This window comes from Melanerpes formicivorus, unplaced genomic scaffold (genome assembly GCF_026170545.1).
Source record: "Melanerpes formicivorus ecotype bairdi unplaced genomic scaffold, bMelFor1.0.p_v2 SCAF_13, whole genome shotgun sequence".
NCBI lineage: Eukaryota > Metazoa > Chordata > Aves > Piciformes > Picidae > Melanerpes > Melanerpes formicivorus.
Window position 1 is genome coordinate 3,927,711 of NW_027142365.1, and position 71,881 is coordinate 3,999,591.

Sequence of the window (71,881 nt, forward strand, 5' to 3'; positions counted from 1 at the left end):
GATTCGGCCAGGCACTTATTGCCCAGGTCACATTCTGATCTGTGGGATCAAAGGCAATTATTTTCCATGTTAGGCTTCATGGATAGACATTTTACAACGTGAAACGTAGCCTCACTGTCCTCTTTGATGTATTGATAGTTTATTTCCCATTTTCACTAGAAAAGGTTATGGTTTTATTATCATAGTATCAGTCAGGGTTGGAAGGGGCCACAAGGATCATCCAGTTCCAACCCCCCTGCCATGGGCAGGGACACCCCACACTAGATCAGCCTGGCCAGAGCCTCATCCAGCCTGGGCTTAAACACCCCCAGGGACAGCACCCCAACCACCTCCCTGGACAACCCATTCCAGGGCTTCACCACTCTCATGGGGAAGAACTTCCTCCTCACCTCCAGCCTGAATCTCCCCACCTCCAGCTTCATTCCATTCCCCCTAGTCCTATCACTACCTGAGATCCTGAGAAGTCCCTCCCCAGCCTTCCTGTAGGCCCCTTCAGATACTGGAAGGCCACAATTAGGTCACCTCGGAGCCTTCTCTTCTGCAGACTGAACAGCCCCAACTCCTTCAGTCTGTCCTCAAAGGACAGACTGTCTTTCCAAAAACATTCCTCATATGAAATAAGATGGAATTATTTCTTCATTGACTTCCATTGCTATTGTTGTTTATTTATGTGTTTATTTGCTTGTTGGTTTTCTCTTTCTTTTTTCTTAAGCTTAACATGCTAGGGAACTGTCATTCTGGTTATTGAAGCTTGGAAAAGAGGAGCCCCAAGGCTCAAGAGAAATTCAGTTTGAACAGCAGCAGTGCTGCATACTGGCCCTTGGTGGAAATAAAGGTAACTGAACAGGATTGTTTGGGATGCCTAAAAAAATAGAATCACAGAATGATTCAGGTTGGAAGGGACTTTTAAAGGTCACCTAGTCCAATCCTCACCTTGTAATAAGCAGGGACATCTTCAACTAGATGAGGTTGCTCAGAGTCCCATCCAACTTGGCCTTGAATGTTTACAAGGATGGGCATCTACCCCCATCTCCCAACATAGTTAATGTGTATTTAACACTTTGTTATATGCAGGGGAGCTTACTTCTCAAACTCAGGGATACTCTACACTGGAGAATATGGTACTAGTATGACTTTAAGTCTGAACAAACCAATCAGCCTTGTATGCTGAGAGAGCTGGCAGATGAGCTGGCCAAGCCACTCTCCATAATTTTCCAGCAGTCCTGGCTCACTGGCGAGGTCCCAGAGGACTGGAAGCTGGCCAACGTGGTGCCCATCCATAAGAAGGGCCGGTTGGATGAGCCAGGGAATTACAGGCCTGTCAGCCTGACCTCAGTGCCAGGCAAGATCATGGAACAGGTCATCCTGAGTTCAATAACACAACACTTACAGGATGGCCAAGGGATCAGGCCTAGCCAGCATGGATTTAGGAAGGGCAGGTCCTGCCTGACCAACCTGATCTCCTTCTATGATCAGGTGACCCGCCTGGTGGATGTGGGGAGGCCTGTTGATGTAGTCTACCTGGACCTCAGCAAGGCCTTTGACACCGTCCCCCATAGCAAACTGCTGGCCAAGCTGTCAGCCCATGGCTTGGACAGGAGCACACTGCGATGGGTTAGGAACTGGCTGGAGGGCCGAGCCCAGAGAGTGGTGGTGAATGGTGCCACATCCAGCTGGCAGCCAGTCACTAGTGGTGTGCCCCAAGGATCAGTGCTGGGCCCTGTGCTCTTTAACATCTTTCTTGATGATCTGGATGAGGGCATTGAGTCCATCATCAGTAAATTTGCTGACGACACCAAGCTGGGGGCAAGAGTTGATCTGCTGGAGGGTAGAGAGGCTCTGCAGAGAGACCTCGACAGGCTGGACAGATGGGCAGAATCCAACGGCATGAGATTTAACACATCCAAATGCCGGGTTCTGCACATTGGCCACAGCAACCCCATGCAGTGCTACAGGCTGGGGTCAGAGTGGCTAGAGAGCAGCCAGGCAGAGAGGGACCTGGGGGTGCTGGTTGATGGTAGGCTTAACATGAGCCTGCAGTGTGCCCAGGCAGCCAAGAGGGCCAATGGCATCCTGGCCTGCATCAAGAACAGTGTGGCCAGCAGGAGCAGGGAGGTCATTCTGCCCCTGTACACTGCACTGGTTAGGCCACACCTCGAGTACTGTGTCCAGTTCTGGGCCCCTCAGTTTAGGAAGGATGTTGACTTGCTGGAACGAGTCCAGAGAAGAGCAACAAAGTTGGTGAGGGGTTTGGAACACAAGCCCTATGAGGAGAGGCTGAGGGAGCTGGGGCTGCTTAGCCTGGAGAAGAGGAGACTCAGGGGTGACCTTATCACTCTCTACAACTATCTGAAGGGAGGTTGTAGACAGGCTGATGATGGTCTCTTCTCCCAGGCACCCAGTACCAGAACAAGAGGACACAGTCTCAAGCTGCACCAGGGGAGGTTCAGGTTGGATGTTAGGAAGAAGTTCTATACAGAAAGAGTGATTGCGCTATGGAATGGGCTGCCCGGGGAGGTGGTGGAGTCGCCGTCATTGAAGGTGTTCAGAAGGAGACTTGACGGGGTGCTTGGTGCCATGGGTTAGTTGTTTGGGTGGGTTGGATTGGTTGATGGGTTGGACACGATGATCTTGAAGGTCTCTTCCAACCTGGTTTGGTTTATTCTAATGGTTTATTCTAATGACGAGAGAGTTCTTCACAGAAAGAGTAATTGGCCATTGGAATGTGCTACCCATGGAGGTGGTGGAGTCACTGTCCCTGGAGGTGTTGAAAAAAAGGATTGGAAATGGCACTTGAAGCCATGGTTTAGTTGTCAGGAGGTGTTAGGTAATAGGTTGGACCTGATGATCTCTGAGGTCTTTTCCAACCTGGTTGATTCTATGATATTTACAGGCCATTAGCCTCTTTAAAGTTGAAAGGAACAATTTCCTTCTCCAGGAGAACACAAAGCAAAGGTCATCCTGATTTTGAGGTAATGGCTCCTTTTGCTTTTTTATTTTTTTCCTTTCTTTTTCTTTTCTTTTTCCCTCTTTTTCCTTTTTTTTTCCTCTACAAAAGGGTTAGGATGTGAGCATTGAAGGTCTTGCTTTGTGCATTCCCGACCATAGCCTTCAGATTGTACATCATCCTGAGAATCTGTTACAGTGAGGGCTACGAGATTTCTCTTCTCTAATGAGTACTGAAGGAAGGCAGGCAAGGTAACAGATGAAATTTGAGACAAATAAGATGCTTAGAGAACATGTGCTGCTCTCCCAGTCACTTTTTGGGTTTCCCTTTCTGGTTTAGGTGGTTTGCTTCTTAGCAATTGCTCCTGAAGTTCTGTACTTAGCACTGGCATTTACTTCATATCTCACTTCATCCTGCCTCACTTTTTTTTACTCCAGAGAAACAACTAATCCTACTGCCTGAGATTTACAATTCATTATGGCTCTGTACTAGTACAGGATGCCTCTGGAGAACTGGATTTGATTCTTGCCTCTGACACCTGAACTGTGGCATATCTCTGGGTAAATCCCCTTTTGATTCCATCCTCACTGGTCGAAAAGTTTCACTAAATTAAATTTACTTCGTGTTTTTCTTGCTGTTCTTGGGTGAGATTTAGGCAGGCTACCTGTCAAAGCTTGAAGGAGTCATCCTTATATGCACTGGAGGGAAAGAAAAATTGCTAGAGGATACACGTTTAATTATAAGATAAAAATTACCTCCTTAGGTGTCTGTTTCTCTCCAGTGACTCCAAAAGCTGTGAGACTTGGATAAAAGGAGAGATGTAATTGTAAATATTTATAATTAGGAGAGGTAAATTGCATGCAATGGAAGGAGGACCTCAGGCACAAATACTTCAAGTATGTTGTTTAATCAAGTGGCCCAAATGGAGACCTCTCATGATGAAATTATTTATGATCAATTAACATATCAACCAGAATCATTCTGCAAAGCTCGAGGATAAATAACAAATTGTGGTTTGTAATTAGTTTGTAGTTGAAGAAGCAGGAGGGGGAGAAAAATTACAAATATAAACCTGTTTGTTTTCATTAACTTTATTTTTCCATCATTTATGTGGTCAATTAAAAGGAACAGCAGAACACAGAAGTATTTGTAGTTCATTTATGAGTTGGTTGGTTGGGTTTTTTGATGGGGTTTTTTGGAGGGTTTTATTATATGTCAGCTGTGTTTCTCCTTCTGGCAGTTAGTACCTTGATCTATGGGATTTTCCAAATCTAGCTGTTACATTCTGAGCAGGAAACCTCTATAAAATGAAGGCAGGAGTATTTCATTGCAATTACAATCCCCACATAACAGTCTTTCAAAGCTACCAAACGTGTCTGTCCAAATCAAAGTTGTACATTCATGTTTGCAGCTCCTTAAATCTCAGCAAGAGGGCTTTCAAGCAATTAGAAAGGCAACTGTTATAAAGCATTCTAGGAAGAAATATCTCCAAACAGACTACATCTCACAGTATCACAGTACATTAGAATAGGATAGAATAGAATAGAATAGAATAGAATAGAATAGAATAGAATAGAATAGAATAGATCAGACCAGGTTGGAAGAGACCTTCAAGATCATCGCGTCCAACCTATCACCCAACACCACCTAATCAACTAAACCATGCAACCAAGCACCCTGTCAAGTCTCCTCCTGAACACCTCCAGTGATGGTGACTCCACCACCTCCCCGGGCAGTCCATTCCAATGGGCAATCACTCTCTCTCTGTAAAACTTCCTCCCGACCTCCAGCCTGAATCTCCCCTGGTGCAGCTTGAGTCTGTGTCCTCTTGTTCTGGTGCTGGCTGCCTGGGAGAAGAGACCAACCTCTGCCTGTTTACAACCCCCGTTCAGGTAGTTGTAGAGAGCAATAAGGTCACCCCTGAAGAGAGAAATAAGGTCACCCCTGAAGAGAGCAATAAGGTCTCCCCTGAGTCTCCTCCTCTCCAGGCTGGAAGGAACCTCAAGAGATCATCCAGTCCAAGCCCCCTGCCAAAGCAGGATCACTTAGAGTAGTCTGCACAGGAATGCATTCAGGTGGGCTTTGACAGTCTCCAGAGGAGACTCCACAACCTCTCTGGGCAGCCTGCACCAGGGCTCCATCACTCTCACTGTAAAGAAGTTTCTCCTCATGTTGAAGTGAAATCTTCTATGTTCAAGCTTGAAACTGTTGTTTCTTGTCTTGTTAGTTTGCACCACCAAAAAGAGCTTGGCCCCCACCACTTGACACCCCTCAGATATTGATAGACGTTGACAAGATTCCCTCTCTCAGTCTTCTCAAGACTAAACAGCCCCAGGGATCTCAGTCTCTCCCTTAGAAAAGAAATACAGTCTAGGCAACCTCCTGAGGCCTTCCCAGCTGTGCTTTCAGGATTGTTTGGTTTTGTGCTGAGCTGCAATTTCAAACTAAAGATCGTGTCTATCAGGACATGGATTTCATTGAGGGAAAATTGAGGAAAAGCAGGGCACAGGCTGTGCAGGGAGCTTCAAAACAGAGCCAGCTGAATTTCTTTTTATTGATACATGACTCCAAATGCATAATAATAATTTTGGAGGATCATTACAGCCTGAAATTTCATGTTTATATGAGCTACCAAGCTCGTTTTATTATTCTTCCGTTAGCCTCTTCAATTACTTAACAGCACTGAATAAATAAATTGGCTCTTTTTAGACTACTTGGAAGATGCTTCAGAGAGAAATGCTTGATTTACAGGAGCAGTGAGTGCTATAGATAGGCATGCACATAACTGGCTCCTCTCTTTCATGAATTAATAGCACAGGGAAAAGCTTTGCTGGCATTCCAGAATGTGAACAAGCACTGAGTTTTTCCTTCTGTTCTTTGCCTTCTCTTACACCAAGGACCATCTTACTCTCCAAAAGGCATTCTCGAAGACAATACGTCTAACCAGAGTGGCAGAAGAAACAGATTATAGGAAGGATCCTTTCTGAGCAGAACTCCATCCACTTAATTAATGGGTAGAGAGGTGATTGATGCAGTCTTTAACAGAAACAGCTGTTGGCAATGATATTTATTAGTGGCTGCATCTGTAATTAAATCCTGATACAATGAGAACTAAAGTGCTTGTCTTTAATGTGTAAAATCTTCTGGAGATGGAAGGAGTAAGAGCACCTCTCCAATGCTGGGTTTTTGGTGTGCTTATTTGATTCAGTTGTCCCTCATTCAGTTCATCTGAATGCTAATTGCTTTCAGTTTATTCAACTTTCACTCTAAGTAGACAAGAGAATGACTGACCCAAAAGGGAAAGCAAAGTGCTGATGCTCAAATGATTTGAGCAGTTCTACAGTGCTACCAGCTGAGAATGTGTCCTACAAAGTAGTGGCTATTAGATGATAGACAGATATTGCTATCAAGAAGATATGAATAGATAGAAAAATAGACAGACAGGCAGGGAGATGGATTGATCTGCTGCTCCTTGATTACTTCAGATGCCAAGACTGCAAGTCTAACAGACTGACTGATTGATTATCTTCCTCTTAGACACTTAATGGTTGCAATAATAGATGGGGTCAATCTGCCAGCAGTTGCTCATGAAAAGTAATTAATCTGGTTCATACCCTTACCCAGGGGAAAATAAATTATGTATATATCTTCCTTTGGTTGTCCTTGCAGGCAGAATTTCCCACCTTCTAAAGCACTCCCAATCTAGATACAGAATAAGGGGGGGAGAGGGGGAGGAGGTATTAAGAAAAATAGAAATTTAAGGTCTGTGAAAGCTCAGAAGCAAAATGTCAATCAACTGACTGTGAAAGCAATTTGTAAACTTGGGCTCATCTGCTCATCTTTGCATCCATGCTCTCTGGTAATCGGATCCTGGGTGTGCGGCACTCTCATGCACTACAAATGCCACATGTGGATACAAAATAGTTTTGTACAAAAGCACCTGCTTGATTTGGGCAAATAGGTTAAGTGTTTTCTGTCCTGAAGTGGTAGGCAGATGGATTAGATGATCATTGTAGGCCCTTCCCTTCCCTTCCCTTCCCTTCCCTTCCCTTCCCTTCCCTTCCCTTCCCTTCCCTTTGTAGCAGATGGATTAGATGATCATTGGTAGTCCCTTCCCTTCCCTTCCCTTCTTCCCTTCCCTTCCCCTTTACCTTCCTTCCCTTCCCTTCCCTTCCCTTCCTTCCTTTCCTTCCCTTCCCTTTTCCTTTCCCTTCCCTTTTCCTTTCCCTTCCCTTTTCCTTTCCCTTCCCTTTTCCTTTCCCTTCCCTTTTCCTTTCCCTTCCCTTTTCCTTTCCCTTCCCTTTTCCTTTCCCTTCCCTTTTCCTTTCCCTTCCCTTTTCCTTTCCCTTCCCTTTTCCTTTCCCTTCCCTTTTCCTTTCCCTTCCCTTTTCCTTTCCCTTCCCTTTTCCTTTCCCTTCCCTTTTCCTTTCCCTTCCCTTTTCCTTTCCCTTCCCTTTTCCTTTCCCTTCCCTTTTCCTTTCCCTTCCCTTTTCCTTTCCCTTCCCTTTTCCTTTCCCTTCCCTTTTCCTTTCCCTTCCCTTTTCCTTTCCCTTCCCTTTTCCTTTCCCTTCCCTTTTCCTTTCCCTTCCCTTTTCCTTTCCCTTCCCTTTTCCTTTCCCTTCCCTTTTCCTTTCCCTTCCCTTTTCCTTTCCCTTCCCTTTTCCTTTCCCTTCCCTTTTCCTTTCCCTTCCCTTTTCCTTTCCCTTCCCTTTTCCTTTCCCTTCCCTTTTCCTTTCCCTTCCCTTTTCCTTTCCCTTCCCTTTTCCTTTCCCTTCCCTTTTCCTTTCCCTTCCCTTTTCCTTTCCCTTCCCTTTTCCTTTCCCTTCCCTTTTCCTTTCCCTTCCCTTTTCCTTTCCCTTCCCTTCCCTTCCCCTCCCCTCCCTCAAGCTGAATTTGTAAGCAGTCAATGGAGACAGACACTCAAATGTCAATTCAATCCCCTTAAGCTGTAACTATCAGAGGTTAGATAATTTAGAGGTGGGAAATTCTGGATTTGATTTCACTAGATTTCACTTTATTTATTTTAGAACTGGTCTAAACAAAACACTTAGATTTGATTTCCAACCTCTGAATAGCTAAGAGTGGGTAACCCCCCTTCACCTACTTACTTGTTTTGTTTCAAATAATTTATTTTCATCATTCACTAATCCTTCTTGTATTTCCATGAGGGCTTCCTGCACATATTCCTCCTGCCCCTATATCCTCCCTTGAGGCAATGTCTAGAATTTACAATGCACTATAAAGTGAGGATTTTAAGGCTGCCCATGGCAATTAGCCATGGAGGTTTGATTTGCCATGCAGTCTGTGTCAAAATCCGTTATGCATCTTTGAGAAACCTCCCCCTGCACCTATGCAGCAATGTACACAAGGACTATCTTCTGCTTTCAGGCCTTCTAACATCTAAGAGGACTAAATACTACAGTGACACTCCACAGAATCATGAATTTTCATCAATTCTCCATTTGCATAGCAAACTAAGCAACTTGCCTTCATTGTCTGAGCACTGACATCAGTGTCTGGAATTATGTTCAATTCCCTTTACAGAGCTGCATTTTCTTGGCATAAATTCTAGAAGAAACCTTTCCAGGAAAGGAAATGCTGCTGCTTCAACTCCTGCTGTTCTCATTCTTTCAGTCTTTGTTTTTCCTGGGACTCTAAAAGGTTTGAAGTTCTCCCACTTTCATTTCAGCTCTCTGGAGAAGACGCTCCAGTGAAAGACTAGGAGGAAGTGGTGCCATGGTTTAGTCATGAGGTCTGTGGTGATGGGTTGGACTTGATGATCTTCGAGGTCTCTTCCAACCTTGGTGATTCTGTGATATCTGTCAGCTTGAGTAATCCAAGACACCTCAAACAACACAGGAATCCTGTGTATGGACACTTGGATCACGTCCTAGATATTAATACTTCCACTTCTAGTGATGGGATTTAGCTTTGAAAACAAGCACTTAAATATCAGTGGTTATGGTATATGTTATTTGTTATGTTTGAGTCAGCTGCCTGTGCCAGTGAGGATGGTTTAGATCTGTTTTAAGGTGCTAGTTGTCCAACCTGGATCCAGTCTGTTTGTCCCTTATAACTGCTCTGCAAACCCTAAATCGTATCATGGACCTCTCACATAATGCTCATTAAAGTAGATTTTTATGGGCAACTGAATAGCATCTTAAGACACTGCCTAATTAACACCTCCCATGAGAAATTCTTCCACTTGGTCTTCTTGTTAGAAGGCCAATAGGTCTCATGCAGCTCCTACATTATATTTGTCAGCTGTGTGTAGGTGTAGAGAATCTTTCAAACCATCCCAAACAGCAGCAGGCATTTGTGAAAAACTGTGTCAGGCTGGTTTTTACAGGATTAGATTTAGCTGACACAAGTCCCTTCTCTTGATAATCTCTAACATTTACACTCCTGTGAAGGGCAATAAAAACTCTAATAACAATATATTAATTACTTAGAAAAGAAAAATTCCCTGCAGCTCCAGAATGCAGGACAGTATTTGTCTCCTTTAACCTTAGTACCAAAAGGCTGCTGTCTCAGTCTGACACAGGTGTCCCCTTGGCTGCCTTTAGAGATTTAAAGAGGGGACAGAGGACAATTAAACCAGGGGACAATTTATTTCATTTCAAGATGCTGGACCTAAGGTCACGAAAGCTGCCTACCTCATCAGATACCCAGGGATCCTTGTTGGCTAGTGGAGACTTACAGCTCTAGTGTTAAGCTATGTAATTCCTACCCAAAGCATTTGACTTGCATATGGAAATTTACAGAATCATTTTTGGTTGGAATAGACCTCTAAGATCATAAAATCCAGCCATCAACCCAACACCACCATGACCACTAAATCATGTCCTGAAGTGCCTGGTCATGGGGACTCCACCATCTCCCTGGGCAGCCTGTTCCAATGCTTGACCATTCTTTAAGTTACTTTTTTTCCCCCTAACATCTGGTCTAAACCTCCCCTGGTGCAAATTGAGGGCATTTCCTGTCCATTTGATACTAGGGAGAAGAGGTCAACATCCACCTCACCACAACCTCCTTTCAAGTAGCTGTAGAAAGGTGACTTCTCCTCTTCTCCAGAAGAATTCACTATGGGTCAATAGAATTCATACTTGACATAGAAGGAAAGGTGGTAAGAAGAGAGCTTGCCCTAAGGCAGGTTTGGTACAGAGCATAACAGAAACCACAGAGCTGCAGACCTGACACTTTTTCATGATGGATTTTGAAACTGAACTCCTGAAGAAACAGTCAAGCAGATGATAAGGTCTGGGGGGGTTGTGATCCTTTGTCTCTTTGCTTTTTGACTTAATACTTGGTTTCACGAACGCTGACCGAGTCGTATAGAAAAGCAGGTAGGAAAATTCAGTTGTCAGGACCCTGCTGCAGCTCTGTTTGATGCTTTCAGTTTGCTCTCTGTAAAAAAGAAGAAAAATAATACAAAAATAAATCAGAGCAGGCAGCAGCAGGTTCTGCTCTTCAAAGCCTGAACATCTGAGAAGAGAGAGGAATAAATTAAACATTTTACCTGTTGAAAGTGCCTGGGGTTGTCTCCTGAGTCTTCAGAAGACTGTGAAATAAGTAGCAGAGCAAATCTCGGGGACAATTGAACAGGCTTTGACACTTTTCAGCAAGTTCACTTTATTGTGCCTGCTACAGAGCTATTGGCCTGACTTTGTGGCTAATGGCCCTCCTGGTTTTCTTTTGTGAGCAGCTCCACTTACCACCTTCTTTCATCTCCTGCATCTGCAGTCTCTCAAAGAGCAGCCCTGCTCTTCATTCTATTTCTCCTTTAACTTTCAGCAACATGATACTGAAAAAGATCCAGCCCATTTTCAGCTCAAATTCAGCTGAAAAAAAAAAAGAGAAGCATGCTTACAAATACAGTGGGTAAAGACAGAGTTCAACTGGGATTCTGGAACTGGTATTCATATGCTGTAATTTAGACACTTATTTAAACTGGGAGAAATCATATTTAGGTTAGATATAAGGAAGAAATTCTCTGTTGTGAAGGTGGTAAAAAAATGGAAGAGGTTGCCCAGAAAAGCTGTGAATGTCCCCTCCCAGGCCAGGCTGGATGGGCCTTTGAGTGACCTGGTCTATACAGAAGGTTTCCCTGACCATTACAGGATGATTAAGGTCTCTTCCAACCCAAACCATTTTTTGATTCTATGACTAACACCCCTTGCAGAAGGGAGCTCCTCCTCAGCACTATTCCTTACTGCCTGAGGGCACAAATACAGGCTGGGCAGTGACTGGCTGGAAAACAGCCCTGAGGAGAGAGACTTGGGGGTGCTGGTGGACAAAAAGCTCAACATGAGCTCTCAATGTGCACTTGCAGCCCGCAAAGCCAATCAGATCCTGGGCTGCATCAGGAGAAGTGTGGCTAGCAGGTCGAGGGAGGTGATCCTCCCCCTCTACTCAGCCCTGGTGAGACCCCACCTGGAGTACTGTGTCCAGTTCTGGAGCCCCTATTACAAGAGGGATGTGGAGGTACTGGAGCGTGTCCAGAGAAGGGCCACAAGGATGATCAGAGGGCTGGAGCACCTCTCCTATGAGGACAGACTGAAGGAGTTGGGGCTGTTCAGTCTGCAGAAGAGAAGGCTCCGAGGTGACCTAATTGTGGCCTTCCAGTATCTGAAGGGGGCTACAGGAAGGCTGGGGAAGGACTTCTCAGGATCTCAGGTAGTGATAGGACTAGGGGGAATGGAATGAAGCTGGAGGTGGGGAGATTCAGGCTAGATGTGAGGAGGAGGTTCTTCACCATGAGAGTGGTGAAACCCTGGAATGTGTTGTCCAGGGAGGTGGTCGAGGCCCCGTCCCTGGGGGTGTTTAAGAGCAGGCTGGATGAGGCTCTGGCCAGCCTGATGTAGTGTGGGGTGTCCCTGCCCATGGCAGGGGGGTTGGAACTAGATGATCCTTGTGGTCCCTTCCAACCCTGAATGAAACTATGAAACTATGAAACCTTCCCTGCCAAAATCCCTTGTGCTCCACTGCTGCAGAAGCCCAATACCTGCTCTCCAGCTGAGCATTTACAGCAGAGCAGTTCGTGACTGCTCTCCCTGCTTGATTATTTGGGCTGCCCTGTTGCCCACACCCCTAGCAATAGGCTCTCAGGTTTTGTTTTCACTGAGCACATGTCAATTCCTGTAACTCCTTCACTTACAGGGTAAACACAGAGTAGCTGCCAAGGCAGCATGCTCCCCTGCTGCCCTCTCCTATGCACGTTTGCCCAGGGTGAAATCAGCTGCTTGGTGTTTCTCCAATTTTGCTGCTAAAAGCCTTGCTTTTCCCATCAAAAAAGCTCTTCAGCACTCCAAATCTCAAAAGCCTGTTAGAGGGGACACATTTTTGTACGAGAATCTTTTATCAGACTATATTTCAGTGCTGCTGTATCCCCTCTTGCTGATGCCACACTCTGCCACAGATGATGGTTAGAAACCCTTTATTGAGATATTTCCTGTGCTTACCCTTCCTGGAACTATTTTATAAGTGCTCAAGTGAACAGATATGTAGGGGAAGAGCAATTTGGAAGAAGTGGAGCTGCATGAGTATATAGGGAGGGAAATATCCATCTTTATGTAGGTACTGAGCAAGGCAGTTCTGGGAAAAAAGGATGTGTGTCTGCCTGTGTGCATTCCAGAATAGTTTTGCATGCTACCAAACCCCAAAAGCTCTACTTTTCCCCATTTTCACACATTTTCAATAGTTTAAGGGTAGCCTGTCTTTGTGAATTGTCATTATGACACAAGCAAAAGCACTATGAAGCAAATCTCTCTTCCAATAGCTCATATCAGCCCTGAGGAAAATGCAGCTGCAAAATTGTTTGATGGAGTTAAATTGCATGATCAGATCTGACATTGGATCTGCCTTTTACTTTTCCAGGCAGATCTAACATTGCAGAGTGAACTCCTTCAAAACCAATAATCCATGCAAAGCCTCTTGTTTTCCTTGAAGGAAGTGTTGATACACGTACTGACCTCCAAAACCAACCAAGAGATCGATAAAAGAATGGTCCAGCCAGCTGTAATGGAAATGGTCTTTATTTTTCTTTCTGCAACTAATATTTCTTTGCTCAAATATATAGTTAGGAACAAAGAGTACACAGAGAGATTCAGGACATGACCAAATGGTGACCTGTGAAGTGAAAAAAAGCAGAAAAATGCGAGGAATTTACCTTCCTCTTATTTCAGTGTGCCATTACATGACTCATCAAATATTCCTCTGCATCACATATCAGAAGCCAATGTACCAATGTTCTGGCAGTTTGCTTGCTGGGTACAGAGGTAACCACTTCCTGCTAAAAGCATCTGGATTGTTTTCAAATAGCTGAGGAATGCAAGTGCCAAAAGGAAAGTAGGGGAAAAAGGAAAAGGAGACATGAAACACAGGAGAGAGAAACAAAACCAACAAGAATGAACAATGCTTTAGATGTGAGCTGTGAATTAATCAAATTATATTTGCCACTGTCTCTCTGGAAGGAAAGAAAATGGCTGGTGTCCCTCTCCGCCTGGCCGCTCTCCAGCCGCCGGTCAAGTTGCTTTCCGCAGCGGGTGTGGACTTTCATTCAAGGATGAAACACTTCTTCAGAATCATCACAGAGACTGTAAAATCAGTACAAAAGATGTTATTTTTTGCAATAAAATGTTTAACTTTTGAAAATAGTTCCTCTACCCTTGGCTGTGAAATAAATAACACTTTCCTGTTGCAGATGCCTTCGTTGTGGGAGTCTTTATCAGCAGGAAAGTGAAAAGGCTATTTTTAGTTGGAGCTGGAATGGTACTTTTTAATCCTTCACATAAAATGTGACAGCTCTGTAATCTGGGATGATAGCTTGTGGAAAATAATTCTATTAACATGCATCCAGCCATAAAATTTTCTTTTTGTTCATTCTTTTCTCTTCTATCTCTCTATAGATACTAAAATAAATCTATACTTTCAATGTGAATCCTAAAGCTTACAACCACCTACCAGGATCAGAATCCATCTGCATTTCAGCTCTAGTCATTTGACTGGAACCAGTCCACACAGAGGTTGCTACAAGCCTGGAATGGAATGGAATGGAATGGAATGGAATGGAATGGAATGGAATGGAATGGAATGGAATGGAATGGAATAAACCAGGTTGGAAGAGACCTTCTAGATCATCGCGTCCAATCCATCAACCAATCCAACCCACCTAAACAACTAACCCATGGCACCAAGCACCCCATCAAGTCTCCTTCTGAACACCTCCAATGATGGTGACTCCACCACCTCCCCAGGCAGCCCATTCCAATGGGCAATCACTCTCTCTGTGTAGAACTTCTTCCTCACCTCCAGCCTAAACCTCCCCTGGTGCAGCTTGAGTCTGTGTCCTCTTGTTCTGGTGTTGGCTGCCTGGGAGAAGAGACCAACCCCCACCTGGCTACAACCTCCCTGATTTCCTCTCTGAAATCAATTGCAATTATTAAAACACTATAAATGCACTAATAAAATAAGCCCAGGCAACTATAAAGGCTTTGTCACAATACTAGAAGAAGGCATCCCTACATGATTAGAGATGACTGCAAATGGATTCACTACTGTCACAACTAAGTGACTGAGCCACCACAGGGATGCCCAGGAATGATCTTCCTACAACTGTGGGCAGCCAAGCAGCTGTGGCACAAGCCCCGTATCAGCATCACAGGTAGATTTTAAAGCTTGAACTGATTGTGTACAGCCACAGTAACACAGCTGCCTGTGCCTGAGGTGCAGGATTTAAGCCCAGGCTGGATGAGGCTCTGGCCAGCCTGATCTAGTGTGGGGTGTTCCTGCTCATGGCAGGGGGGTTGGAACTAGATGATCCTTGTGGTCCCTTCCAACCCTGACTGATACTGTGATACTATGATTTTTCACCAAATCTACACTTGCTACTTGATGAACAGTGCCTGAGACAGCCCTGCTTCTGGCAGGAGCTGTTTTCATTCAAACACTAGTTCTGAGGCACTGATTAATACATCCAGATGATTCAGCCTGTGCTTTGTAAACTTTACCATCTGCCTGTTTCTCCATCATCTACCCAAAGGGGAGGGGATAGCCTTGGAGAAGTCCATCTTCTCCCAGACACTCCTACCACCGATGCAAGGAGTCTTTGCACTCCCCAGAGGACCTGCAAAGTATTCCCTTTGTACTTGGAGATGTCTATAGGCTGTCACAGAAAGTCATTATGACCTGAGAGGTCTTCAGTGTAGCTGTAAAAGTGAAGGGATATAAATTCCATGTAGTTGTCAATCAACAGTGACCTTATAAACAGCTTGCAGGTTGTTCTCAAGTCAAATTTGTTGATTCAGGAGCCTGTAGAGCACACTCAGGGATGGGTATGAGCTGTCTTCATGCCTGATCCACACTTACAGCCTCACAACTACACCAGGTTTGACAGACTGGCCTCAAGGGTGCCTTGGCATGGCTCTACTAAGGGATGTCCAATGCAAACACAGGGCATTACCCTGCAGAGAGGCCTCCAGATGAATTTATTATCATTTCAGGAGTCCCAGTAAAGGGAATGAAAGTGGCAACAGCCTGGCTGTAGCATGGCTACTGGTGTCCATTGGTGCTGTAGTGATTGCTGAGAATCTCACTGTAAAGACTGTCAAATAATTTATCCATTGAATAAAACATCTTAATTGCTGTGTGTCAAGAAGCATCATCTGGTTTCAGTGGGATGAGATCTCTGAATGTCCTGGCTGCCATCTAGTGGAGTCGTGATGTGCCTTCCCACTGAACTAAATCTGTAAGTAATACACCTGGGGAAAAAACGAGAACTAAGCTGTGTTCTGTAGCTTAAACAGCCTGATTACTTGAGAAATGTCTTCACTGGCCATTGGAATGTGCTGTCCAGGGAGGTGGTGGAGTCACCATCCTTGAAGGTGTTCAAAAAGGGATTGGATGTGGCACTTGAAGCCATGGTTTAGTAGTCACGAGGTGCTGGGTGACAGGTTGGACTTGATGATCTCTGAGGTCTTTTCCAACCTTATTGATTCTATAATTCTATGATTCTAACCGTAACCTTCCAGTACTTGAAGGGGGCCTACAAGTAGGCTGGAAAGGGCCTGTTTACAAAGTCCTGCAGTGATAGGAGAAGGGACAATGGTTTTAAATTAGAGAAGATCAGATTTAGGGTGGAGGAAGTTCTTTATAATGAGGGTAGTGACTCTGGGCAACCTGATCTAATGAAGGATGTCCCTGCTCACTGCAGGGGGGTTGGACTAGATGACCTTTGGAGGTCCCTTCCAACCCAACCCATTCTATTTGTATATACTCCTGTCACTTGAAGGTGTTTATTTTCCATTTTGCTACAGCAATTTTCTTCAATCACATACAAAATGACAAGAAAATCCTATCCCTGCTTCGATTTGCAAGGAATATTTTTACACTTTCTTTTCCCACCCTGTAAAATATTTATGTATCCATTAAAAATTCATAGCCTTTGAACCAGAATGGAGTAGAAACAAACACATCCAGTCATATAATATTATGTCATGAAATATGAACACTATGTACTTTTATTTATGACTAAACAATGATGTTCTGCAAGCATACAAATCATGAAATATTCATACACACTGCAATTCTTTCTTTAAGCTCCTCAGCTATAAAGTTGTCTCATACGACACCATAACATCATTTTCAATGAAATGGAATGGAATGGAATGGAATGGAATGGAATGGAATGGAATGGAATGGAATGGAATGGAATGGAATAGAATAGAATAGAATAGAATAGAATAGAATAGAATAGACCAGACCAGGTTGGAAGAGACCTTCAAGATTGTTGCGTCCAACCTATCACCCAACGCTATTTAATCTACTAACCCATGGCACCAAGCACCCCATCCAGTCTCCTCCTAAACACCTCCAATGATGGTGACTCTACCACCTCCCCAGGCAGCACATTCCAATGGGCAATCATTCTGTCTATGAAGAACTTCTTCCTAACATCCAGTCTAAGCCTCCCATGGTGCAGCTTGAGACTGTGTCCTCTTGTTCTGGTGCTGGTTGCCTGGCAGAAGAGACCAACCCCTGACTGTCTACAACCTCCCTTCAGGTAGTTGTAGAGAGCAATAAGGTCTCCCCTGAGCCTCCTCTTCTCCAGGCTAAGCAACCCCAGCTCCCTCAGTCTCTCCTCACAGGGCTTGTGTTCCAAACCCTTCACCAATTTTGTTGCCCTTCTCTGGACACCTTCCAGCACCTCAACATCTTTCCTAAACTGAGAGGCCCAGAACTGGACACAGTACTCAAGGTGTGGTCTAACCAGCGCTGAGTACAGGAGCAGAATGACCTCCCTGCTCCTGCTGGCCACACTGTTCCTGATACAGGCCAGGATGCAGTTGACCTTCTTGGCCACCTGGGCACACTGCAGGCTCATGTTCAGCCTACCATCGACCAGTACCCCCACGTCCCGCTCTGCCTGGCCTCTCTCCAGAAGATCCTCAGCAAAATCCTCACCATCTTGCTGACATCAGGGCAAGATCTGGTTAAAAGCTTCATTCCTTATGGATAATTGCAAGATACTCATCTTAAGGACACCGTACTAATATCTTAATTTGGTAATATGAGAGCACAATTTAAGCTAGATAGTGATTGTGTAGAAGTAATTGTCTCTCCTGCAATCAAAGTTGATGGGGATTATGTGATTCTGATCTCAGTTTCAATTTCCAGACCCCTTCCTACTCCCATCAGGGAACAGTGTGATTATAATTAAAAGGTATTTCATGCTTGTTCCCAATCTATTAGAGGTAGAGAAGGAGTTCTCCCTTCTCCTACAGATACATACAGGCAACACAGAAGGTCTGGGATCTTAACACATTGAAGGATTGCAGATAAAAACTGGTTTAGATTTTTGCCAGTAAAGTTTTTATTAGAATGATCAGTTTAAAGCTCACTAAACACTTTGGGTCATTTCGATTATTTCTGTGTATTCTCTTCTCTAGTGGCCTGCAATGAGGTTGATGTCATTATCACTGCAGGACATCCCTTGGTGGAGGTACCAAATGTTTTCTGTATTACAGCTTGAATTGTAATTCAAATAAAGCAAAAGAGTGGAAAAGCTGCCCTTCAGAGAATCAGAGAATCATGGAATCATGGGGGTTGGAAGAGACCTCTGAAGATCATCTATTCCAATCCACCTGCTAGAGCAGGATCACTTAGACTAAATCACACAGGAACCTGTCCAGGTAGGTTTTAAATCTCTCCAAAGAAGGAGACTCCACAACCTCTCTGGGCAGCCTTTTCCAGCACTCCAGCAACCTCAAAGTGAAGAATGTTTGCCCTTGCTTCACTCAAATCTGAAATTATTTCACAATGCAAAAATAATAGTAGTGACCTTGTCTTGGTGCTAGATAAAGACAGAGTAACCACAAGTCCTTATATTATCACAGTGATATGTTATGTGATAACATAAGGACTTGTGGTTCCTCTGTCTTTATCTAACATCAAGACAAGGTCACTACTATTATTTTTACATAAACCATTTTATTTTGCTACTATAAAATACAAAGGCTGAACTGCTACTAGGAGAGGCTTTGCCATGCTGTCTATTGCCATTGAGAGTTATTGGTAGCTATAATGTGGGGGGAAGCAATGTAAGGCATGAAGATGAAGAGGAAAAATTAAAAAGGTATTAAAAGGTGATTAATGCACTGAGAGAAGATACAAAATGTAGAGCAAAGCTGGTGGACAGGAGGCTAACAAGAAATGCTACCTGGATGTGCAATGGAGAAGAAACTGAGCAAATACTCCACAGTGGAGATATTTCCATTCATAACAATTAAAATAAATGGGAGCTGGGCTCTTCATGATGCCATGCTCCTGGAAATATTACTTATTTCTAGGTATCTGGCAGATGTCTTTGAGGGTAGAAGGAGAATAGTTAATCGATTTTCCAGCTAAATATGAGGAGGAACTTCCTTACTTTGAGGGCAGTAGAGCATTGGAACAGGCTACTCAGATTGGTGGTAGAGTTTCCATCTCAGAAGTAATTCAAACCCTGCCTGGAGACAAGCCTGGGCAATCTGCTCTGGATGAACCTGCTCTGGCAAAGGGATTGGACTAGAAGATCTCCAGAGGTCCTTTCCAGCCCCTATTATTCTGTGTTCTTTGTGTGTGTAATGTCACAGAATCACACAGAATCACAGAATCACCAAGGTTGGAAGAGACCTCAGAGATCACCAAGTCCAACCTGCCGCCACAGATGTCCTACAATTGATTGTGATACAACATAAAAGCCAAGTCAGAGTGACTGGAATTGCACCTAAGCTAGCAGAAACCTGGCAGCTGCACCTAAAACTGCTGATCTCTCCATTTCTTCAGCAGCCTGCAGTGAGATCAGCTCAGCCACCATGCCTGGAATCTCTATGGTAGCTCTCTCTTTACTCATTGCAATGTGCACCCTGCTGCAACTTGTACACCTTGGGAATGGTTCTCTATCTTCAGGTCAATTTTCCATTGCTCTGGCCTGACTCCAAGTGAAAGTAACTCACACTTAGCCAGATTTATTCTTCAAAGGTTAAGGAGTTTCTGCTACTCACACTTTTCATACTTCTTTTATCAAACTTTGCATGTGACAGATGAGAACTTACAGAAACCCAATCTCATGTGATAAGAGTGCATGTGGTCCTAAGGTAGTGTTAAGAGTGGTAAAAAAATATCTAAATTCAATTCAATGCCTTTCCTGAGTAACTGAAGTGCTTGTGTTGGTAATTAACACTTCATATTTATCTATAGTCAATTCAGTGCCTTTCCTGAGTAACTGAAGTGCTTGTGTTGGCAAATTTGACTTAACATTTTATGTTTGAAATGGAACTTGCTAAAAATGTAACTTTAATATGCCATGCACAGTCATCATTGCCACCAACATTCTAACTAAAGAGTTGGAATCATGTCTTCTGATATCATAACCTTCAAAGGACGTCCAGTGGGCAGAGGTGCTGCAGAATTGAATCCTCCTCCTATTTGCTCAGTATCAACTCCAATCATTTGGTGGGGTCTTGTGACTCCTTTGTTGTTTGGTTTTGTTTTTTTCCTAATCAGGCTTTCATCTGTAATAAATCCAGATCTTGAGGGCATCTTTAGCACACAGATGTGGTCATTTTTACTCCTGAACTAGACGGCATAGTCCATCTCGTCCTCCTCCACACTCGCATGAGTCTGTATCTCTTACCGTGCCACCTCCGGCCAATTTCTGTTTGCACCTTGAAAAGAAAGGAGAATGCTAGTTTGTGGTCCAGTACTGTTTGGGAGTAGACCAGTGGGAAAGTGGAAAGACAGAAATAGTAGCTGGAGAGGGGCAAATTTAGATAGCTCAGCCCAAGTTAGTTCCTCTCGGGTGGTAGAGAAGTATAGTCCTCCAGAGAATGTTTAGGAGTAGAGTAGAGTGGAGTAGAGTAGAGTAGAGTAGAGTAGAGTAGAGTAGAGTAGAGTAGAGTAGAGTAGAATGGAATGGAATGGAATGGAATGGAATGGAATGGAATGGAATGGAATGGAATGGAATGGAATGGAATGGAATAGACCAGACCAGGCCAGACCAGTTTGGAAAAGGCCTTTGAGATCACTGATTCCAACCTATCATCCAACACCATCTAATCAACTAAACCATGGCACCAAGCATCCCATTAAGTCTCTTCCTAAACACCTCCAATGTTTAGGAAGTACCTCCCTTCAGGTAGTTGTAGAGAGCAAGAAGGTCTCCCCTGAGCCTCCTCTTCTCCAGGCTAAGCAACCCCAGCTCCCTCAGCCTCTCATCTGGCCTGTCTCAGCATGCCCACCCCTCTGCACTGATGAAAACTCCTAAAACATCTTAGCTCAGAGTTAGTCTCCCATATTTAAGAGACTAAATGAGCCACAGTCTTCCTTTCAAGATGTAAGGACTTGTTTTATGACTCCACCGAGCATCGTGTTCCTAAAGATTATGTGTGCACAAGCTCCTTTCTCCACTAGATGGCTTCATTCCCATGGAGATAATTGAAATCGAAATCATCTTCGTTGATTCCCAGGGTAACAGACAACCTAACAACCCAGAAGATTTTGTTATCTGCTTGGATGAAACTGATTATTTGCTACTGCTACGCAGGACACATTTTTCTTACCTCTTGGTTCAGGAAACAGTAGAGAACTGCTACAATAAACCCCTGGAAAAGAACAAATAAAAACATGAAATAAAATTCATAGTCATAGGATGGTTTGAGAAAGCCACTTGCACTGACTTCATGATGCTCCTGTGCATATCAATTGATGCATACCTCTGTAGGCTGGAGGGTGGGTAGAAACTGGAAAATGCTGTATGTATCTACAACAGTGTTAATCAGCCAGATGATGAACCAGGTAGGTATCACCTTCACAACAAAGCAGGTCACATCTTCACAGAACCACAGACTGGTGAGGGGGTTGGAAGGGACCTCTGGAAATCATCAAGTCCAACCCCAATGCTAAAACAGCTTCACCCAGACCAGGATGCAAAGGATCACCTCCAGGCAGGTTTTCAATGTCTCCAGAGGAGGAGACTCCACAACCTCCCTGGGCAGCCTGCCCCAGTGGTCTTCAGGTATTGTAAATCAGCAAAGACCCATGAATTCCCTGAGGAGACACTAGTTTCTGGATCCAGTGATTTATTAGAAGCCATGCTAATTGTCCTGTGGTCATTGGATTAAACCAGAAATTCTACTAGCATGCAACTGAAGCCTTTGTGGTCACTGTACCTGAAAAGATCCAATGCAGAGCTCCAAGTAAAGCCGAACCCCTAGACTGGTGTACTCAGGAAGGAAGTTGAAGACAATATAATGGGTTCCAAATAATGGAATTAGGAGCAGAGTTGACCTTGAGAGACGCCTAGCACAGGACATGAAAAGAAATAAGTTAGCATTATTTCCCTGAGTATGGACTAATGCATGTAGTATGGCACAGTAATGAAAAAGAAGTTAGAAAGAGGAGCTAAACATCTCCAGGTGAAGTTCATATCTCCTGGGATTACAGTGGTGGGCAGAAAGTATAACGAAAAACAAGCTGGAAAGAGATTTCTCCTGCTCATTGCTTCATTTGCAATACCATGTGCATGGCTTTTCTCATGATATTTTGGTGTTTCATCTTTCTGAGGGAGATCACAGTTGAGTAAAACACAAAGGAGTAGGCTCTCCCATCAGAGCCATTGTAAAATTGACACTTATCTGTAACTAAATATAAAGAAGGTAACATTCAGGTTCCCTTTATGGTCCATGTACAGGAAGAGGCATCTCTAGAGAGTAATTTACCCTGCCCCAAAATAAGAGATCTCCTATAGATTCAGTGAATGTTTGCCCAGTATCCCATTGACTGCAATTGGAAGGCAAACATCTGAACTGATCCAAATCCATCATATTTAGATAGCAAATACTAAGAGAGTTTCATCCTTTGACTAGTTTCCTTGGGCATAAAGGTAGGAATTTCATGCCAGCCAAACCAAGCTGCTCTGTGACACTGGGCAAGTGCTTCTCAGTTTGAAAAAGACCACAGAAGTTTTCATTATGGAAATCATATTATTTTAGCAATAAATGACTATTCCACACACTACCTGTATTGAGAAGAGTTATTGAAGTTGATTTGTCTAGGGTCCAACTTTTTCAGCAGAATTCTGATGATGTTGATAAATAGGACAAAATTGACCTGTTCATGACATTTGGGGGGGGGGGGGGGGGGAGGGTAAGAAAAAAAGAAGACAAGAAAAAGGAAAGGTTATTTGTTGATGTAAACCTTGCAATGAAAATCTGCTTCAGTTATTATGCAGTTTGTGCACTTTCAATGACACCAAACCAATGAATTAGAAGGGCAATGAGGCTGGTGAGAGGCCTTGAGCACATGCCCTACAAGGAGAGGCTGAGGGAGCTGGGGTTGTTTAGCCTGGGGAAGAGGAGGCTCAGGGGAGACTTTATTGCTCTCTGCAACTACCTGAAGGGAGGTTGTAGCCAGGTGGGGGTTGGTCTCTCCTCCCAGGCAACTAGCACCAGAACAAGAGGACACAGTCTCAAGCTGCGCCAGGGGAAGTTTAAGCTGGAGGTGAGGAGAAAGTTCTTCCCAGAGAGAGTTGTTAGCCATTGGAATGTGCTGCCCAGGGAGGTGGTGGAGTCACCATCCCTGGAGGGGTTCAGGAGGGGATTGGACTTGGCACTTGATACCGTGGTTTAATCATGAGGTCTGTGGTGACAGGTTGGACTTGATGACCTTTGAGGTCTCTTCCAACCTTGGTGATTCTGTGATGATTCTTACTTTATGGCATTTCTGTTGGCAGCATTCAAGCATCTAAATCTATTGCTTTTCTTAAGGAAAGAGCTGAAGATGAAAACCTGTGAATCTGACTTTGTTAAGCAAACCTTTTTCTGTCAAAGTTTGTGTGGTTTATTGTTTTGTTAGGGTTTTTTTGTAGCTCATGAAATTGCCCTTCACTTGTGAGGTGGTTATTAGATTCAATTCTGACCAGTATTTTTAGATATTAGTAGGATTTGTCTGACTAAATATGGGTATCTACACTGAGAGGCATGCATCTGAGCTCTCATCCTGTTCTCCTTTTGCAGTCAATAGAGAGCCAGCCAGTATAGTCAGTGGAGCCTCAGGTAACGCTCTGGACATGTCATATCCTCCAAAGGTAAACATCTACTACAAGTCAGATGGATCACATACCAAAAGTGCATCATTCCCCTTGGTAACTCCAAATTGAAGTGAGGAGCATTACCTCTGCTCCCAGGCTAGCTAGGGACCGTTCTGAATTGCAAGCAAATTATGTACAACTGCAATTTGTCACAGCCTTATGTCTGCATATTTTCATGTTGCAGACCATCCCTCTTCCTTACTTCAAACAACATCCTAGCAAAGAGTGACCCAATCCAAATTTAAGTCTGTCTTTTTCTCCTTCTGCTTAATGTTGTCGAACTCAGAAGTACCTACCCCAACAGAAATTATAATAGGTCCTTTGATCAGCCACCAGTAAGGAGAGTCTTGATTAATATCCCAGCATCTGAGAAAATAGTAGGAAGTGTATAAAAAGGTATATGTGTAATCACTGCAATAAAACAATTATAACTCAAGGTGATAGAATAATGCAGGCAACAATAACTTACGCCGTGTCTTCAAAGTAGAGTTTTGCTAATATCCATATAAGAGTGAAAACTGTTGGGAACCCTGTCAGACAAACACAAACTGTGATTGCCTAGTTTCATCAATTAATCCACATCTTCTCCACTGAAACCCTGCCATGATGATCTAGAACATTCAGTTTCAGAACTGAAATTACCCTTTCTGGCCTGTTCCTCTAGCAGGGATTGCTTTAACCTTTAAGCTCACAGGATAAGCCTAAAAGGAAATCCCCTAACACCCATGATGGAATGACACAAGTCATGACACTGACTGTTTGCTGGCCATTCATCATTATGAAGACATAAAGGGACACAGAAGCAGCTTTGCACATTACATAGTTCTGCCACAGAGGTCTGAACTTACAACCTCTTACTAACATGAAGACTACCAGTATATGTAATGGGATGGGTAATCACAGAATCAACCAGGTTGGAAAAGACCTCAGAGATCATCAAGTTCAACCTGTCACCCAACATCTCATGACTCAGTAGTGGCTTCAAGTGCCACATCCAATCCTTTTTTGTACACCTCCAGGGATGGTGACTCCACCACCTCCCTGGGCAGCACATTCCAATGGCAATTACTCTTTCTGTGAAGAACTTTCTCCTCACCTCCAGCCTAAACTCCCCCTGGCACAGCTTGAGACTGTGTCCTCTTGTTCTGCCACTGGTTGCCTTGGAGAAGAGACCACCCCCCACCTTGTCTACTATCTTGCCTTTTATTAATGTCATGTAAAACCCTTACTTACCCCAGCCAAAGAGAACAAGCCACCAAAAATACCTTCTTCCATGAGAAAGGGATGAAAGCAGTAGGCAGTTTAGGTAAAGAGCCTCTACTAGCAGCCACATGAAATTGGTCATCATGAAGTAGTAACAGAAAACAACTGAGATCTTGCATTCAGTCTAGGGAACAGGAAAAGACACATTTTAGGCCTTACTTGTGGCTACATGTGTTTGATTTGCAGATGTAGTAGGCATTTGTAGTTTTGGCTGAGATCTACAAAGAACAAGATCTCACAATTACCTGCATGTGTAAAGAGAGAGCTTCAAAGGCATTATGGCTTTCTGAATAGTGAGGCTTTAACCATCATAATACCTTGGAATCTTGAGTGTAATTTTGCTTTTTATCTCTAAGTTAGAAACATAGCTTGGGCTCTCAAGTAAGCTATTTCTCCCACAAATGCACTGCCTTCAGTGTACCTTGCATGAGCAGAGTCAAATGCTCCATAGCCATTTAAAAGATGTCCAAGGACTCACATTTCCCCTTATGCTCAGCTTCACATTTTTGTGTGGCCATGAGCAGTGCAGCAGAATCTCAGTTGTGAAAATCATTGTCCTGGTGGCAATATTTGTGGTTGGGTCAAAGCAAAACACTGATTTCTTAGTACCTTGCATGTCTTGTGATTTACAGTTCAGAGCTCCCAGTCAGCATATTAAATCCAGCATTACTAGAAGAAACATCTTTTAAAGGTTGTGTTATGAAGCACTCAGAGCTCTTCAGTATTAGACTTCAGGTTATAAAAATCTATATCTGATTTAGAGCAGTACAGGATCACAAGCAGATACATTCAGAGAAGGGGCTGAGGTACACAACTATGGAAGTAAAACCTAATGAATAGAAGAATTACAGGATTTTCATTAGCAGGTTAGAAGGTTCAAAACCAATATGTAGTGACAAAGAACCATGAAAAGTGAAGCTATACATAGATGGAATGCAAACCCATCAAGTATCACAGTGTCACCAAGGTTGGAAGAGACCTCAAAGATCATCAAGTCCAACCTGTCACCACAGACCTCATGACTAGACCGTGGCACCAAGTACCACAATATTCTGCTTCTCATGTACTTACTGTGGAGAAGCTGCAGTGGTCAATGTCTTCCTCTTGGAAAAGGACAGCATCCTTAATGAAAATGGCAATAGCTTTTAAGATAAAAGTAAAAAAGAGCTGTACATGGATGTAATTTCTGGGACAGCGAAGCCTCCTGCAAGACAATAAGAGAGGTCTTTCTGAGGTAAGTAATGGAATTAAGCTGGCAGTAATCACAATATGCCAAAAGCCCTTGTTTCATCTCAGGTTCTTCCAGACACATAGAGGAAGAGCACTCAAATCCACTGAGTTCTCTGTGCTGGCAGGCAGAGACAGAAAACTTCCTCATGTAAGACATTTCACTCACAGTCTGCACTTCAATCCCCTTCCTTGTTAGGTGGTGTCATGGTGATCATAGAACAATAGAATCATTTAGGTTGGAAAAAACCCTGAAGACCACGGAGCCCAACACTGCCAAGCCCACCACTGACCCATGTCTCTCAGTGCTGCATCTACACATCTTTTAAATCCCTCCAGGGATGGTAACTCCACCACTTCCCCTGCTGAAACTTGAGGCCATTTCCTCTTGTCCTCTCACTTGAAGAGATCAGCCCCCCACCTCGCTAGGACCTCCTTTCGAATGAACTGCAAAGAAAAGAGTTCAGTTTGGAGGATAACTTTACACACCTGAATGCAATAAGAACTGTCACAGCAATGATGAGTGAGGTGATGGATACACTGTATCCTACAGTGTAAATGATCTTTATAGTCGAAAAGTAGGAGTGCTGTAAAAACAAAACAAAGATAATTGTTTTGTCACATAACTTGCAGCTCAAGGTTTACAGATTCTGGCAGTTTTGCTTTGCTTGGTGCTTCCAATCTGTTCACATCCCTGACTGCCTTCCCCACACACACACTTTTCATCCCATAAAATTTGACTGAAGTCACTCATCACATTTCTTTTGTGAAGCCCTCACTTGCTCCCTGTGATAGGACAAGGAGCAATGGATATAAGTTGCAACACAGCAGGTTCCACCTCTACACAAGGGGGAACTTCTTTGCTGTAAGCCCAGAGAGGTTGTGGAATCTCCTCTGGATACATTCAAGGCCTGTCTGGATGTGTTCCTCTGTGAGCTGAGCTAGATTGTGTGGTCCTGCTCTGTCAGTGGGGTTGGACTTGATGATCTCTTTGGGTCCCTTCCAACCCCTGAGATCCTGTGAGCCTGTGTGATCCTGTGACCTTTCCATGGCTATGCGGATACAGTCTGATAAAGAAACATCTGCTGACCAGGATGGTGTCAAGTTCAACCCTAAACCCACAAAACCCCAAGCTAGACTTCCACAAAGGCATTGTGAAAGCCTTTATGTGTTTGTACAGGCACTGCATTTTATACTGTGTTTTCTTCACACCAGCAGCTGGACAATCCTGCTGGCAGCTGGCTGTATGATGAATACAGAATCCTATCAGCCTTTCCTTCACTTTCCTTCACCCTGCTTCCTTACTTACAATTTTGCCTTCCATTCTTTTCCATTTTTATTGTGTTGTGGGTGTTGGGTTCTTTTTTTTTCCTGCTTTTGTTTTTTCTCACTGACAAACTCAATCCTTTCTTAGTCAAAATGTCAGTCAAAATCCATTCCAATTTAAATGTCACCACTATCAGACATGATCTCTAAGTGAGGACAAACTGGCTTCAACTATCACACACAGAAGGGGAAAATAGAATGAATAAACTCTAGGCTACAATTTTCCCTCTTCCATCTAATGTAATCTGTCTCTTGAGTCCTATATCAATGCTTTTATATCCTAAAATCTATGCAAATATGCAGTGCACTACTACAGTTCACAGTGGAGAAGGGCAGGTACCTGTTTTGAACCTTAACTTAAGGCATTACAAGGCTGACGTTGGGTAGGATCTGTTTCATTTATTTTAGGTGTTTAAAAACTGTCTGAGCAGCTGAGTCTGTGGTAAAGTCAGCAGTGTGGGAGCATGGCCACAGGACTGCACTGTTTAATTGCCAACACAATCCTGTTTCTGCTTATTTTGTTTCTTTTCTAGTTAATCAAAGGAAACAAGCACTCCCAGAAGTCAATCTAACTCACTCTAAGAGGAGATTTTATCACTTTCTGTCAGCAGGAAAAAATGTTCTGTCACTGCACCTGCCTGAACAGCTGCAGGCCCACAGGTCTGATTTAGCAGAGTGAAATCTTTGCTGCTGAGGATGCTACATCCACATTGTGTCCATTTCAGACTAGCTATGGTCTAACTCCAGGGGTTGAATTTATATTATGGATCAAAGCATACAAGGTGCACCCTGCATTTGTCTTCCAGATTAGTTTAATCCATAGGAAGCCAAATGAATGCTTTCTAAGAACAGTCCTGGGTGTAAATGCAGTGAGTGGGGGGAAACAAGAAGCATCCTTGAAAAGTGTTCACCCAGTCCTGACCAAAGCACTTATATAGAGGCACTGTGTAGTGTTTAGTTTAGACTCACACAACAATTTGTTGAGGCTGATGAAGCTAAATGATGTGGAAGCCATGCATGGTGGCCTATTCTGTCTGGTGGAGGAGTTGTGATGACCCATGTACCTAACTATGCACAATTCCACACAGAGCCCAGAGAAGTTCCTCAGAACTCCAAAGCTAGCCACTAAGTCTGGAAGGCACCACATCAGAGCTGTGCTAGGCTGACCTTAGTTGGCAAACCCCACTTACAAAACAGAGATGAAAACCCACAGAAAATAATCAATTCCTTAAGTGGATGAACCTACAACCAAGGAGTTTACTTTGAGTCAAAATGTGGGCTGGCACTACAAAAAAAATCACAGACTCATTTAGATTGTTTTTATTTTTACAGCAGAGACCTAAGGAAGCAATAGAAGAAGGAAAGAGAAGGGTTGTGTTTCAGTGTGTTTGTTTTGTGCAGAGCAGCAGGTACTGCAGATTAGAGGTTAGAAAGGAAGTTTGAATTAAAGAGTGTGATACTAGTTAGTAGAAAAATGGGAAGACAAGAGAAATTCCCTGTGCTAATGTAAGGTGAATTCTCTTCAGCTAGTTGAATCAACTTGAAAGTTCATCAGCTGCAGTATAAATGGAGTTTTCATTCTCTCTATAGTGAACAAACAAACAAAGAGATAATATTCATCTAACTTCCACAAATAAAGACAAAAGTGCAGTGTTCAGCCTCTAGAGAGGAAGAATGGAACTCTAAAGTTAGACTAGAAACTAACTTTTAATCACTTAAAGTGATTTCTACGTCCTTTCTATCAGTTCTAACTTAGTGTATATTTCTTCAGATTCTTTTCACTGAGCTACTCCTCATTTTCTCCACAGCAGCTAATAAGAGGGAAAAACCCAATCACAAAAGAGTCTTTGTGCAACCATGATCATTTTCATGGGTTTGGTATTTTTCATTAAAATGTGATCTAGGATTTTGACTTGCTTCTTTTCTCTGGAAGAGGAGTCAGAAGCAGCTAAGCACATCCCTAGAGCATGTTGTTAGAAATCATGCACTGTATTTTCCCTGTATATGCCACTTCTAAATACAAACCTAGCTGGAGAATATGTTAAATTCTGATCTGCATTGCAAGGATACAGATTCTGAAACTTCATTTCTGCCTTGTTAAATGAGATCTTTTAGGCAAGACAGAATGAGAAATCAGGAACCCCTCTTGCCATTAGGTTTTGGTGAGTTTGGGACGGGGGTGCTGTACCAGCACATTTGCTGTACTGATGCTGTGACGACACAAAATTATGCACTGGTTAGGCCACACCTTGAGTCCTGTGTCCAGTTCTGGGCCCCTCAGTTTAGGAAGGATGTTGACTTGCTGGAACATGTCCAGAGAAGGGCAACAAAGTTGGTGAGGGGTTTGGAACACAAGCCCTATGAGGAGAGGTTGAGGGAGCTGGGGTTGCTTAGCCTGGAGGAGGCTCAGGGGAGACCTTCTTGCTCTCTACAACTACCTGAAGGGAGGTTGTAGGCAGGTGGGGGCTGGTCTCTTCTCCCAGGCAACCAGCACCAGAACAAGAGGACACAGTCTCAAGCTGCACCATGGGAGGCTTAGACTGGATGTTAGGAAGAAATTCTACATAGAGAGAGTGATTGCCCATTGGAATGGGCTGCCTGGGGAGGTGGTGGAGTCACCATCATTGGAGGTGTTTAGGAGGAGACTGGATGGGGTGCTTGGTTGCATGTTTTAGTTGATTAGATGGTGTGGGATGATAGGTTGGATGTGATGATCTTGAATGTCTCTTCCAACCTGGTCTGGTCTACTCTATTCTATTCTATTCTATCTTGCTGACTTAACTGAAATATCTTAATTCATATATGTGATGGGTTGAAGTTTCCCCCAGCATTAACTTGAGGCAGACCAACTCAGTTAGAAGCAAATGAAGCTGTATTTAAAAGCAAACCTGCAGATAAATTTTAAAGGCATAGGCTAAAACCACCACAGTATTTTGTGGCCAAGTCATGATATATCTCTAGCTGTTACACCTGTGAGCAAGCTCAGCAGACCTGCACAATTGTATGGTGGTTTTATTTTCATTAAACTCTTGCACCTGATTAATAAAACATCCTTTGTAGTTCACCAAAATAAGTGACTAGACTGAAATATGAATTGCATTCCAGACTGGGTGAGAAAATCCAGCCTCAGGTGGGTTTCCCTCTGCAGTGTTCTTCAGGAATAGAAGGGAATCCTATAATCTCAGCACACCACTCACATGCATTTATTTAATTGAACTTACTTCTTCAAGTGGAATCTCATCTTCTAGTGGACAAGCAATATGGTAGGGAGGGAATGGGTCAGACCAGCCTTTCTTCGTGCAATTCCTTTTTACTGTCCCAGCTGAAATAGAAGCACTTTTATGGTTTTTTGTTTGCATGTTTGTTTTTTAATGAGGAGACAAAGAACAGGAAAGAAAAATCAGAAGAACAGCTCTTGATGGCATGAAGGTTATGCCAGGAGGACAGGATGATATTGTATTCTACTCCACTCCATTCCACTCCACTCCACTCCACTCCACTCCACTCCACTCCACTCCACTCCACTCTATTCTATTCTATTCTATTCTATTCTATTCTATTCTATTCTATTCTATTCTATTCCATTCCATTCCATTCCATTCCATTCCATTCCATTCCATTCCATTCCATTCCATTCCCATCTTACACAGTTGCTAGGACATTTTCAGATGTATATTTGGCAGTCAGATAATAACCTCAAACATTCTAGGATTCTATACAAAACATTTCACTTTATCTGGAGGCAAATATTGTGAGACAGTTAATAAACCAAGGTGACAGAGGTAGAGGTGGTAAGGAAGAAATCATATCAGGGACAAGGAAGGCCTTTGAAGCAGACTGGAAAGCACTGCTCCATCAGACTTCTGCCTTGTTCAGCACTCAATCCCTCTAATACATCCTTCCTCATTCTCACCTTCCTTGGGGTTTACCCTGTCTTTGCAGATCAGAGGCTGGAATAAGCAGGTTTTTCTGTGAGGACAGCACGTTTTCATAACAAGACTTTTGATGCAGATGAAGGATAAGTAAGAGAATCCCAAGGCAGGAAATGAATTTGCCCAGATGAAAAGGATTTTCCTTATCCCTCGTTTATAACTAGCATGTGTTGGGTGAGGTGAAGGTTGGGCTTTGCAGTATCTTTTCCTTGTGGAACTGCCAAATCTAGGTCTTTCCTGGAAGACTGCTTCCTCTTTAAGGACTTTCAGTCTACTCTTAGCCATATTCATATTAGTCTGCATGATCTTACATTTGACCCAACACATATGCTACTTCAAGGATGAAAATTCTTCTCTGTACGTCCAGCCTTGGTTTAAAGAACAATGACATGATTCATTCCTCTGCCTTTTATTTCAATCCACACTAATCAGAGCATAAATCTCATAAAGCTCCATGCTTAAGTTCTGACTTAGACAACCCATACCCAAGCTCTGCAGAAAACCCACAGAACAAGCTGATCCTAAGGCTTGTGGGAACCATTGGCAATCACTGCATTGATTTCAGTGTTCTTTGGCTCAGGGCCTCATCATAGGCTAAGTATAGGATTATATCCAGTTATAGATAATGCTTAAAATGTGAAGAGAGCTGCTAAGCTCTCTCATATCCTACCAAAATCTTTGCAGTGCTGCTCTGATGCAAGCAGAGAGCAGGAACTTGCCATATTCTGTCTTCACCTTACATTTCTACATAAGCTCTAGCCAGGCATGCCACACAGCAATAAAAGCAGAACCATGATAGTGTATCACCTGGCTTCTTCATGAAGTGAAAGAGGATGTTTGGACACGGCAAGGCAAGAGTCTCTCCAGCATCTGCCTCTGGCCAGCACAGTAATTTGTCCCAAGATCTCTTGCAACCTCAGACAGAAAGTGAGATATGTTTCTAAGCATAACTGCATTTGAGCAAAGTAAAAGAAATAAACCTCTGTAAACTTTACCACCCCACACCCTACATGTCTTACAAACAGAGCTTAGCCATATTTTCTATTCTGTAGTGAGGAAAAAACACCTCCAGAGGACTATTTAATCTTTAAACTAGGGTGGGTTTCAGACATAATGCAATAAATCAAGAATACATTGTGGAAATGGGAGGGAGACCCAGTTCTGAAAGGAAGATCAGTTCAAGATACTTGTTAAAGTGTTATCATAGAATTGTTTCAGTTGGAAAAGACCTCTAAGCTCATCGAGCCCAGCCATCAACCTAACACCACCGTGGCTGTTAAACCATGTCCCAAAGCACCACATCTACATGGTTCTCAAACACCTCCATGGGCAGTGGCTTCTCCACCTCCCTGGGCAGCCTGTCACAGTGCCTGACCATTCTTTCAGTAAAGAATTTTTTCCTAATATCCAATCCAAACTTCCCCTGGAAAATTTAAGGATGTTTCCTCTCATTCTATCACTTGATACTAGGAAGAAGAGACTGACCCCCACCTCTCTACAACCTCCTTTCAGGTAGTTGTAGAGAGCAATGAGGTGTCCTGTCAGCCTCCTCTTCTGAGACTAAACAATCCTACTTCCCTCATCTGCTCCCCATAAGACTTTTTCTCCAGGTCTTTCACCAGTTTAATTTCCTGTTAAAGGTGAGCACACTCCCACATAACAAGCATGACACCATAAGAGCATCCTGTTGGGGAAAGAATAAGTTAAGGACACGAGGATTCACTCAGCTTAACTATCCATATTTCAATGTGTTGATAGAAAGAAATGGAAGAGATAGGATAAGATGAAAAAGGAGTTGATCAGAGAACAGGGATGTGGGACTACAAATTAAACACTGAGGTGTACACTTTGGTAGCATGGGTGTATTCTGACTGCTAGAGTGTTCCTTCTCTTTCACACAATTCACTCCCCACACATGGATACCTGTTGGAGTTGTATTTCCATGCTCTTCTGGGTCCTCCAGGCACTCAGCCTCCTTTTTCTTCAGCTCTGTCATAAAATCACATTCGGGATGGACTATTCCAGCAACCTACAAGGAGAGGAGTTTCTGTTCACAAGCAAGAAGAGGTTGGGCCCACTTTTGCAACTAACATGGCTGGGTTAAGGACCCAGAACAACAGCTTGGGGTTTAGCAGTCAAAGGGTGACACCATCTCTGTAGAAGCTGGAATACTTTGGGCAGATTGAGTCAGCTGACCCCTGTCAAAGGCAACTGAGTGGATCAGTATAGCTGTTGGAAGATGGCAGTGAGAGCTTCCTAACAGAAAGTTTGTAAGATTTCTCTGGCTATGTTCATTATTTAAAAGCTCTTGGCTAGGGCCTGGGTTTGAATGCAGGACTCATTTCCACCCTTCAGCCCCTGCTAAATCTCAGCCCAGGGAGATGGAGTGCACCTGGACAAGCTCCTTTTCTTAACAGTGAGAGGCCCAGCACAGCAGGGCATGCTGCAGAGCCCCCTTGCTCCTCAGCACAGATGTGCCTGTGCCAACCTCCAAAGAAACAGCAACTTGAAACCACATACAACTACTGAAAACTGTCTTAATGAGCTCTTCACTCCAAAGGGAATGACTTTGCTCTCTCTCTTCTGACATCTGCCTTTCTTTACACAAGGTGGGAGGCAAAACTCCTTTCTTTGGGAGTAAAAAATAAACAAACCACAAACCAAAAACTAAACCAAACCCATCTGCTCCAAAGCATTGCTTTGTTTGGTATGCTAGTGTGAAAGAAAAATAATTAAAAATAATTGAAAAAAAATTGTCATCCAGTGCCCCAACAGCAGAAACCTTTCAGTTGTTTCAGTCCTGGGTTAGATTTGTGCTTTCATGGACACCGCGAGGGAATTAGAGGGCACCCGGAATACCTTGGCCACAAGAGAGCAGAACCTGAAACAGGCTGTTGTGCATCACAACTGTTGTGGGTGCACTGCCTGTGCTTCCCAAAGCACACATATCTCTTTTTTTATGAAGAAACAATATGTGCCTTGGCCAGCAACATCCATTGCTCCCAGTCCCAGAATGTCAGCTGTCATCAGAGACGTCGTCCTCTTAGCTGCCCGCCCCGGCCACGGGAGCCAGGGTGCTCTGTACGTGTGAATATAGATAAAAAGACACAGATACACACAACAGAAAATAAACTCAGGGTGCTACTCGCCTGGTGAACAGGTGGCTGGCATATGGCTCAGTTTTGTTCCACCCAGGGAAGATTAATATTCAAGGGAATTTGGAAAATTAATAGCTGGCTTTCAGTTCATTCAGAGGACAGATCCATTCCAACAAGATGGTGTTTCCTCTCCTTGTGGAGCTGCAGAGCATTTGAATTGTGTATTGGCTGTCAGCTTGGGGCTGTCTGGCTGCTGGAGAATACTGAATTAATTAATTGATTGCATGGCTTTTGCTGTTCTGGAGTTTGGACCCTGGCAGTTGAAAACCCACATGTATGCCCTAGAAGGAGGTAGTTTTCCCATTTACTGCCAGTTTTCCTGCCAAACTGGTGGACAGCAGTGCCATGGATGAATTTAAGGCAGCAATGCAAAAGAAGACCCCATGTGCAAGGCTGAATGAAGTTTGGTGTATGTGAAAGGAAGGTAACTATGAGGGGATGGATCAGAGCCTAGCCACTGCCTTAGCCCCAGGAGGTAGAGATCTTTTCACATTGTCATAGGCATCATACAAGCAATGACAGCCAAAAAAAATCTCAGTTTATGGAAGCTGACAGTTGGCCTCTTAAGCATTTAGAACTCCTCCATAAGTTGAGTTCAGCCTTTCTGGGGAAAGTATGCGAGTTACACCACCAACAAAAGCAGATGGCTGATTTCTAACCATTTTCCAATCAAGTAAGAGGATTTTAACCTATCCTATATTCTCATAAAATGAGCAACACATTATTTACTGTACACTTCCACATAAACTCATTTGTAATCAGTGCATAATGACATTATAACCAGTCCAGCTTCATAGAAGCAAGTGGTATTTCTCTTAAGTAAGTGGGAAAGGTTCCTACAGAGACCTTCAGTAAAATTTTTAAGTATTAGCACTGCATCCTGATATTCTACTTAATCAAAATCATCTTTACCTTCTCCCACTAAAGGAAAGTGGAGTTTGTCACATGGGTGACACCAGTACTGACAGCTTCACATCAAGTATTTCCAGTCATTTTACACTGTTTGATTTCTCTTGACCCACAAAACCCAAGCTGATGAAATGCATCTTCAGAGAAAGAAAGAATATAGCAGAAGGGCCACAAATGGAAGGTGCTGAAGATGTTAATTACTCTCAAAGGTAAAGAAAATATCCTCTCCTCCCTTTGCAAAGGCCTTTCCTGATAGCTGCATGATCCTGAATGAGGGTTTACTAACCATTGTCCAAAGCAAAACATCAGCCAGATCTCCAGGATTTGCAATGGATTTGGTTGTTTCTAACTCTGCCATAAGCATCCCTGCTGGTTCAACTCAGTTGCTACCAGCTGATCACATATTAATGCCACCAGCAAGGCAGATGGAATTGTGACTGATAAGACTATGTGAAAGTTAAGACAACTATCAAAACTCAGCTGCTCTGATGCCAGAGCTCTCCTCCACTTTCTTCTTTCAAAGCCTACACATCAAAAAAAAGGGGGATTCTGCCAGTTATGTTGTTTCTCCTTAGTGAGTGAGTGGTAAGGAAGCAGTGAAATGCATTGATACAGAGATCCCTTCTGCTACTGTTCACACTTCTTACAGCATCTTATCTTGTTTAAGTGGAATCCAAAGCAAATAAAGAGGCTCATGCAAAAAAAAAAAAAGTAAAGCTGCATCTGACCAGCTGCTTCAAGAAAAAAACACCAAAAGAAGAACAATTATTAAAAAGCAAAGAAGTAAAAGCTTTTTGCCTTTTTTTGCCCCCCATGCAATTACTTACAAGCACTGCCAGACTCAGGGTGTACAGAGCACAGTGGTGTAAAAGACTAGAGTTCATGTTGCCAAACAAGAGCCAGACTTCACTCAGCCTTCCTCAGCATCTTTCACCTGCTTTTTGCCTCCCTTTTCTCCTGCAGTTGCTGATTTGAAGCATTTATCTTTTTGCACAGAAGTGACGTAGCAGTACGGTGGGAATCAATATTAACAACCCTCTAAGCTCTGTTTAACCCTGTTCTCCACCTTTGGGACTTCGTTGCACAGTCAAGACTGGACTAGATGAAATGAGTGAGTGATCCCAAAATTACTCCTACGCTTCCTGACAAGACCCCTATTCCCTTCTTTATAATACAAAATGATTTCAGGAGGGACAGGCGTCTCTAAATGCTGCTAATCCTGCGTTAAAACAAAGTGGCATGAGAAACCCTCTCCTAACAGGTAGTGTTAATGCTGATTTCACAGAATCACAGAATCACCAAGGTTGGAAGAGACCTCAAAGATCATCAAGTCCAACCTGTCACCACAGACCTCATGCCTAAACCATGGCACCAAGTGCCACATCCAATCCCCTCTTGAACACCTCCAGGGATGGTGACTCCACCACCTCCCTGGGCAGCACATTCCAATGGCTAACAACTCTCTCAGTAAAGAACTTTCTCCTCACCTCGAGCCTAAACTTCCCCTGGTGCAGCTTAAGACTGTGTCCTCTTGTTCTGGTTCTGGTTGCCTGGGAGAAGAGACCAACCCCCTCCTGGCTACAACCACCCTTTTATCCTAAAAAAACACATTTTGTAGTGTGGCTTCAATGTATTGCTCTCTACAACTACCACCCAGGTGGGGCCTGGTCTCTACTCCCAGGCAACCAGCACCAGAACAAGAGGACACAATCTTAAGCTGCACCAGGGGAGGTTCAGAATGGAGGTTAGGAAGAAATTCTACACAGAGAGAGTGATTGCCCATTGGAATGTGCTAGCCTGGGTGGAGTCACCAACATTGGAGGTGTTTAGGAGGAGACTTGACAGGGTGCTTGGTTGCATGGGTTAGTTGATTAGGTGGTGTTGGATGATAGGTTGGATGCAATGATCTCAAAGGTGTCTTCCAGCCTGGTTTATTCTATTCTATTCTTTTTGCTGATTACCTCACATTACAATTTGGGGAGGTAAACAACACAAATATTTACACTACTCTAAGTGTTTTCAATAGTCAGATTACACAAGGGAGTTGAAAATATCTTACAAATATTTAGCACTATTATATGTCTTGAAAATCTTAGAGCCCATAGTTAGTGCTGCTGTCATCACAAGCTCATGCCTGTGGATGCTGTTACAACACTTGGACATATTCCCTCTCCTTTCTTTCCCAAAGAGATTCTTGATTCAAGAAAAATCTTTGGCTGAGCATCCCTCAGGTTTCTTGTATTGTATCAGTGCTCTGGAGGTTAATGTTCTAAAGGCTACCCACAAATGGTCTACAAATCATGCACCCTACAACCATTTCAACTAGTATCTGAAAAAAAGCCCAAACAATCCAGTTTCAAATGGGCAAACCTTCACATTTCATGGGGATGAACTTTTTTTGTTGTCCTTGCATTAGAAAAATGTGTTGCCTGTGAGCAAGCTTTTGGTGTACCCATTAGAATTTTCCATTTCAACCACCACCTCTCAACCAGTATATGTGTTTATTCAGGGCTGTTGAAGTCATGCCTAGAAAAGCCACAGAAAGCACTGCCTGCCGCTTTTCAGCATACCATAGCACACAGTGAGCCCAACAGGAGGCACTAGAAAAGGGGTTTCTTTTTCAGGGACGGTGAGCATTGGTACAGAGGGATCTCATGCTGAAACCCACCACCTAGGGAGCCTGGTGAGCGTAGGGCAAGCAGGAAAACCTGGCTTTTCTGTCTTTTCAGCCTTATTCTGCCAATCTGCAGCACAGACATTCCATTAAAGTGAGTTCCTTCCTACTGTCGCTGTTATGTGCAAATTTGCAGCTGTTTGTGGTTAAGGAGAAGGACATAGCTAGCAGAAAGTAATGGGCTCATGGAGCTTTATTTATTCTTATTTTTTTTCCTTCTTAAAAATTGCTCTTTCTTTTTAGTTAAGAGGAAAAAAAAAAAACCCTCACCAACTTACAGAACTTCTGAGCTTCTTAGTTTCACCATAAAAGTACATCTGAAGGACCGATATTCCACAGGCACAAAGTTATCACTTCCCACCAGTTCTGTCCAAGTTTTCCAGTCTTGAATACCACCACCCCTGCAAGTCCACTCCCACACTTCTCCTGAGCAGAGGCAAGCATCTGATAGATCAGTAATTACTACATGTTCTCTCCACTCATCACCTCCATGCTCAATGCACTCCCCATTGCACGCAGCTCCCTCTGACAAGTTGTTTTTATTGCTGATAGCTTCCCTTCAGGAGAGAAGAGATGCAGAGGAGAGAGTAAACATGCAGCAGAGGAAATGTACTTCTCCCCATGGGATCTCCAAAGGTGAAAGTCTGACATTTTCACAGCTCTCTCAAGGAATCTTTCTTTCCTTTTTTTTGCAGAATGGTGCAATTTGTAAGGTACTGGTTGATTTCAAAACAGCTTTTTCTCTCCTCCCAGCTCTTCCACCCTTGTTTCTGCACTCTTCTTACACATATGACACCATCCCAAAACTCATCTAAAACTCTTGAGGCTTTCCTGCCGTTTATTCTCCCTGCAAGTTCCCCTCCATTATTGCAGATGTGAGGGTGCTTACTCAGAGATTAATCTTATATAGTTGAACAATGGCTATTCATATTATTTAATTTAAACCACTTTGAAAATATCTATGGAAATCTGCATTGTTTGGACCCAGTTAATCTTCATTGATTGCTGGATGTTGTGATACAGTGAATAAACATAAACAGGATAAAAGTAAACTGCCAAATCTAGGTGGCCTCACTGAACGGAGTAGTTGGATTTCCCCAGCCATCAAGAGCAAGGGTGTAACTGACCCTATCCTTCTCCTCTTCAGAGCCTTGAGAACTCAGTGCTTGTAGAGAATCACAGAATCATTTTGGTTGGAAGAAACCTCTAAGATGATCAAGTTCAACTATTAATCCAGCACTGCCAAGTCCACTGAGTTGGATTGGTTGATGGGTTGGACACAGTGATCTTGAAGGTCTCTTCCAACCTGGTCTGGTCTGGTCTGGTCTACTCCATTCCATTCCATTCCATTCCATTCCATTCCATTCCATTCCATTCCATTCCATTCCATTCCATTCCATTCCATTCCATTCCATTCTAAACCATGTCTCTCAGAACTGCATCTATACAGCTTTTAAACATGTCCAGGGGTGGGGACTCCATCACCTCCCTGGGCAGCCTATCCCAGTGCTTGACAACTCTTTTGGATAAGAGATTTTTCCTAATACCCAGCCTAAACCTCTACTGGACACCCTGAGGTGATCTTGCCTTCTATCATTTTTCACTTGGGCCTCACACCTACCTTGGAGAAGACATCAACACCTTACCTTAAGGAAGATTCAGGTTTATAGCCACTTTTACCTTAGCCACCATGCCACTACAGTTGTATCTAACCAGATGAGAATAAACTGTCTCTTCCACAAACATGCACAGCTGGACACTGACTCATGGATCACAAGTTTCTAGGTGGTAGGGCTAAATTTCACCCATGGTATCAGACATTAACCAACACAATGTAGGCCCAAAATCTATGAAGAACATTTCCACAGCAATTAATAATATCTAGTTGTCTTAGGATGATGGAAAGCTGGAGGAAACCTTAAGCAAATCTTGTAATGTGACTAAAAAAAAAGAAGACATTTTACTGACATGAAAATAAAACCAAGGGAGCTTCTAAATTTGAAAGTGAACAATTTGTGTTAAATAACCAAGGCTCCTGAGATGACCTTGCTGCAGCTTCACATTTTGTCCTGAACTTCTTAGTTCAATCAGCAGGGTCAAAAGTGAAAATGGAGTCAGGACCCCTTCTGTGCACTACCAAGGCTGGATCCTTTGGTACACACTGTCATGACGTTCATAATCCTGGAGGCATCTCTGCTGTTGAATAAAGGGAAGTGTCAGTCTCCACCAATGTCTCCCAGAGGCTTTTATTGCCATGACAATTCTTTAAAACTATTGAAATTTAGAGGCAAGGTGTGGGAGGGGAGGTAGGGGGAGGAAGGCTGGGTCGAAGCCATTTAACCACAGCTCCAAGAATAGGTGCTTTTGTTGTGCAGACATGACAGATAAATGTTTAGCTTCTGAGGGGGAAAAGCAATGTTTGAAACACAGCAGCTTTAGACAACCCAGAGCCCCAACAACTTTTATAAATGGAGCCTTGAATTATCATTTAAATACCAAAGATAAAGCATAGGCAGAGTCAAAACTGTGTAGTGGAACTACTTTTCTTTGCAGCACAGTGCAGAAGGGCTGCTCGCCCCGTGTATGAAATGAGCAGATGGATTTTAATGAAAGCTGTTTAAATGCTGCAGAAAATGTAGAGCAATACCTCTTCATCACCTTAAACTGAGTTAAATCTGCTCAAGCAGTTGTATCCTAGGGGTTTGCACCAGTGCGCTTGGTTGATTTTGTTTCCACTGGCATAAATTCTCTCGCTTGCCGGTAAGGCTATGGCAGAGGCGCTTGACCACAGCACTAGCATCAGCACTTCTTTCCTCTCTCTTTTCAGCTGTCTTTGGGCTGCTTACTCCCTGCCAGAGCTGTTAGTGGGCATAGCAGGGAGCTGATCTAGACTAGGAATAAATATTCTTCTCCCCCAGAAGAATCAGTTGCCCGGTCCATGTCAATGTGCTCCTAAATGCTCAACAGAGATGGCAGCCCTGGTAAGAAGCCAGAGCCTGTTTTAGGAGAGGGGAGGCACTGCTGAAACCAACCTGACACCACGTCTTGTGGCTACCTAGGGAGTATCAGGTGATGTTTTCAGACATGCATCTTGTCATTTGAGTGCTGTATTTAAAACTTCTCTCAAGAGGGAGAAAAGTCAAAACTTTTTGCATGCAAAAATAGGAAAGCACTTGATCAACATCAGATTCTCAACTGTTTTCAATGGCAGTTCAATATCTTTTGTACACCATGCCACCACAATTACCCAAAAGCTTGCTTAAAATTTTAATGAGAACTTAAATGTAAAATCAACACTTTAATCAAAAGCCTCAGTAAAAATGTCCACTGAATTATCTCCAGGCAGCTTTTGAGTTTTACAGAAGATGCTTCTCAGATTTCTGGTATACTTCCTGAGGTATCTTCTCTCTTGAATTGCTTACTGAGTCTTGTACTTTGGGCTTAACATCAATAAACACTCATGTCCAAAGCTCATTGTCATCTGGAAAAAGGATTAAAGGCTCTCCAATATTTCAGATGAATACTTTTTTTCCCCTTTTTAAGTGAAATGCTGGTTCAGCCAAACCAAATATTTGTTTCTAACACAAAATATATCTATTACTTTTCCCAGCTGTACAGAAACATGATTACTGTGTGGTCCCAAGTGGCTCTCTCTTTTGGTTCTTATTGAATCAGTTGCTCATTAAGATTTTGTCTTGGTTTCAACCCATGGCAGATCTTTCATGATCTAAAAATGGTCTTTACATTCATCATCTGTCATTATCTGCTGGTGGTACTCCACCAGTGCCTCCATCAGAGAAGGAATTACAGGATATGGTATACCAGAAACATCAGTAAAAGAACAATACCAGGCTGTGAAAAATCAAGCACACAAACACAGTCTGTGGAGCTGGTGTTTACAAAGCAGACCTGTAGCAAAGCATTTGAGGATCAACCTGGTTGAAAAGGTGAGTAAAGGATGGCAAAGTAATGCTGTTGTGTTGGAGAAAGGCAAATTATTTGGGGTATAAACAAGTTTATTCCTTACATGAAGCAGAACTTCATCATGGTGAGCAGTGAAACTGCCAGAGCAATCTGACCGGTTGATAATGAGGATTATTTTTTAAGTGGGTTTCAAGAAAGCTTTGGATCTGATGGAAATAACCTTATTGCTCTCTACAACTACCTGAACTAATACTTCTCTACAACTACCAGGTTGTAGACAGGCGAGGGCTGGTCTCTTTTCCCAGGCAACCAGCACCAGAACAAGAGGACACAGTCTCAAGCTGCACCAGGGGAGGTTCAGACTGGATGTTGGGAGGAAATTCTACACAGAGAGAGTGATTGCCCATTGGAATGGGCTGCCTGGGGAGGTGGTGGAGTCACCATCATTGGAGGTGTTCAGGAGGAGACTGGATGGGGTGCTTGGTTGCATGGTTTAGTTGATTAGGTGGTGTTGGATGATAGGTTGGATGCAATGATTTTGAACATCTCTTCCAACCTGGTTTATTCTATTCTATTCCATTCTATTCTATTCTAATAGGTTTGAGGAAAGGTTAGGGAAATGCATCATTAAGGGGAAAGGTCAGAAGGAAAGCAATGGGTTTGCCAGAAGAGGAGATGAAGGGATACATGACACATCTTGTATTAAAAAAAGGGAAGACTATAAAAGATCTTTGGAAAGCAAACAGGAACAATTTTGCCCATGCCCAATAGGACAAAAAGACACTGGCTAAATCTGCCAGAGGAAAATCGTGGATGGGATGTCAGGAAAAGTCTTTCTGGCAGTAAAATTGATAAAGCCTATGATAAATCAAATTAAGAAAATATAATCTTTGTCTTTGGATGCTTTTTTGCAAAAGAGGCATCCATGAGAATGGATGAACCAGCCATGAGAGTGATGACTGAGGCTGACTTGGGGCTGGAGTGTGGGTTGGTTGGTTGATGTCTTGAGGTCTCTTCAAGTCTTCTTTCCCTGTGCTTTGATGGATTTCCAGCAGTCAGAAGAGACTGATCCTTGAAGTGCACTGCCAATAGAGTTTCCTTCATGGGTGGGCAAAGCAAATGGCCTTTGGAACAGATGCAATTTGAGGGGAGAAAACAGAGTCCTTATGAAAGTGGAGTATTTTCTTTTCTATACCAGTCATTAATTTCCTGCTCAAACTGCCAAGAACAATGGATTTAATTCTTCAATTTTTAGGGTTTTTTGTGGTTTTTCTTTGATTATTTTTTTTTCAAGAGGTGGAGTTAAAAGAGCAAATTTTCTTCCCAGAGCAAAATTTTTTCCCATTGTTTTCTAGAAAACAAATTAAAAGCTGCCACTGTCTCTCAGGAACTTCAGCATGAACTTCAATGTGCAAAGGTTGCCTTCTAAACCTTCTAAAATCACAAAATGCCTTCACTGAAGAGAAGAATAAGAATAAGGCATAAACATTATACCACTCTTCTAAAATAATGGAACAGTTCCTGGCAATGAATGTGCTAATCAGGGGGGAAAGGAATGGCAGTCGTGTTCTTAGCAAGGAGCAACACATGTGCACTTGGTACAGAATTACAGTATCACAGTATCACTAAGGTTGGAAGAGACCTCAAAGACCATCAAGTCCAACCTGTCACCCAAGACCTCATGACTAGACCATGGCACCAAGTGCCAGATCCAACCTCCTCTTGAACACCTCCAGGGGCGGCGATTCCACCACCTCCCTGGGCAGCACATTCCAATGACAAATGACTCTCTCAGTGAAGAACTTTCTCCTCACCTCGAGCCTAAACTTCCCCTGGTGCAGCTTGAGAAGGGCTGCATTCTGTCCTTAGCTATTCCCTCTGCCAGAGCTGTTTTCCTCTTCTATGGATTCATAGAATCATCATAGAATCATAGAATTGTTAGAGTTGGAAGGGACCTCAAGGATCAACCTCCCTGCCATGGGCAGGGACACCTCATGCTAGATCAGGTTGCTCACAGCCACATCCAGCCTCGTATTCAAAACCTTCAGGGATGAGGCTTCCACCACCTCCCTGGGTAACCTGTGCCAGTGTCTCACCACCCTCATGGGGAAGGACTTTTTCCTCACATCCCATCTGCATCTTATCTCTTGGGTGTAGTGAATGTGTATCATGGTCAGAAAGGTTCAATGGGACAATGTTGCTAATGCACACAGAAGAGGGTACTCTGTAAAGAGGGTACTCTGTAGTTCTGGGGGAAATCTGGGGGTTTTTGGATTCATAATATGATGGCTTTTCCACATTCTAAGGGATCTTGTGGAAGCTGAGTTCAATATACTGACTGAGTTTGTTCCTAAACCCATTCACAGAGGACTCAGGCAGCTATTACATATCTGTGCCTCGATTTTCCTTTTTAATGGTAAGAATAACTGCACATGAGGAGGTATCACATCATGATGAGGAAATTTGTGTTAATATAAGTGGTCCTATTGATTCTTTGTATAGCATAATAGAAAATGTGGAAAATAATGAGATCTTTTTCACAGAATCATAGAATCAACCAGGTTGGAAAAGACCTCAGAGATCATCAAGTCCAACCTATTACCTAATACCTAACACCTCATGACAACTAAACCATGGCAACAAGTGCCATGTCTAAGTCTTTTCTGAACACCTCCAGAAGAGCTGGCCCTGGGCAGGCAAGTGGTTAAGTCAGTGGATATCCAAGTGATAGTCATGGTGTCGATTACACCCTCTTAGCAGCAGCATAAGATGAGTTAAGTGTCCACTCTTGGTGGCCTAATGGACCAAAGATAAGCCTGTGCCTGTGGTTATTCTGCAGATGGTTTAACACTGTAGAATGCTGGGCTAAAAAAATAGGGCTTCTGGTTGCATGGGTTACAGTAGTAATGAGAAAAGCAAGAAACATATCATTATTTTGATTACATAGTAGTAACTGAGTAATTACACAACCTGGCAATTCAGGAATGACTGAAGAGAAAAGGGAACCATAATTAACTACTCTATCTTGCAACATAGACCCTTATTTGAGGAAATGACATAATAACATGGAAGTAATCTCTCCTTACAAACCTAAGTGCTGCAGAAATGGTTCTCAGCTCAGTTTGTCCACCTTAGGGAAGTACTGGCATAATGACTTTTGATGGAAAACAAGAAGGAAATATATGCATATGACAGTATCCAGGAGTATGTCAATGGCATACACTGTGAGGATTATGATGCATATCCAAGTTTGGGGGGAGAATAAATGCTGACTGTTTTCCAATGACCCATCAGATTCATTCTCTTTCTATGCAGAGGTTTGAACTGCCTTTCTAGAAAGCTCAGAGTTATTATCCTGAAACCAGGGCTCAGTAGGAAGACCAAAAATCATATTAACACAATAAACAAAACCTCTGTTTCAGCCACTCCAGCCTGTTCAGGGAGTTCAGAATCATAGACTCATAGAATGCTTTAGGTTGGAAGGGACCTCCAAAGCTCATCTAGTCCAAACCCCCTGCAGTGAGCAGGGACATCCTCCACTACATCAGGGTGCTCAGAGCTTGGTGGAGCCTGACCTTGAATATCTCCAGTGATGGGGCCTCCACTACCTCCCTGGGCAACTTGTTAGAGTGTTTCACCACCCTTTAGCATGGTAAAGAAATGGCTCTGCCATTATTTAAACCTGCAGGAAGTTAAACTGCAGGCACTATCTTGATTTGGTAGTTTTCCGAGCTTTGTTCCTCATAAAGACAAAAGGAGAGAGTAAAGAATGACTGAACCATAGTACTGGGATTGGACAGCATGACCAACTGACTTCTGAACTGGCAAAAGTCATCACACTTCCCATTTGTTCTCTGCTCAGAAAGAGGGAAGTGTAGCAATTTCCCCCTCTCATTCCCTTCTTGCTATGTCAGAATATCCACATGCTAACAAAGCACCTCTTCCATACCAGGGCGGGGGCAGAGCCTTGTACAGGAAGAAATAAACTGCAAACAAAGCAGAGTTGTAAACTTATTGAAGAAGCCCTGTCAGAAGCAGGAAACCCTTTATAAATCTGCTCCACTTCTGGGAAGTTGATGCTATAGGCTATAGGAACTGCAGGATTTGTGGCAACAGCAATTCTTCTCTGACTTGTTCTTGGAGGATGAGAAAGGAGGCTGAAATTTTTCTTTATCATCTGTGTCTCCCACAACACAGAGAAATAAGGTGCAGTGATCAGCAGGAGTGCTGTGATTTAAGATTCAGTGTAATAACAATGCACAGCAGTTTGAAAGGCTGGCAGTTTCAGTGAGATGTATCCAAGTGAGCTGTTACTCCAAGCAGAAATACAGTCTGGGCAACAAGTGTATTCACAGCAGCCCCTGGGGGAGAGGGCTCACTGTTATTAGTGGATGAAAAACTGAGTATGAACCAGAAATGTGCAGCCCAGAAAGAAAATTGCATCCTGGGCTACATCAAAAGCAGCATGGCCAGCAGGGAAAGGGAAAGGATTCTGCACTTCTACTCCGCTCTAGAGAGACCCCAGCTGCACTGTGGTGTCCAGCTCTGGAGTCCTCAGCACAGGAGAGCCATGAACCAGGTGGAGCAGGTCTAGAGGAAGGCCACAAAAAATGATCAGGGAATTAGAACACTGCTCCTGTGAAGAAAGGCTAAGGTAGTTGGAGTTGGTCAGCCTGGAGAAGAGAAGGCTCTGGGGAGATCTTATTCAGCATATAAGAAAGATGGGGACAGACTTTTTAACAAGGCCTGATAAGCAGTGATGGTTTTAAACTAAAAGAGGAAAATTCAGACTTGGTAGAAAGAAGAAATTTTTTACACTCAGTGTGATGAAGCAGTGGCACAGGTTGCCCAGAGAGCTGGTAGGACCCCCATTCCTGGAAACATTGCAAGTCAGATTGTCTGGGGCTCTGAGCAACCTGCTCTAGTCGCAGGTGTCCCTGCTAACTGAAGAGGAGTTGGACTAGATGACCTTTAAAGGGTCCCTTCAACCCAAACCAGTCTGTGATTCTATGATGATTCTGTGATTTTCCCTGATGACTGTAAAGACACATACATTTAACCTCTTCGGGTACAGAAAGGAAAAGGCAGAAATCTGCCTTCCAAACCAATTCACCATGACACTGGCTGTGTGCATCTCATTTACTTGGAAGCTCCAAGTAGTGAAATCATTCTTGACACCTTCTCCTTACTCAAGAACTATGTGTTGTTTTCACACCACACTGACTTCATGATCTGGAGTTTGTATGAGTGTGAGAGGGTGAAATGTCAGGAACAGCTTGATATGTGTGACACAGGACACTTGAATGTCTCAAATGGAATGAGCATCTCCAGAACTGTAGACCTCAGTGTTGGTAGCAGATGTCTTGCCACAGTTATTAGATCACCACTTGCCTCTGATCACACACATTCACATGATGTGACTACTTGCAGAGGAAGAAGTTGTCTCCAGATGGCTGAATGAGCAACACACATTTTGAAGCTTGGATTTCTTCTGCCTTGCAAAATACATGTAGTCAGTTTTAAAGGGAAAGGGGAGAACAAACATGATCTGAAAACTGTACCTCAGAGTACCAGTGAGTCAGTAATGAATTAAACTTCACAGCACCTTTGTGAGGCAATATAAAAAGCTACCTTTGGAATTTTAATATAAAAATATTCAGAGATCCCTCACTGCTACTTTCATAACTGCTGCATAAATACAGGGCATTAACTTCCACACCCATCCCTTCACTTCAGTGTTGAAGTTCTGTTCACATCAGAGGGAGGGAAACTGAGGCAATGACTTATCACAGGCAAGGTTTTCAGAAGTATGAGTTAAATTAGGAGCAGAAATCCCCAGAAAACAATGTTGGGATTTGAGTTCCTAATTCAACTCAATGTCTTTGAAAATCTCACCTCAGGAGACTAAAATCAAACTTGAGCGTTGGCCCTCTGCGTCCATATCCAGGTGCATGTTGGGGTTTGACACTAGAGTATTCTGAGGTTCTGCAAACACCTTCATTTTCTTTTTCGAGAGGTCTTACTTGGACATTGTTTCTTTTTTCTTCAGGATAGCAAATATTGCCTAATATGAGTTGTCCACAACCAGAAATGGAATTGGTTGTTGGGCTAGAAGCAAAATCCAAGGCACTTCCTCTGCTCTCTTTTTCTAGACATTAGCTCATGTTCTTTGAAAACTGCATACAGCAACTTCATTGCTATCCCAGTCTGCATTAAGCTTTAATTTGGGATGACTTGGCTCCTGTTGTGATTAAACTGAACTCTTATCATAACCCAAATACAAGTTCTCCTTGTGTGTTTTCCCAGAACACAAGAATATTGGCTCCACACCAAGCTGGCACTCTGCACTCTAGATCTTGGCTGGGAAATTGCATCAGTAGATATGGCACACATGTGAAGGCTCCTACAGACACATGCACACACACATCACCCCTCTGTTTCAAGCACTAAGAGTTCACAGTGACAGAAAAATCTGCAGAAGACATATGGAAGCTTCAAATGTACTTGAGATGTTAACAAAATACCACATGAATGCAGTTTGAAATAGCAGTCCTCACCCTGGGTGGCTGTAAGCTACAGGAAGCCTTTCCACCACCAGCACTGAGTCCATCTAAGAGAGTTGCTCCAAATCCTTAAATAAATCTTTTTTAATCATTGTTTTTCTTTTTGTTTGACCACAAGCCTTGTGGTATTAATTTCTTTCCAGCTCCTTGCTTTGCTGGCTATATTTATTAAAGCCAAGCAGCCCAACCTTCTGGTTCTCTGCAAGGGTCCTGGTTTGAGGTAGAACAGAACTAATTCTGCTCAGTGATTTGACTTCTCAGCCCAGTCTCTGCTCAGTGAAGGTAGTTTCTGAAGTTCAGGGTATGTTTGCACAGGCAGTGGTTGCCTTTATTAGTGGGTATGCTGATGGTTAAAGTTACTACTAAGAATTGGGGTGCAGAAAAGCTCTTGCTTAAGATTTGCTTCTATAGAAACCAAGGTATCTGCTAGATCTTTTGTACCCTGTTGAGGTGCAGAAAGAAAGAGGTGGTGCCTGTGAAGAGGAGTGGACAGGACAGGTGAACCCAAACTGACCAACAAGGGATTCTATCCCATGTATGTCATATCTGATGTAAAGCTGAGGGATCATGAGGGTGAAATTTTCTTCTTCAATGGCCAGAATCCAAGGAAGATTCTGTCTGTTCTGCCTTTGATCCTGATCCATGTGTTCCGAAGTCCTGTTTCAGAATCCAGCTTCTGAATCCAGTTATTGTTTACTGCTGATCCCAGCCTGGGACTTTTCTAGTGCCTGCCTGCCCACAGCGTCAGTGATGATGAGGATATAACTGTCATAATGGGGTTGGGTTCAGTATTGGTTTGTATATATGTGCATATATTTCATTTTATTGTTATTATGTTCATTAAAGTAGTTTAAGTTTTCTTTTCCAACCCATCTGTCTCTTTCCCTTATTGCCTTTCCCTTCCCTTCATGGGAAGGGAGAAGTTCATAGCATCAGTCAATTGCCTAGTGGCTGGCCCAGCCCTAACCCTTGACAGTGAATAGAGGTGGAGAAAACACAAGCAGCATCCCACCCATCTGAATGACCTGGCAAGTCACTTGAGTCTCACTGTCACCTATTTCTTTTAAAGACCAGAGCCCTTCACACTGTTTAGTAACAAGCTGGTCTGCAGATGCCAAAGGGACAACACAGAGCCACTTTGTGAAGATGTAGGTTGGCTGTCCTCCCCACACTGAATGGAGAAGGGCCTGACTGAGAAATGCTCTTGGATGGAACTGAAAGCCATTTGTCAAGTCCTCAAAGAGTCTTTGCACCACACTGGAGCCAGCCTTGGGAGAAGGAGGAGGGAAATCTCCATCCCCAGGCTGTCTCTGTTGCAATATGTTGCAATAGGAGATTAAGAATTAGCCTTTTCCCTTGGTAAAATTCAGGGAGGGGAGGGACCACTCCTGGGAGAAACCTCACTGTGTCCAACACACGTAGGCTAACAATTGTGGCAATTTCCTTTGGCAAGCCCTACTGATTTCATACCCTTCCAGTATCTTCAGGCTGCTTTTTGATTGTTTTCAAAGGGCATTTCTTTTCCACTGAATCACAGTATGTTTTGTTCATCCCCCTTTCCCAGACAGTCAAAAGGATGCTTTGCAAGAAGCATCCAAAGGAGTTAAATGTGATAAATTCCCATGGTGCAGGAGAGCAATTGTCCCACCGGGCTCTGACACACAGCAGCTGTGAAGTCTGAATACAATGCTCTTTTCCACTACTGTAAGCCTTTGCTTGGCAAAGCTCTTCCACTGTATGACTTAACTGTGTGGGCAGCAGGACTTCCCTGTCAGTCATTCTTCCAGCCTCCCTCTCCCACCTTAACCATTGTCAACCTTCCAGTCATAACTGCAACTTAGTCTAGCAGTCGTCATTATTTCTGGCCCCATGTCAGAAAAACACTGGCTTGCAGCTATCTGACAAAGCTATATCAGGTTCACAAGGCCTTGAAATGACTTAATCCAAGGAGACAAACTTTGCAGATTACACTTGCTGGAGTAAATACCAGTTTTAGATTTCCTGTCCTTCTTTTAGCTCAGGCAGGGAGATGTGCTCCCCGGTGACATAATGCCAGCAAAGCAACAGAGTGAGTAATGCATCCAGCATTGAGTGTGCCCCCCTGCTGCTCACAGAATGCATCCTGACAACCTGCAGAAGGCTCACAGACTGTGAGTCATAGAATCCTAGAGTCTTAGAATGGTTTGGGTTGGAAGGGACCATTAGAGGTCATCTAGCCCAACTCCTCGCCAGTCAGCAGTGATATCTCCAACCAGGTCAGGTTGCTCAGAGCAATGTTTTTGGGGATGGGTCATCTACCACCTCTCTGGGAAACCTCTGTCAGTGTTTCACCACCCTCAGCAGGGGAGGCACTGTGTCCTGGAATGCAGAAGCCAGAAGCCCTGTGAGAAGGGTAGGATCTGAGCATCTCATTTCCTGTTTGTATGGTATGTTGATGGATGAACATCAGCTCTGAAAGTCCCTGAGGAAAGATGCTGCAGCACTGGGAGAACAAATTAAGCTGTGAAATACACCATCATCAGGGATGGGTAGGGGCGGGTACTAAGCAAATTGGGATTGGTTCAATGACATATGTCAGCATGAAGCAGAGGAGAGGCAAATCATGTTGGGGAACATGTTAATAAAGGTGATCTGAAATAAAATGTTGGAAATATTATGAGATCTGGGGGAAAAAAAAGATGCAACATTTTGACAAGGGTTGTTCTCAGTGCAGCAAACCCACTCCCATCTCCAGTCTGCTTGGCTGAAGGGAACAAAGCCTCTGAATAAAAATCAGAGAACAATTCCTGCTGTGGTTCATTTTTCAGGCTCCAGTTAAAAGACACCATGGCCTCTTTGTTCCCACAGTGCAGGACTGACCTTAAAATCTTTCACAAGCTTTTGCTAACTGCAGCCCAGCTGGTTGCAGTGTTCCAGCCGTCCACTTCTATTTTTAAAACCCCAGGTTGCAGAAAGTTTTCTTTAGCTCCCAGTCCTTTGGGGATTGCCTTAAACAGAACTGCACAAAGCAGCAAACTGCCTTGTTAGCATCCCTGAGATGGAAGTGCAGTGCAGAAGGAGGCAGGACTTACCTTGTCAAAATGAGACTATTTAATGGAAGATCCATTCCTATGAAATCTCAACTCTGGATGGGCTCCTTCAATCACTGCAGTTTCCAGCTGCATTCAAGCCAAGGCTTTAGAGCTGTAGGATTCCAGACTATGTTATCAAGGCAAACCTGGATAAATTCTGTGTGCTAGATTTAGTAGGAAAAAAAAGTCCCTATTAAAGGGGGCTGTCAACTAACTGTAGGAGAAGTTTAGTTTTTAGGAGGTCATTCTTGCTGCCAGTTCCACTGAAAAAGGTTTATCCTTGACAATTGAGAGGACCCAGTCTCAGGCTCTGCCAGGGGTGGTTCAGGCTGATGTTAGGAAGAAGTTCATCCCAGAAAGAGAGGTTGGCCATTGGGATGTGCTTCCCAGGGAGGTGGTGGAGTCCCCATCCCTGGAGGTGTTTAGGAAGAGCCTGGATGAGGCACTTGGTGCCATGGTTGAGTTGCTCAGATGGTGCTGGCTGATAGGTTGGACTGGATGATCTCCAAGGTCTTTTCCAACCTGGTTGATTTTATTCTATTCTATTCTAATGATTCAATATGGCAGTAGGTAGGCCAACTAAGTGACCTTGGGTAAAAGTCTTGGGCAAGGAACATGTGGAGAGCAAATGATTTGTTTTTCTTCACTTTCAGAGAAAATTCTTGGCTTAAGGCTGGTGTTGAAGACCATAGATGTGGCAGAGAAAGTCATCTATTCAGAAAGATCACTTGCCCTCCTGTTAGAAATATTAGTTCACATAATCAAGTTCAAGGTTTCTCCTCCAGCCTAGCAGCCTGTAGATTGCCCTTGCTCCTTGAATTTCCACTAGAGCAGATTTTAAGCACTAGTGTTTAGCTCTAGTATTTAGCTCTAGGTAGCACTAGTGTTTAGCTCTAGTATTTAGCTCTAGGTAGCACTAGTGTTTAGCTCTAGTATTTAGCTCTAGGTAGCACTAGTGTTTAGCTCTAGTATTTAGCTCTAGGTAGCACTAGTGTTTAGCTCTAGTATTTACCTCTAGTTAGCACTAGTGTTTAGCTCTAGTATTTATCTCTAGTTAGCACTCGTGTTTAGCTCTAGTGTTTAACTCTGTGTTACAAATCTTCTGGGATAACAGGAGTTGGGAAAGTGTTTTCCACACTGGCTGGTTAGTCATTTTCTATAACTCTGGCCTACATGTGTGATCTTCCATATGTAAAACTACATGCACTGAACTTTACACACCTACACATTTTCCTACTGAGTCACAAGAAAGTCATACACTACCCTTAGAATGCAGCTTGGCACCGTGTGCCTACCACCACAGAGTGTGTGATCCTGCTGTTTTCCACCCCTAAATCCCATACACTGCCAATTAATTAAATCTTGCAGCTCATCTATTTCTATTTCATCTTCTTCATGCCTGCAAAACATTCAAGTGGCTTTACTAAGTTAAATTCATAGGACTGGGCACCATTCAGACCATTTATGCTGATTTATATTTGGACTAGGTCTGTACTGGTGAAACCCTATAGTTTCTCTGAGGCCATTATTAAAATTTAACAATGATTTCAATGTTTGAATGGGCTCAGGAAACAGCCTATTATTTATCCAGAAGCCAAAGTCAAGGCTTCTTAACAATATTGGGCAAAACTGACTGACTGGACAAACAATTCTTTAAGGGAAGAGAAAGGTTATTGTTCATACAGTGAAAACTGTAGCATAATAATTAACCACCCTGAATGTTTTGACAAAAGGTCAGATGCAATACAAGTGCAAAGTGCTTGAAAAATCCCCATGTGACAAGCCACAGTACTTGAGAGAGGACATAAACAGACCTCGAACACGTACATCTGAAGTGCCTAACTACACAGAGCCTGGGCTGTCTTTAAGGTCCCTCAAAGCCTAAAGTTCAAGTTCTGAACAGACCCACAGTTTCATTCCTGACAAAGGTCAGCCAGGAGTCAGAAATCAGTCATTTCTCCAAGTTCTCTGGAAACAGACATTTCCAGATTACACTTGACCTGCACTGAGAGGACCAAGACTCATACCAAAGGTGTCAGTCACCTCATTTGATTTTAGTTTTCATCTTCATGTATCCAATGGACAGAGATAGATGACAACTGAGAGTAAGTAATTCTGTCCTAAAAATGTCACCAAGACATATTCCATTCTTTCAGGGTGTGTTTGTATCTGTAAATAAAGTTGGCCACTGCCTCTCTGCTAGGTCCAGGCTCAAGCAGTATGATACGATTCGGCACAATACAGCTAAACTCTCTTCTCTCATCCAAGGTGGCTTCATCCAAACTGCACATTTGGAACACCCTAGGCATATCCTACCTGCTGACCAGCACTGTACAGAACAGAGCCAGGTTGTGCCTGCTAGGAATTAAGAGTGCTAGCACTGGCAGACCAATGCTGGAAAGCACTCACCGCTCTTAGTTCATTAGCGTAGATGTAGTCTAGAATAACGAGTGTAGATCTGTAGCATCTAAGGCAGTCTTGACTTGGGTAATGATCACCAGTGGGTGATGAGCAGTGTTCCAGGGGTTGTCAAAGTCTAGAAAGTTGCTGTCATGTAGGTGGTTGGGGACTGGATGTGGCACTTGGTGCCATGGTTTAGTCATGAGGTCTGTGGTGACAGGACTTGGTGATCTTTGAGGTCTCTTCCAACCTTGGTGACTCTGTGATTCTGTGGTTCCAGCCTGATTTGTGGCACATCCTATTAGAATGGTGAAGGGGAAGGAAAGGACCTAACTCTGGGCTCTGAATGCCATATCTGCAGTAGTGTGTTTTGAAGTGGTGTATTTAAGGTGTTTTAAGGAACAGCAAAGAGGAAAAAGGTTTTCTTCCAAGGACAATGCACTGTGGTCATCTTTGGCTAACATAGAGCATGAAATTTCTCAACAATCACCAGAACACATGATTCTTTCATTCCTTCCAGTCTTCTACCTACGAGCCATGTAAATTGAAATGTGAACCTGGATTCAGAAAGCATTTTTTCTGCATTCAGTAGACAAAGGTTAATGGAAAAAGATGTAAATATGTCAGCCTCAGTAAAGACAAAAATGAAAACAAAGCTTACCCTAGAGCCAAAATACCAACCTGTGGCAAAAAGAAATTAAACCTCTGCCTGTCAGTTCATGCCTCCTCCATCAATAACCTACACACAAAAAAAGGCTCATTGAAGTACCCTTTGAAGATCAACAGAAGTGGTCTAAAAGGAATTAGGAAGGAATAAGACCTACAAAAACTGAACATCTGCATCACAGAATCACCAAGGTTGGAAGAGACCTCAAAGATCATCAAGTCCAACCTGTCACCACAGTCCTCATGACTAGACCATGGCACCAAGTGCCACGTCCAATCCCCTTTTGAACACCTCCAGGGATGGTGACTCCACCACCTCCCTGGGCAGCACATTCCAATGGCTAACAACTCTCCCAGTGAAGAACTATCTCCTCACCTCGAGCCTAAACTTCCCCTGGCACAGCTTGAAACAGTGTTCTCTTGTTTTGGTGCTGGTTGCTGAAGAGAAGGAGAAGGAGAAGGAGAAGGAGAAGGAGAAGGAGAAGGAGAAGGAGAAGGAGAAGGAGAAGGAGAAGGAGAAGGAGAAGGAGAAGGAGAAGGAGAAGGAGAAGGAGAAGGAGAAGGAGAAGGAGAAGGAGAAGGAGAAGGAGAAGGAGAAGGAGAAGGAGAAGGAGAAGGAGAAGGAGAAGGAGAAGGAGAAGGAGAAGGAGAAGGAGAAGGAGAAGGAGAAATCTCACTGAAGTCTCATTGTGTAATGCACACTTGTGGCAGGACCTTCCAGGCTTCTCCACCAGCAGCAGACAAGTTAGTACTGCATGGACACAAACCTAGGGTGTCAAATTGGCACATCATAGATCTTTCTGGTTCTCATAGATTGAAATAAGTGTTTGAGATTCACTCCCATGCCTGGATAACGACCAGCAAGAGTTGAGACCAGATGTCTTATAACAGACACTGAAGTCTAGCATCTACTCCCTGTTATCACAAAAAAAAAAAAAAAACCACAATTTCACACTCCTAGGACAATGCAGAACACTGTAAAGCCAGATAGGAACATAATTTAGCTCTTCTTTCACTCCTCAAACAATGCTGAAACATTTCTGAGTAAGTCAGATCTGGCTCCAAGACAGCAAATGCAGTCACAGCACAAGTGACCTCTCTTCCCTCACAGAAGAGATAGGTTAAAAAATTGGGCAAGCTTATTACTTTCCTCATTCCCTTTTAATTCATGGGAAGTCCTCCTTCATTACGTAATAACATGAAATGATGAGTCAAGAAAAAATTGGAGATCCTTGAAGGAAACCAAGCGTGTTCTGTAGCTTGTTGTTTGTATAGTCACATCTGTGTTTGGACAGATTGCTACCTGAAAGTGTTCCAGTTACTTTGCAGGAGAAAAAAAAACAAAAAAGACAGAAAAAAAGGATGATAAAAGAGAAAATATGGGGAGGGGAGGGGAGGGGAGGGGAGGGGAGGGGAGGGGAGGAGAGGAGAGGAGAGGAGAGGAGAGGAGAGGAGAGGAGAGGAGAGGAGAGGAGAGGAGAGGAGAGGAGAGGAGAGGAGAGGAGAGGAGAGGAGAGGAGAGGAGAGGAGAGGAGAGGAGAGGAGAGGAGAGGAGAGGAGAGGAGAGGAGAGGAGAGGAGAGGAGAGGAGAGGAGAGGAGAGGAGAGGAGAGGAGAGGAGAGGAGAGGAGAGGAGAGGAGAGGGGAGGGGAGGGGAGGGGAGGGGAGGGGAGGGGAGGGGAGGGGAGGGGAGGGGAGGGGAGGGGAGGGGAGGGGAGGGGAGGGGAGGGGAGGGGAGGGGAGGGGAGGGGAGGGGAGGGGAGGGGAGGGGAGGGGAGGGGAGGGGAGGGGAGGGGAGGGGAGGGGAGGGGAGAAGAAACTGTTTCCAGCAATTGCACTTAACATTCACTTTTTGCCAAGATTTGCTGCTTGGCTCCCATACTTCCAGGGAACATTGTTTTGTTTGTTTTCAATGTGAAGAAAGAAAAAAATGAGGAAACAAAGGAAAAGAGTTAACAGTTGCTCCCTCCAGGTTTTTATCTGAGAGTAAGGATACACCCTTTAGGAAAAGAAGCTAACCACACATTAAAGAGAGAAGAGATTAAATGGAGGGGTCACCTTAACCTGCTAGTAGTCCGTCTCAGGAGCTTGAATATTAAATGCAAAGAAGAGGAAGGAGAAAGGAGTATCTAGAAATGCCACCAGAATGGGCAAATCAATCATGTCATGATTTTGATCGTGTTGCACCAGCTCCTTAATTGCTGCCCTAAGACAAGAATAGAAACGAAACAGAGGAAATGGCACAATGAAGGCAATTCATGGCAAGTTTTTGAGCGTGACAGATGAGGAAGTTCAGGAGATTAAGAAAAGAGGAAGTGTACTGAGTTTCTAGGGTTCTTTTTTATCAAGATCTATAAATCTCATAACACAAACAGGGACATTCGTCCAAACAGCTATGGCTCAGGGGAGCGCAGTTCAACCAAGGTGAAAGGAGACTGAGTCTGTTGCACGCTAATCAAACCCACAAATCAGCTGATCTTTAGGGAGTGTGTCCTAAAATCATTAAGATTGAGAAAGACCTCTGAGCTCATAAGTTCCAACCCTCGACTCAACATCACCAGGCCTGCTAAACCATGTCCCAAAGTGTCATGTCTCCACGTCTTTTGAACTCCCCTCCATCCATTCTTCATTCCTGTGATTATTTTGCGCTCTGCCTCTTTACCGTATTCTGAAGTATACAATAATTTATCCCAATATTACAGGCAACAGGGCTGACCCACACATCTGAAGACCATTATAGCTGTGGTAGCTAACTGGTTCTGCCAGGCAGTATTCTCTGCCAGCCTTGCCCCACAGGATTACACAGGGTGCAGAAGAACAGGAATGGCCATGGGCAGGCATCCATAGTTATGTGGAAGCAGTCAGCAAAGCTCCCAGTAAAGTTTTACTCAAAAGCAAAACCACACAGCAGCAAAGACATGATCCAGTGGTAATTTGACTTTTCACCTGGCTCATGGCCATCCTGTTGTCCACCATGACTCCCAGGTCTTTTTCCACAGAACAGCTTTCCATCTCACAGGTGGTTCATGTCCAGTTCTCCATGAGTCTATTCAGACAGAGGATGGATTTCACAATTCAGTTCTAGGAAGTCTAGAAAATGCTGCATTTGCCCCCAGGAGAAATTCTGGCCTAAGTAATTCCTGAAATATCAGACAACTTGTATGCAAAAAAAAAGACATTCCTTTCCAGGACATCAGGCTGGAGTAAAATGAAACCCACAACCCTTCTTGACACAGATGTGTACTAGAGCCCAGGCTTCAACTGAGTCAAGACAGTCATACTCTTAATATAATTTTATTGTGTGACTCTTGGCACGCTCGAGCTTCAGCTGGGTGATGGGAGGGAAAACACTGAAATACTCTGAGAAATTCTTTATTAGTGTTAGTGTGTTATTTTAATTTTTAAAACCATGAAGCTGTGGATTGTGAGAGGTGCAGCTGGTGGATGTGGAAAGACAATGGAAGCTTCCTGGCTCATTGGCTGTCATTATGTTGTGCTTCAATCGCCTTTCTTTGCTTGCACCTGTTAAAAGTCGGTGTGGAGTCAAGCAACATGAAACCTAAAATTAAATTGCCACAGTTACAATGGGGAGACAGAGATTGTGTTGATTTCTAAAGGCAGGAGGCTAAAGTTAGGACTTTTCTCCTCAAAGGGTCTATAGAATCAATAAAGAGGCAGGGATTCCTCCAGGGATGAATTCAAAACACCTTGCTCAAATTTCTTCTAAGTTTTCTGGTGCTGGTGCATGTGAAAACCAGATGGTACTTTGCCAGCTGCCTAAACCACAGAGCAAGCATATCTGCACTGCTGGCGCTGTCTGTCCCTGAGGTGATAACTCACACTTGGAGAAAACAAAACTAGTCATGCTTGCATTGCTCAGCTTTGATTAGGAAAAGTTTGAGAGGACAGGTTTGGGGTGGCTCACACAGGCCTGGACAACAGCATTCCTGTGCTTGGGAATATTCCTCTCTGCTTTTTTGCTGACTAGCATCTGTGTAGCCACTCTCAGGATATTTGGTATCCTGTGAGCTACCCAACAGGCTAGCTACTGAGACCATGGCAGGTGGTCTCTAGTTAATTTATGGAAACGTCTAACCTTTGGGTGCTTTCTAACCCCAAACATTCTAAGATTCTAGGATTCTGTGCAGGAAAAAAAGAAAATAAAAGGGAAAAAAAAAAAAAAAAGGTTAGCTTGGGGTCAAGGAATGCAGTAGGATAAGCACAAATGAAGTTGAGAAAAGATTCAGGAACTAAGAACAAGGCTGTGGTATCCTACTTTATTTCTGAGTATGATTTAGACAGACCTTCCAGATGAGGCTCTGCTTTGCCTGCCACACAAAGAAAGAAGCTTCCTTTCCCAAAACATCTAGCACTAAGTTAAAGAAAGAGTCAAGAGTGGAAAAGCAGAAACTCTCTCAGTCTTACAGGCTGGGCACCTGAAAACTGGTAAAGAACATGAACTTGTGTTGCACTGCAAGGCAAATTGTAACTCAAAACCCAGGAACAGTTCTTCTGGTAGCACAACTGATTTTGTTTATTTTCAGACACCCCTCCCAACCCCCAATCATGCTGTATGTACATAAACAATACACAGGATAGCACATCAAACGTAGACAAGAAAGATAAAATGGATTCTGGCTTAATTTGCTGGTGATTTTGTTGTTGTTGTTGTTGTTTTGTTTTATTGTCCATCTGCCCAACTCAATGAAATGATCCAATCTGTATCAATTTCCATGTCAGCCCTCTCCCAGTTCCCATGACAGACCTCTCCCAATTCCCTTGTTGGCCTTCTCCCAATTCCCACGTCAGCCCTCTCCCAATTCCCATGTCCACATTGTCTCTCCAACAAGAGATATCCATGACATGACCTCTGGGCTGCTTGTCTGAAAGGCAAAGTGTGCAACTTTTATAGGTAGGCTCTCCTGGGCCTCATTTCTTACTTCAAACTGTTCAGTGCAGAACAAGTGTCTCCGCCTGTATCTTCTTGAACTATATTCTACAGTTAGTAGGTAAGACCAGCTAATGCTTGGAGTTACTCAGGAAATCATAAGTAGCACACACACAAAAAATGAGACCAGAAAATCTTCTTCACCTAGAATGTTAAATTTCCTTTACATTTCCAGTGTCATTTGTTTTTCTAAGCACTGCTGCAATTCCTTCCACTTGTCTTATGCTCTTGTTTTCCTACAAAAGGGTGTACTAGATTTCTGTATAAAACATATATATAAACATTTATATATATATATATATATAAAAAGGCAACAACCCACCCACCCTTTCCCCCCCTAAATGGGCTTCCTTATACACAGGTGTACATTTGCCCCTCATTAGAAAATATACTGTGTGTGTCTATCTGTTTATTGTCCCTGAATGTCACACCACTGACTATTAGAATGGGGTCAGGAAGAGAGGGGCTTCATTTCTAGTTCCTGGTTTGCTTTAAACCACACAGGTAAATTAGGTAAGATGAACAAAAACAAAAGAGTAGCCACAGGAACAGATGTATTTAATGCATACATCACATCCTGTTTATTTGTTATTCTTGCTATTACTACTCTCCAGTTTGACTTCTTGTTATTATTTCCCAGGAATTAATCTGTCTTTTTTGCTTGCTTGGTTGGTTTGGGTTGGTGTTTTATTTGTCATATATTTTCTCCCTCCTCAAAATGAGGTTCAGGAAGAATGAAACACTAGAAATATCAGTGGATCGGGAGATTCTTGTCAAGCTTAGTTTTGCTGGCTCTTGTTCTCAGAGGTTATCTATCATTGTGAAAATTAGAGTTAATTCTACATAACAAGTAATTCTTAGTGGCCTTTCCTTCCAAGATATGCATTTAGGCTATGACTTGAGATAGTTTTTCATGTGCACTGCTGGCACTGGATACCAGTATCAATCCTTTATCCGGTGTAAGCCTCCCATTATTGCTACAGATGGTTCTCTGCCCTTTGTTCTTTCAGCGAACAGACTGATCCTTTGAACTGCTTATCGCCACTGAGTGATGTGCTGGGAGAACCACCCACAGAAAACACACCAGAAATTTTGGTGGTGGTAGTGAGGGAGAGAGGATAAATTCCAGCCCAGTTTCTTTAGCTCGCTCAGAAGTATCTACCGACTTCTTGGCCTGAGGGCTTTGTAGTGGGGGAAAAAAAAAGCGCCAAACCAAAACCAAAACAGAGCAAAGATATTAAAATGCTATTAAGATTGGGGGGCAGGGGAGAAGAAAAAATAGAAACCCATATTGAATTAAAAAATAAAGTACTGCTTGCTGGTTTACAAAGAGTCTATAACACTGATAAAATCTTCGGAAACCAATGTGCTTTTTTTTCTTTCTTTCTTTTTTTTTTTCCTTTTTTTCTTTCTTTTTTTTTTTTCCCAGCCCACTCCCCCCCTTTTTGTTTTTGTTTTTGTTTTTTTTTTTCCCTCCCTTGTCCTTCTTTATTTTGGCTTCATTTCAACCCGGGAGTTCATATCATCTCCTTCCAGATCATACTCTTCTACTTGGCCGCTGGTCCACACCTTCACGCGGTCAGTCAGGTCGCTGCTTCTGGGAGCCAGGATGAAGTCGTAAATCAGGGCAGCACTTGCTCCTCCAATGATTGGGCCAACCCAGAAGATCTAAAACACAATTTCACAATCTGGTTAACACGTCAGGTATCACTGCATTTGAAGCTGTTGTGAAAATCTCCTCTGAGGTTGTAGCTAGGTGGGGGTTGATCTCTGCTCCCAGACAACCTGTGTCAGAACGAGAGGACACAGTCTCAAGCTGCACCAGGGGAGGTTTAGGCTGGATGTTAGGAAGAAATTCTTCATAGAAAGAGAGATTGGCCATTGGAATGGACTGCCCAGGGTGGTGGTGGAGTCACCATCATTGGAAGTGTTTAAAAATAGACTGGATGTGGCACTTAGTTGTTTAGGTGGGTTGGATTGGTTGATGGGTTGGACGCGATGATCTTGAAGGCCTCTTCCAACCTGGTCTGGTCTGGTCTATTCTATTCTATTCTATTCTATTCTATTCTATTCTATTCTATTCTATTCTATTCTATTCTATTCTATTCTATTCTATGTATACTTTAGTTGATTAGATGGTGTTGGGTGATAGGTTGGGCTGGATGATCTCAAAGGTCTTTTCCAAATTGGTTAATTCTGTATACCAGTCAAAATATTATATTCATCATATTAATCATATAATCAAAATATCATATGCATCACAGGATGAAATGAAACTATTTCGTTGTGTTCATCATAGTCATAAAATAAAAAGATCTTTATATAAAATATAAACTATAATAAGTATTAAATATTCTGTCACCTGAATACTTACTTAAAGCCCTGGCAAGAAACCATGAATTTCTCACCACGAATTGGCAGCAGACCCAGAGATTTATAACTGTGACTGTGCTGCCAAGTTTTGATAGTTAAGCTTGGATATCTACTGGTAAAACATCTCTGTTTCTCCAGGTAAATTTGGCAAAGGGAACACAATTTCTGAAAGCAGCAAGGACATTGAATTCCATTCTCCCACTAACTTTCTCTAATAGTGATTTAAAGAGTAATAATTATGAGGACCTAATGAGGGGTTTAATTTGCTATCAGCACCTGTTTAGCTTGTGGTACTGCTGTAATGGTGCTGGTCTAATCATTTACAGGAAGCCAAGTTTGCAAGGGGAGGTAATCAAAGTGTTTTAATAGTCAGGCTGGTTTTAATAGAAAACAAGAATATGCTGATTGTTAAGGATTTGCATGGCCAAAGAGTTCCTGAGCTTGTAAACATTTTGTCTTTTATTCAGTGATGGCAGTGGTTTAATATGAATTTTTACTTCTGTCTCCAAGTACACAGGAAAACAATGTTTCTATGGCACTCTGAAAACACAAGCTGGTAGCTTAGTGACACTAACTTAGTATCCCAAGAGAAGTGGTTAAGTGGGAGACACTGGTAAAGTAGCCTCAGTGACCTCCTTTGGATTTTACTCTTTAGATTCAGATGGCATCCATAGAAAAAATGTTTTCCATTTGTTGTACTACCCCTAGATTTCCATGAATGTCCATGCAAGCAGCTGCCAAAATCCTGAGTGAGAGATTTGGACTAAGCTATACTTTAAATATTCAAGAGCACATGCTCATTTAGGGCTTTTTGTATTAGCCTTTAGCAAAACTGTGTGAAGTTCCTCATTTCAACCACATCTAAACTGTATGGTGTTTCCAGAGCACTTACCCGTGACAGCACATAAGCAGACACTTATCTTTAAGAATATGAGAGTCATATTAGCTTCCAGATATTGTGTGACCTATTTCAGTTTATAAACCTGCTCAAGAACCTTCCTATATTAGGTTTTACCAGGTTAAGCAGCAGCACTTTTCAAATGCAGTTTAAACAGTGAATACCCCAAGCAGGATTCTGTTCAATGGGGCTTTAAATTTTAGTATCTTAGCTTTTATGTTAGAAGAGATGTCTTCACTGAAAGGGTTGTCAAAGCATTGGAACAGACTGCCCAAGGAAGTGATGGAGTCACTATCCCTGGAGGGATTTAAAAGATGTGTTGACATGGTGCTGAGGAACATGGTTTAGTAGTAGACTTGGCAGTGTTGGTTTAACAGCTGTATTCAATGATCTTAAAGGTCTTTTCCAACCTAAACTAATCTGTGATGTTATGAAAACCTTTGAAATAAGTAAGCATGAAGGAAACAGTCAGAGCAAACCTACTGCATTGCTTTGAGCATAGACAGACAGCTTGATGATGTTTTGATCTCCTGAGGCTGGTAAGGAGCAAAAGGAGATTGTTTTTGTTAAATTGAAGTGGCAACCCAGCTGACTCGGTGCTAATGATATGTGCTTAAGTGTTTCTAACATTGTAGATTATGCATATGCAGAGCCTCTTGTAAGCCAAACAAATTTATTCAACTTACCCAATGATTTTCAAAGTTGTTGGCAATCAGTGCTGAGCCAAAAGATCTGGCTGGGTTAATTCCACAACCGGTGTAATCAATCTGGGAGGTGGGAAGAGAACCAGTGGTGAGACACTGACACACGTGTGGCAAGTGCCGCCTGCAGCACATCTCTGATCCTCACAACAGCTTCATCCATCCCACCCACTCTTCCTCAGAAAAAAAAAGGGGGAAAGACTGCCATGTGCCTGTCCTGTCCCACCAGGGAAACAGGTGCACGACCTCATCACTTATTGCCACAGCCATGAATGCTGCAGAAACAAGGTCAATCTATGATGAGGGAGAAAGAAACTATCATCTGCCTGCCATCTTCATGCCTTCACTAGCCCATCCTAAGGTAGGATATTGCAGGTATCAAGTGTGAGAGGCAAAACTTACAGCAAGAAGATGTCCCAAGGCAACAGAGAGACCAATGGCCAAAGGTGCTGATCCTGAGACATCGTTCCTTCTCCGATCTGTGGTGGCAAGGACGCACAACACCAGCTGGAAGGTGGCAATGATTTCAATACCAAGTCCTTGGCCTGCATTGATTCCATCTGAAAGCTGCATGGAGACAAGAAGGGAAATGCCACTTAATATTCCTTCCTTCAACCAGTATGACAAAGTTTTGCAGGTTGCTTTTGCTTAACAAACAAACAAAACAAATCCAGCCAAAGTGAACACTCAACCACTAGACAAAATGAGAACCTCTCTGGTCTATGTGTGAGAAATGAACCAGAGATTTGCCTTCAATAGTTCACCTGCAGAAGTAAGCTCTGGTGCCTTGAGATTCATTGCTTCTGAGAATGAGGATGTCCTGGTCATGTTAAACATTGTTTTGGTTGTCTTAAGGCATGATTACTAAGTGAATAATAGCAGGAGGGGGAAGACTCGAATAGCCAGAGCAGTGCATAGCTCTGGGTAGCTTGACAATTTCTCTCTCTGCTATTGAGAAGTCACATTAGTCTTCTCTTCTCTCACAACTATTTATTTTCTGTAATTCAGAAAGAATGCTTGAAAAGGAGGACTTCATGGGGACAGTGTCCTGCAAAAATGCTTTCCCCATGGGCAGATTTCTGCAAGAATATTAAGGTACCCTAAATGTGAACCTATTGCCTGAAAGCATGCCTCTACTGCCATCTGAAATACCCTGAGACATCCACAGTGTTCCTGTGGGACTGGGAGATGTGACATACCCTACAAAATATCAAAGCTATCTAAAATGGCTCTAGATGCCAATGGTTATTTAGTGTATCTCAAACTTGGACAAGTAGTGAACATAGTAAATGGAGATGAGATCTGCTCAGATGATGAAACATAGAGGATAAATTGAGAGTCAAGTGAATGCCTCTGTCCTTTATTTTGCATTGACTCGATCTCATGTGACTACAATAAGAGTTTAGACAATTAACTCATGTCTATTCTAATTTTAGGTGTCTTAGACTAAACCAAATCCCTAAAACTAAGTCAGAAGAAATAAAATATCCACAGTTTAGGGAGAAGTATTTCAATTTCCTAGTGAAGTAAAGCAACTGACACTGGCAGATATAGCTATTCCAGCTGTATTATTAATCACCAAATCAAGAGAAAGAACATGTTGAAACCAGAGTAATTCACCTAAATTAACAGTAGAGATGTTGGCATAGTTCAGGTGTGCTGTTAGAAACTTGTGCTCAACAAGAAAACATGGAGTCCCCATCCCTGGAGGTGTTCAAGAGGGGATTGGACGTGGCACTTGGTGCCATGGTTTAGTCATGGGGTCTGTGGTGACAGGTTGGACTTGATGATCTTTGAGGTCTCTTCCAACCCTGGTGATTCTGTAAATCATTCCATGTTTTGAATTCTGCTTCTACCTGCTACATTCAGTGGGTCTTAGTTAAGTCAGGCAAGCCTGCGTCTGAGCTGAACAACTTGGTGGGAAGCAGAAAAAACACACATTGCACAGATAGGATGAAACATGAGCTTGGACACAGGCCAGAGAAACTGAGAATGTGAGTGACTCAGAGAAGAAAGCAAAATCTGCAGAGCTTGTGCTCAGGAATAGTGTTATCAGTAGGTTATCCCAGCTGTCATAGCCTCTGCACTAAACATTTCTAAGGCACACTGGGCAAAAACATAATTAAAAAGATATTACGACCTGTCCAGAAATTATGGGAAAGCATGGTTGAAATCCTTTTATTCTTTTGGTTTTATGCCCTAATTTCCTCACAAAATTAATATTTCAATAACTTTAGAACTTAAAAGATGTTTAGCTGCACTCCTTCACTTTCCATCTTTGCTGTTCACTTTCTGCAGAATATAAGATTCCCAAGTATTAAAATAACCCCCCCCCCCAAACATCTAAGTCTGCAGCCAGCATAAATCTGATCATCTACATTATAAATAGTGATTGCATATTTAAGACCTGCAGTTCTGAAGCATTAATAATACATTCTCCTCAGTTTAGGAAAGATGTTGACTTGCTGGAACGTGTCCAGAGAAGGGCAACAAAGTTGGTGAGGGGTTTGGAGCACAAGCACTATGAGGAGAAGCTGAGAGAGCTGGGGTTGCTTAGCCTGGAGAAGAGGAGGCTCAGGGAACACCTTCTTGCTGTCTACAACTACCTGAAGGGAGGTTGTAGACAGGCAGAGGTTGGTCTCTTCTCCCAGGCAACCAGCACCAGAACAAGAGGACACAGTCTCAAGCTGCACCAGGGGAGGTTTAGGCTGGATGATGGGAAGAAGTTCTTCATAGAAAGAGAGATTGACCCTTGGAATGTGCTACCCAGGGAGGTGGTGGAGTCACCATCATTGGAGGTGTTTAGGAGGAGACTGGATGGGGTGCTTGGTTGCATGTTTTAGTTGATTAGATGGTGTTGGATGATAGGTTGGACTCTATGATCTTGAAAGTCTCTTCCAACCTCGTCTATTCTATTCTATTCTATTCTATTCTATTCTATTCTATTCTATTCTATTCTATTCTATTCTATTCTATTCTATTCTTTCCATTCCATTCCATTCCATTCCATTCCATTCCATTCCATTCCATTCCATTCCATTCCATTCCATTCCATTCCATTCTTCTTCAGGATACAGGACTGATACTCTTTGAGATAGATGCAATTTATTCATAGATAGAAGGCAATTAGGGTTGAAATGGTGGGAATTTTGGTTCCTTCAGCATCCCTACAGCAGCAACTGAACTCAGTGAAAAAAAAAACCCAACACTTCAGCATTAGCAGCAATTACATGTGAGAAATACAAGTCTGACATAAGTATAAACAGATGAGCTAGACATGGAATGACATGATCCAGGAATTCATGTTGAATGCCTGATTCACCACTAAATTAATTTTCTATTGGAAAATAAGCACTTTTATTTTTTTCACTTCAGAAGCAGTGGGATTTGTGATTCTCAATGAAAAAGGCTTCAAATGCACCCAATCAGTACCAAAAGTAATAATATCACTGTTAGAATCTGGTCAAGAGACTCTGGGAAATCCTGGCTCGCGTTTGGGAGGCCAGATTTTCAAAGCAAGTGTATTGGCAAATAAATGAGTGGTGTGCAGATGCCCAAAAGTGGATATGGAACTGAATCCTCTCCTGTTAGCTAAAATTAGAGTTTTCTAAAAAGGAAGAGAAGGCACACATCCTTCCTACAATTCCAGTAGCTTTCCCTGCCACTCCCCACCTCTCCCCCCACCTCCAACCCAGCTTCTGGATCTGTGAGGAGCAGACCTTTAACTGCCTTACCTCTGCCTCATTGTTAGATCACACATGTCTGGTAAATTCAGGCATGGAGAGATTTTAGCTTTGACCAGAGGAAACATGTTGCCCAGATAGTTTATGGAGGTCTCTTCCCTTGAAGTGTTGAAGGGCAGGTCAGATGAGCCTGTGAGCAACTTACCTGGTGGAAGATGCCCCTGCCCGTGGCAGGGGTTGGAGCTCGAAGAGGTTTAAGGTCCTTTCCAACCCAAACAAATCTGTTGCAATGATTGATCAAGTAAAATGCTCTCTGCATGAAATTCTAATAGTGCATGAGAAGCTCTTACTTTGAAAATGCTGATGGAAATAAAACCTGTAAACTGCTCAGCTCATTTTCATGCACATAATTTTAAGAGGAGATGTGAAACCCCAGAGAATCCAACTCTGCAGTCTGACACACTGATGTTGGTGTTTGACAGAGCCTTGGCATTTTAAACAATCAAACACTGACCTATCATTAGTCTTTGCCTGCGCTTGAAGGTCTTCTGTGGAAGAAAAAAAAGGACAACAAGAGCAAACTTATGTTTTGAAAACCTGTGATAATCCTTATCTTTGGGAGGAGGAAATTATATTCTTCCTTTCCCTTCAGGAAAACACATCATCCAGCTGACGTGACTTGAGGTCATTCTCCCTGCTAATCAACACTTATTGATGGGCTGTGTGGAATCAAAGAAAACCTGGAAATATCATAGGAAATCTTTTGCTTTCCTCTAGCATGTAATTTTATGTAGCCTGCCAGGGAGAGCAGATTCCACTGTGAGAGCAAGGACTATGGCCCATGGTTCAAAATGAGGCAAACTGATGTAAATCTTGCATGTCCTGCCTTGCTGTGGTCTGTGAACCTGCTGTATATAAGTTTAGTATCAAAGGCATTCATTATTTGTCTGCTTGTCAGAGCAATAATGTTACTATGGCAGCCTGGACTATCCCAGGTACAACACATGGAGCAGCATGAGTTTTCACCATCCAAACTACATGCCAGCCAAAGAACAATTAGCAAGAAGGTGAATTTCCTAGTGTCAAGTTAAAATGGATCACAGTATCACAGTATAACTAAGGTTGGAAGAGACCTCGAGGATCACCGAGTCCGACCTATCACCACAGACCTCATGACTAGACCATGGCACCAAGTGCCACGTCCAATCTCCTCTTGAACACCTCCAGGGACGGTGACTCCACCACCTCCCTGGGCAGCCTATACCAAAATGTCCCACAAAACTTCATTTCTAAGCCACTATTATGCCAGGGGAAGCTCAAGAAATGGGTTATATCATTTCCAAGATCAGAGAGTTCTAGGTACACACATACATCTGATCAGCTGTATCAGTCTTGGCTACATTAGCTTGCACTAACTCTCCTTTGACTGATTTACTCTGGGTTGTCCTACTTTAGTAGGGACTAAATGATCTTTGGAGGTCCCTTCCAACCCCTCTCATTCTGTGGTGCTCTGATTCTGTGACTGACTTTAGCAGCAGCCAGACAACAAGCAGAAGCCTTCTATGAGCTTAATGCTCTGGACAACCTGATCTAATTGAGGATGCCCCTGCTTACTGCAGAGGGTTTTGGACTAGATGACCTTTGGAGGTCACTTCTAACCCAGACTGTTCCATGATTCTATGATTAATACTTTTAACTGAGTTCACTGTGAATCTGAAGTTCATGGAAGAAAAATGCCCTGGAATTCAATAAAAAAAATCACATCTCATTCAGAAAGCTTCTGAGCTGCAAGTAGTTGGATGCTTAGGAAGTACTTAGGGCATGCTGAAGCCCTCTGCTTTCCTTTACTGGATGTGGGATGAGGTACAATACTCATTCTGCATTCAGAGATTATCTGTTAATATTACTCCTGCTCCTGAGCAATCTAGTTTGAATTCAGGTTTGACTTTGCTTTCACAGAATCACAGAATTTCAGGGGCTGGAAGGGACCTTGAAAGATCATCATAGAATCATAGAATGGTTTGGATTGGAAGAGACCTTTAAAGGTCATCTAGTCCAACCCCCCTGCAGTGAGCAGGGACATCTTCAACTACATCAGGTGAATAATTCATATTTCAATATTATTTTAAAATCCATTCTTTTTCAATAACACTGATTTCACAGTCTGCCCCTTTTCCACCCCATTTTCCCCCGTTTCCTCTTAAATCCCAGAGCACCTGGGCTTTATTGGAGTCTCCTCCCACCCCAGGTGTGGCCACTTGTCCCTCCCCACCCACTCCCCTATTTAATGCTGCCCAGGAAAGGTAGAAGCCCCAAGCTGAGCCCATCTGGGCTGAGGATCCTCCTCTCATCACTGGTGAGTACCCATGGTGCACACTGGGTGTTGGTGGTGGTGACAACAAAGGCCGGGGGGCCTGGTGGCCCCCCGGTTGTTAGGGCTTTGATTGATGACTCCTCCAATATTGTCCATGGGTGCTGGCTGGGCCACCTTACTGGGGCTGACTTCTCTGTGTGGTATCTTGGTTGGTGAGGGTCTTGCCCTTGGCTCTGGGATGGGTGGTGGAGCAGAAGCTGTTTAGGCAGGGCAGAGGATGATGGGGTGGGAACAGGAGCTGCTTTGGAAAGATGAAGCAGGGGTGGGGGGCAAAGGCAGGGGGGTTAAACTAGATGACCTTTAGAGGCCACATCCAACTCTGGTGATCCTACAACTCAAGTTCCAACCCCCTTGCCATGGGCAGGGACACCTTCCACAAGTCAGCATCTTTAAGGGCGTATCATCCAGTCCAACCTCTCCACCAGAGCAGGATTACCTATGCCAGATTACACAGGAACACATCCAGGTGAGTTTTGAATATCTCCAGAGATGGAGTCTCCACAACCTCCCTGGGCAGCCTGTTGTAGTGTTCTGTCACCCCCACAGTGAAAAAAGTTTTCCTCATATTTGTGTGAACCTTCCTATGTCTCAACTTCCACCATTGCCTCTCGTCTTGCTTTGAGCAAAGAGATTGGACTAGAGACCACCTGAGGTCCCTTGCAACCTTGCTTACCATATAAAAGACCCTGGTTCATTAGAACAATTCCCTTGTGAGAGGGTTTGGGACAGTATTGCCTTAATATTGTTGTGGAATGGCGAATTAATGGCTAGAAACAGCTGGTGTCATAGGCGGATAGCGGGGTCACAGCTGATAGATCAATCACTGTGAAGGCAACAAGCCTTGAGCGCAAGCCCTACAAGCAGAGGCTGAGGGAGCTGGGATTGTTTAGCCTGGAGAAGAGGAGGCTCAGGGGAGACCTCATTGCTCTCTACATCTACCTGAAAGGTGGTTGTAGCCAGGAAGGGGTTGGTCTCTTCTCTCTAGCAACCAGCACCAGAACAAGAGGACACAGTCTCAAGCTGCACCAGGGGAAGTTTAGGCTGGAGGTGAGGAGAAAGTTCTTCACAGAGAGTTGTTAGCCATTGGAATGGGCTGCCCAGGGAGGTGGTGGAATCACTGTCCCTGGAGGTGTTCAAGAGGGGATTGGACATGGCACTTGGTGCCATGGTCTAATCATGAGGTCTGTGGTGGCAGGTTGGACTTGATGATTTTTGAGGCCTCTTCCAACCTTGGTGATACTGTGAAGTAATCCATATTGGTCAGTGTGTCAAGAATTAAGTAACATAATGAAACTAAGGTGGTTAAGCTGATGGGCAAGCTGCATAGAAAATCATCATGTAGCCATGACCTAGCTGAGATGAACCCCTGCTTTCCTGCTTAGGAAATGGGTGCTTCTGTTTCTCCATAACAGCAGACAAGAGATGGGAACTAGAGAAGCATATTCTCAGGAGTATCTGTGAAGCCACATTTAGCTCACTGAATTCCACAGCTCCAAGCAATACTGTAGACAAACTAATGGTATGTTTTCTTTCCTTTGTTTTTTGTTTTGTTCTTTTTGTTGTTGGTGGTTGTTTTTTTTTCTCTGTTCTTTTCTTTTTGTTCTTCTTTTTTAGAGCAGGATATTTATTAGTCGTGTGCCTTCAGAAGAGAAATGGGGACAGGAAATTAAACTGGCCCAAGGTAAACCCAACTGTGTACTTCTCCAGTGCCTTCATATTTTTCTCATTAGGAGTAAAAGTATATCGAGTTCAAAAGCTGTTTCCCGTTATATGGATAAAACAGTTGGTTATGCAAGGTGCTTTCAGCGTGTGGTGCTGTGCTCTGTCTCATCCAACAAGTCTGCAGCCATGAATTGTATCTTCTGGGGTCCAGCTTACTTTTATGTAACAGTCATTAGCTTCTCATTGTTCCTGAGAAATAATAGGCCTCTGGAGATGTAGGAATCCATTTTTCAGTCAGGGAGCGTCGACTTTCTCTATTCTTATGAAACACTGCACTGCCAGCTATGGGCTGGTGTTTTTCAGGGAGAGAAAAGTGAAGTCACAGCAGTTTAGTGACACACACAACATCAGCCATTGGAATGTGCTGCCCAGGGAGATGGTGGTGTCACCATCCCTGGAGGTGTTCAAGAGGGGATTGGACGTGGCACTTGGTGCCATGGTCTAGTCATGGGGTCTGTGTTGATAGGTTGGACTCGATCCTCGAGGTCTCTTCCAAC

General features: G+C 43.2%; 2 protein-coding genes across 2 annotated transcripts in view; both read right to left on the reverse strand.

Moving 5' to 3' along the window:
* Positions 1-20,028: 20,028 nt before the first annotated feature.
* GHRHR (growth hormone releasing hormone receptor) lies at positions 20,029-36,272 on the reverse strand. The gene is made up of 13 exons (XM_068146428.1): positions 36,216-36,272; positions 33,245-33,350; positions 32,129-32,236; positions 30,611-30,711; positions 26,553-26,650; positions 25,908-26,040; positions 24,807-24,960; positions 24,043-24,103; positions 23,870-23,939; positions 22,503-22,594; positions 21,655-21,784; positions 21,046-21,087; positions 20,029-20,151 (listed from the first exon to the last, which is right to left on the reverse strand). Exons 1-13 carry the CDS (start codon positions 36,270-36,272, stop codon positions 20,029-20,031), a joined length of 1,275 nt encoding a protein of 424 aa, XP_068002529.1.
* Positions 36,273-59,192: 22,920 nt separating this feature from the next.
* AQP1 (aquaporin 1 (Colton blood group)) overlaps positions 59,193-71,881 on the reverse strand; it is a 25,562-nt gene continuing 12,873 nt past the window's right edge. Inside the window, exons 2-4 of the mRNA XM_068145907.1 lie at positions 64,008-64,172; positions 63,591-63,671; positions 59,193-61,301 (exon numbers count right to left, since the gene is read on the reverse strand). Coding sequence (XP_068002008.1) covers positions 61,122-61,301; positions 63,591-63,671; positions 64,008-64,172 — 426 coding nt within the window. The 3' untranslated portion in view covers positions 59,193-61,121. The remainder of the gene's footprint in view (positions 61,302-63,590; positions 63,672-64,007; positions 64,173-71,881) is intronic.

Excerpts from the sequence above, each read along its gene's own strand:
- GHRHR (XM_068146428.1), bottom strand. The coding sequence starts at position 36,272 with ATGAACTCTAGTCTTTTACACCACTGTGCTCTGTACACCCTGAGTCTG. Across the intron at positions 32,237-33,244 it reads TGGAAATACAACTCCAACAG|GTTGCAAGAGATCTTGGGAC; the intron begins GTATCCATGTGT and ends TTTCTGTCTGAG. Across the intron at positions 24,961-25,907 it reads ACCACTGCAGCTTCTCCACA|ACTGAATGCAAGATCTCAGT; the intron begins GTAAGTACATGA and ends CCTGTTCCCTAG.